Raw genomic sequence first — 72,089 nt, forward strand, 5'->3', positions numbered from 1 at the left:
CTCTCCCCGGTGCTCCCCGCCTCTGCCCTCAGCCGCCATCCCGGGCCCGGCCCGCCCTCAGGGCYGCCCGCGCCGCCCCGCAGGAAGTGATGGCGGCCGAGGGAAGAGGCAGAGCCGCCGCGGGTAAGAGSGAGGAGGCGGCCCGGGGTGGCCGCGGGCCGCTCTGAGGGCACGGAGCGCTCGGGGCTTTGCGGATAATCTGTGCCCGGGCGGGCCCTGGCCCCTCASGGCCGCGCTGCCGAGGGAGGCGGACAGCCCCAGCCCTGCGCACAGGATCAGCCCGAGCAGCTGGTGTGGGGTTTATTTTGCCATTTCCCGGCGCACAGGTGACTTTTCCAGGTGTTCGGCTAGTCCAGAGCTGCCCRGAGAGAGCCGGCATGGTGATTCGTGCCCGCTGTGGTTCGGCAGGGGATGCTGGGGAGAGGCTGATCCCCAAACYCCTGTTTGCAGTGTGTTTAGGGTCTCGGCATAGGTGTACGAGTCTGAGACTTTAAGTAGATCTCAAGTACTCAGCCGTAAAAGCGGTGGGAACACTGCATAAAAACACCYATTTTCAAAGATATCATGGGCAGCTGTTTACCCAAACTGAACAAAAACCACGTTTAACAAAAGCAGTGGGGTTTAACAGGGGCAAAAGGAGCACTAAACATGTTGGTTCTTGACCACACAAAAATAATTAGTTGGATTGTTTTGGTATTGAGATATGAAAGGCTTTGTRTACTGCAGAGTAGTGTACAAACTATATATACAAATTGATGTATACGTATACTACATAGTACCCTTTCTTTAGAAAGTATTTAGTGAAGCTTTTCTTTGCTATCGATGAGCTGACTGCAGAACAAGAAGTACATGGAAATAGATAACAAACTTTTGTGGAAAAGCGACTCTCGYCTTTCAGCAGAAGTTGATTCATGGTGTTTCTGGCAGTGGGTGAAGAGCTGCTCCGCTCAGCAGAGCTCAGCCCTTCAGTACTSGGTGGACTTAGACTGCTTTGAAATGAGCAGACATTGCCAATTCCCCAATGGCCCAAAGCTCCCAATGCTTGGGAAGGGACATGGTTTTAGCACAGGTGGATCTTCTGCACATGGATTTCCAGAAGAGTCTGGCATGTGCAGTGKTCTGGGTTTGTGTTTGACTAGGAGGACTTCCAAGAATCTCTGTTCACGCACTTGTTTGGATAAGGGCCYATTGCATCACCTCAGTTAGCTTTTGCACTGCTTTCCCTCCTGCTCTGTTTTTATACTCTTCTTTCTTAATTTGTCACGCTAGCAGGTAAATGGAGAGAAAGTGAATTTATCTTCTGAAACACATTTTAAGTTGCTGCCATTTATCTAAAGCACCTACTTCATCCCCTTCAGTAAAATAATGATGTTGTTCATTAGTTCCTCTAGCTGCTCATGGCTAAATGCACTGCAGTCAGATTGCTCTATTTTTTCCCCTCCTATCAACCACTTATGGAAGTCAAACATTTGTAATAATGCTATTTTTTTTGTAAGACTCTCAATTCTACTGATGTTTTTAAATAAAATATCGCTAGATGAATAGAACTTGGTTTTTCATGTCCAAGGAAGCATTGTGGTGTTGGGCACTTCARTTAATCTCTGCATTTTTCCCTGACTTTTTCATCACCCTCAGGTTGAATGTTTAGAATGTTTCTTCCATCTCCTTCCTTCTTTGGGAYATCTGTTTTTTATTTTAGGTATTGTCTGAGTTTTGGCATAGTTATTTAATTGGATAGATCTATGTTTAATATAATTATGGAGCAGTTGGCAATAAGCAAGTTGAGTATACRGCACCCTGTAAGAGCACACAGAGTCAGCCATCGTTTCTTGTGCAAATGGTGCTTTTCAGTTCATGTTGTGCTGTAATTGAGATGCTGCAGCTAGGTCTTGAGGGCTGTTCCTCTAACTGTTTTTCACAGGGAAGGATTGTTTACACTTCRGGTTTCTAAGCCCCTTTACAGGTCCTAGGCAGACTTCCCTGTTGAGAAGCAGGCCAGCTGTTGACCTACAACTTGAGGTTYTTGTTTTAAATTCAGCCTTCTTGCAAATTTGTTTTGATTGTRGAACACCTTTAAAGTCAGATTTGTATGTGTTAACCACCTAACAGAAACAGTGAGCAACCATGTATATGCAGCTCTGGAGCCTGAGCGTTGGTTACTGGATGAGAAACCTGTATATCTAGTTTGGCAATTGCATTAATGAAGCCTTAAATTTCCATCTGTCTCTCTAGGAAGATGGAAATCTCCCTGCCCTCCATGAAATCCSTGTTAATCAGTTTATAGGAAGGAGGTCAACAGCCTGGAAGGTGGGACCACAGAATTCAGGTAGTGTATAGGCACTATCGGGAATGTGGCATCTGCATCTAGGAAAGCTGCTCAGAGCTCTAAGATGAGATTGATCAACAGCCAAACTCCTACAGTGGAACTAAAATCTCATGTGTAGAACAGGTAGAATTTTATTTGGACTCTGTGTGTGTGTGTGTGTGTGTAAGAGGTAAGGGCTCTCATAACATTGCCACAGGTAAGGTGAGTTACTGAAACCTTGCTTTCTTTAACATAAATATRTAGTTAAGGTCTAGAAAGAAAAAGAAACCAGGAAACAAAATCCTAAATACTTCCCTCAACGGAAAACAACAGCCCAAACCCCAGCAAACAAAGCAGAGTCCCTTTCCATGGCAGCRTTTCAGTGAACACACTCCTTCCCTTGAGGGAAAGTTTGGGAAAACAAACAGCACAGRAGAAAGTCTAGCCGGTTTCAATTTGCAAGTGGGAGGTGTGCAGGCATTATGGYTGTGAGTGTGTTATAGGAACCTACGTGATGAGGCTGGTATGCATTTGCCACATTGTGTAAAGGTTGCATACTGAGAGACTTCCAAACGCCTCGCCTGGCAATTCCCGACTCTGGCATGTTGTCTTTGCAAAATGATTGGCAGACCCTCAGGTCGCACATATCTGAAGGAAACTCTGTCCTGCTCAGTTACCCAGAGGTCTGTGGATGCTTAAAAACGTTGTGTTTGTAACCTTTGAAACTGCTGTCTGGTGGCTGGGCTTTWTAGTATTACTGACAACAGATGGCAAATGGCTCTGCTGATGTAATTCTTGCTGGTGTTTCATTCCTATGAAGTTGCACAGTTTCAAAATCTCAGAAAATGCCTCCATGCTTTTCCTGCATGATGATTGCAAGCCAAACAAAATAAAAACGTTTCCTATTATTCAGATTCCCATGGTGTCATGTGACATTGTGGTAACGATTGCCTTGCAGCAGTTTCAGATAAGTGCACGTTTGGTAGCAATTTTAGGCCTGTGTCCTTTAAGTAATGCTTATTAGTACGTAACAGATGCCGTTTAGAAACATTATGCCTTTTAATAGGCTCTGCTTTTAGCCTACATGTTCCCATTCCAGGCAGACTGTGGATCAGGCAGGCTTGGAGGTATGCTGTCATTTATGCAAAGCCTAAGTCAATTTTCTGCTCTGAAGTTGAGCCATGTGTTTTTCCTTGTTTCTTCCATTCTGGTCATAGCTGCCTTGCTGTGTTTTTCCCCCTAGTCATATCTTTGGCTGATTGTCAAGCCATTGCAATCAAAACCTTTTGCATTTTTAACCACCAGCAGTGGTTTCTTTTGTCCTTACAGAAGAGCCTGTGTAAACTGAATTTGAACACTCTCAGCCTCACTGTCAAGAGCACAGCAAGCACAGAGTTAGCCCTCTGTTGCCAGCCCGTCTTTCCTTCTCTGCTTTTTCCTCCTCCCAAAAGGAGAAAAAGGGAAAAGCAGAGCCATGCTGATTTTGGAGCACCTTCAAAGACATGTAGAATAGCTGACACAATGGCACAGAGAAGCAGGAGAGATGTTTACATATTTCCTCCACTACTGGCAGCTGTTTATTAAAGCAAGTTCTGAGAGAGCCTTGTGATAGCTGGTGCAGGTGATGTATTAATTTGCAGCAGTGTAATAAATTCAGCAAAGTGGAAATTACTGGGGGAAGGGATACTTTTTTTTTTGTTTGTTTCTTTCCTTCTCCCCTCCACCCCCCCAAATGAATTGCTTTATTTTGAGATTATTCTGGCTGTGCAAATTGCTCCTTGCAAGTGATTTGGAGAAAGGCWGCTCAGCTTTCTTAGGCAGACTTATGCTCTCTGCTGGTGGGAGCAGTAGGCCTGTCACATGGAAAGCATTTTCAACTCAATTGATGTAATATTTGAAGCAGGTATCTCTGAAAATCCAGACAGTTGTCTCATATTTYCATTGCTGCTTTGTTTGGGGAGTTTTTTCCTTTCTGATAGCAAAGCAGGGCTTTCAGGTACTCCAGGTGTGCCACAGACTGCTGTAGTTTGTATGGCGTGATGTTAAAGGCTGTGTGTGGTGTGACTTTAGGTTTCTCACACTTCCTTTGAATGATGGTAGTAATGGGGACATGTATTTTATATGGTACTTAAATCCTAGCCCTGGTGCCAGGTTGTAACAGTGTGTGTTTCAGTAATAATTTTCAATTATTAAAACACAGCCATTTCCTGAAACTGTCGTGTTAGTCTGGCTTCTCCCCATGGGATGAAGTCATCTCCATGCTCAACCATTTGTCAAACTCAGTTGTCGTTTCCTGCCATTTCACTGTTCCTTGTTTATCACTTTGGGAGTCATTGTTTGCCTCCTTTGCCTCAAGTTACAGGGTGACTTTGGACCAATGCATCCTCCTTTCTACCTTCCATCTTGGTGAAAGATTGAATTGCCACTCTCTGCATTTGCACTTGTGCTTCATAAAAACTGTTCTGCTGTTCACAGATTCTTTGCTGTCATTTTCCTTTCAAATCRGGCTCTTTTCAGTTGTTCTGGAAAACTTGTATTTTTTTATTAGGTTTAGGAGATAGACAAATAATTAAATTCACAAATTTAGRTTTTGTTTTGCTTCCATGTGCAAGAAAAGACTAGTTTAAAGCCAGAGAAGCTGTGGCTGCCCCATCCCTGGAAGTGTCCAAGGCAAGGTTGGACAGGGTTTAAAGCAGCTGGTCTGGTGGAAGTTGTCCATTCCATGGCAGGGAATTGATGATCTTTAAGGTCCCATCCCACCTGAACCATTTTATGTTTCCAAAATCCATACCTCTGCCTTCAGTAGTCAAAAGTAGAYTTTTCCAGGAACATTTCTGCCCATTTCTTGATTGTATGAAAACCAGTATTTATTAAGAACTTGATGCTGATGYCCACAAGTTCAGAGGTATTAGCAGCAATCCCACTGTATCAATAGAATTTCCTTGGAAAACCTGATGTGAGCATCAGAAYCTTAAAGCCTTAATTAATTACAATCCTGAATGTCCCTTCTCTTCAGCACTGCATTTTTTTTCCTGAATTATTCTGTAAGCTGCCTCYTTCTTTTTTACATCTAAGCTTTGTGAAAAACAAATGTGCAGAAGTATGAATTCTGATATGTCATAGCTACAGCTGGTAGCACTTCCATSATTTAACATTATGCTGCAGCTTTTATTTGTAAAGTCTGTTTCTGGGCTRTAATACCTCAGCTTTTTTCAATTACATTAGGTTAAAACTTTGTGCTGAACATGCCAGTCCAGATGTGCATTTTGTGTGTAATAGGACAGGAGTAGCCTGTTTACACAGATGTATTTTAATTTATTTGTACTATGAGYTGGATGCAGCTTTATTTCTAAGTGTAACATTGCTACAGATCCATCTGAGGAAAAATAGAAGTAGTTGGAACCTATTTGCTGGAACTTTCATTATGGGAGTAGTGCAGGTTAGAGTGGAGGAAATACCCCCTCAATATGGATTCACCATTATGTGCACTTGCTTTTCTAGCCTTCAAAACATTTTAATTAATATGGTTTCAGTTAAGTATTTTTACAAGAAAGCTAAATAATTAAATCATTTCTTTAATTTCATAGTCTATTTTTTTTCCATTTCAAAAATTGTGGGTTACCCTAAATTTTGAAAAATGAATAATACATGTTTTATAGACCCTGATAATAAAAGTTGCTGAAGGCCTTCAGAGCTCATGGAAGCGCCTGAAAATTGAAGATGTTTGATATTTTTCAGAGCCTTCTCTCATCTATGTCCTGCTAAATATATGCATATACTTAAAAGATTTTCCTTTTCTTTTSTGAAATCAGTCGTGAAAGTGTGTTTGTGGAATAGCATGGCTAGCAGGATAGCAACCTGTGTTTGGAATACCTAACATTTGRTTTGCCCTCCATTTGAGTGATGGAATTTGTAGTAATGACATGTATAGCTGAGCTCATCTATTTAATCAAACAGGTTTCTTTRTTGGGAGTGGGATTAGGATTATTTTTTTCCCCTCTGCATTCAGTTATTGGTTCCACAGTTTAAGATTATTTGCAGGCAGAAACTTTTATTTAGTTTGTCTCCTGAAGCTGTTCTTGCCATTTGAGTTGTGATAGAATAGCAAGTGATACATGAGTGGAATTTTAGGATTGAAGCATAAAAACCTATTAATGCCAATACAACTGTTTAATCCTGAATATTCCAAGAGTGCTTGTTCTGTTACTAATTGGGGAAAACAGTGCAGTGGGAAGTGCATTGATTTCATGGATGATGTGCAGATGTGGTTCAGAGCTGCCTTGCTGTGCTGGACAGATACCACACCACGGTGTTYGCCCACTGGCTCCGCTGCCACCACACATTGTTGTGATACTGCAGTCTCACTTGCACCAGAATTTGGGTTTTTGGCATGTATTTGCTCTATTCGATTCAGGATGTGAGAGTCAGGTTCTGCATATACTCCTGGGAACGTGCCAAAGACCTCTTCCTTCCTTTGAAAGGTTAAACAAATATGGTTGTCTAATGATAGCCACATGCCTGGAGTTGTTCAGGCGCATGGGAAGGGAAGGAGAAGAGTTGATGTGAAGCCCTGCTGTTTATCACAGAGCTCCTGATCCCATGAGAGGGTGAGGGACAGCACTTCAGTCATATGTGTATGGTTTAGAAAGGCAAAAGAAGAAACCTATTCAAGGACGCTGTCCTGGCTTTGCTTGTGCAGTATGGTAGTGACAGTTCACTGGAGAACAGAGAACAATTTATGTTATGTGACTTCTTGGTCTTTCTCATGGTTTCAGAGGCACTGATAAGGAAAGCATCACACCCTTTTGAAGTGGTAGATAAGGTGTACACTTAACTGATAAGAAGCCAGTCAGAAGATGCAGTGATTTGTTAGGGGCYACAAAAACACACCTGTGTTAGTTCTAGTCTCAGCTGCATGGYTTAATTATAACAACACTCCCTCCTAAATATTGGCATGACATACARTCATTTTGTTTTGGAGCATATTTGTTTCATATTGGAAAGTGGTTTTTGATTTAAAAAGAAAAAAAAAGGAAAATACTTCTTTTCTCTGAGGGCAAAATCCCTCAGAATATCGTCAGAAACACTAAAAACCTGCTGAAGTTGTTTTTTTGGTGGGCTTTTTTTGTTATTGTGAAATATATTGGCATGAAAATAAAGCCAATAAACAAAGCTAGTGCTGCTATTGCAAGCATTAGAGGTGGCAAAACTGAATAAAAAAAAAATAGTGAAACTTGAAAATTAGAAATGTTAATTTCTTTTTCTCTCTTGTTCCTACACCACTAGAAATCTGACTGAGGTATTTTTCATAGTTTTACATGTAAAATTATGCACAAATTTGTGCAAATATACAAAATCCAGTTACAAATCCTGTGGTGACTGATGGCTCYTCTGTAAACATACAGTTCTTAATGGATGCATGTAGTATCCTTCTCTGTGTTTGTAGAACATGAAAAAGTAGTTGTAGGATAAATGATTAATTCACTTCAGACATAACACTTTTCATGCTTCATCTACGGTGAGGTTGATGTATTTTGCTTTACAATCTGGCTGCATCCTAAATGCCCTTACAAATCTCTGAAATGGGCATTTCAACAAGTCTGACTTTCCTGGGAGGACCAAAAATACCTCAATGCATCTTAATCAAGCTGGTGGTGTGTCTAGTCTGGAAAAAACCTGCATTGCAAACTTTGTTGGCTTAAGAGAACAGTATTAATTAGCTGCATATGAATGCAGGAATAGRAGATTCTTAGCAATGAAAGCAAATATTCCCCATCCCTGGAAGTGTTCAAGGCCAGGTCTGATGGGGCTTGATGCAGCCTGGTCTAATAGAAGGTGTCCCTGCCCAGGAATGAGATGATCTTTACAGTTCCTTTCAACACAAAACATTCTGTGGTTCTGTGGAATATCTCTTGTTCAGTAAGTTGTGTATTGGCTTCATGGTCAAAAATAACTTTGCAAAAGATCTTCAGAATATCTGATTAGATGGAAGTATGTCCTTTACCTTTGGGCATTACAACAGTCTGAAGTTTCACTTGTAGAATTTTACATATGACTGTGTGCACCATATGTTTTCTGTTGTATTGAGAATAAGTTATTTTGCCCATGAAAAAATATTTCCTGCTTACTTTAGCTGATAGAAGGAAATTCTTGCTGAATCTGTAATGATGGGGGTCTGTCTCTAATCTACCCAAATTAGTTCTAGTTTAAGGTACTGTTTTCCCATTTTGTGATTGCATTTATCCACCTGATGCAGAACATACATGTGTTGATGCGATATATCTGGATTCCCACATATTGATCTTTTGGGATCCTGAGTGAAGGAAAATTTGTCTGACATTCAAGGAGGGTATTTGTCTACATCATGAAACCTCCATGAAATTCAGTTCTCTCTTCTGGAGAAGTCAAGGGGTGGAATAACAGTGGGAGTAGRAAAAACTGAGTTTAGGGGTCTAGACTGAATCAAGGGCCTTGTTTTATTCCTAAAGATGCAGAGTTGGACGATGTTTTAGGCTGAGGTGCTGGAGGGTAGAATCTCCTGAAGATGACTGAGTTGTATGGGCAATGCCTGCTTRTATTTATAGCTGGTTTTAGCTGTAGCTTTTCACTTAAAAAAAAAAAAAAATCAGATTCTTAGTGCAAATTGATGACRGATCACCAGAGTGAGAGGAGATGTACTTGCACATCCTCGCTTGAGAATGTRGCCCAGACTGCTCCATGGAAACAAAAGAGAGAAGCAGATGCGCTGCTAGTTTTTGCTTTAAAATCTATTCTGCATGCCTGAAATGGAAATGTGCTTGTTAGGTTTCTCATTTATTTATCTCCAGATAAGTTTTTCACAGTGGAATTGCAAAGTTTCCGTGTCCTTTGCCCTGCATGCCAGTACCCTGCGGAAGATGAAGGCTGGTACCTGTCTGTCACTGCTGCTGCAGCATCCACCTCGAGGATGCCTTGACCTGCTTTAGCAGCTCTGTCTGTTTAAGATGTCAGCCTCAATGTCAGGAATCCCTCCAGTGCWGGAGACCTCCCGTTCTAAATTTACTCTCCAGGTTTATGGTCCCTCCTCTGTGGCTGCAGCAGGAGGCTCCTTTTGTGACTCAGGTAACCCTTTGTGCTCATAGGAGCTGCTGGCAGGGTCCTGGCAGACTGGCTGCCACCATGTGCTCTTTTGTTGCTGCTACATATGATCAAATTCARATAAAATCCTGTCATTCTAGTTAGATTAACAGCCTGTTTTTGAAACTTTGTAATTTTGATATCCCAAGATGCTGATTGGGTCTTGGACCAAAGTACAGCAGGGCACATGTTATTTTGTCACTTYGTACTGGGAAAAACTGGGAAACACATTAGTTAACATAAAAAAGAAATTCAAGCAAATAATTTTCCCCCTGCTTGTGGCAGCTGAGCAGTATGAGTGGTATGTGCATGTGTGTGCACATTTTGGGRGGATGTTGACAAAAGCCAGCTTTAGCCCCACTGACTTCTTGAGGCCATTGCAGAGTACCTAAAGTGACTCTTCTGTTCCATATTCTTCCTAAAGGAACCTTACTCTCTCATTTTATATACAGAAGATGAGACATTTGTTTTCTTTACAAAATTTTTTTTATTCTACTTCTACTGAAGTATGTACTCCTGACTCACGGGCCTTTTCAGTGTATTACACAGGAAAGGTCACTGGAAATCTAAAAGCACTTTTTAGAGAAAAAGATTGCTTCTGCACAAAGCAGTAATGATGGAAAGTTGATCAGAAGTTTTCTCTAATGCCTCATTATTTGATCTGTGACCTTATTTCATCCTTCAAATGGTCCTTGTCACCTTGTAGTACAATCATATTATGTAGCAGAAAGTTAATTGCTTTGTTCAGTAAGGAAAAAACATGACTGTGCTGTTAAGTTCCATTGGCTGCACTGTGGCAGGAGAGAACCTTGTAAGCAGTATTTATTAACAGGGCAAATATTTTTCTTTGTGCTAAACTCAAGTCTTACATGCTGCTCTTTTGTAAAGGATTAATTTACTACTAAATTTACTTTTGTGAATTACCAAAGTTTTGAATAATAATCTTTAATTTCTCTCCTGACATGACTTCTTTGCTTGATGGTGTTTAAGTACTGCCTGGGATTTTATGATGTGACTCGACTTGCAAGTGTTGTAATGCTCTTTTCTCTCCCATTTTGTCATATACAAACATGCTATGAAACCCATTTACAGAGTAGCTTCTTTTCAGCATTCTGACTACACAGCTCTGCTGCCAAGCCTTGGGATGGAAGCTGCTCGCCTGCAAAGAGCAGGAAAATAGTGTTTAAAACATTTAAAGCATTTTCATTTTCTTCTGCTGAGGAATTGGTTASTGATCATTGCTGGAGGGAGAATGGTGGGACCATGGGTGAATAGTCTGATCTGGTACTACAAATCCCATGCTCCTACTATTATATGGAAAGGTATCATTTTCAATATGGTATCTGTATGATTCATAGTTTGTTAATCTTAGTATAGACAGGTCTTGTACTAGTCCTTTTAAGACTTTTCYTTGTCTCAGCCAATTTTACTTTGCTGGCAGTGCAGTTATTTCACATTTAACTCACCAAGGGAGCTGCCATGTGAGACCAAACCATGATTAAAAAGGTAGGATTCAGAACTAAGACACCAGCTGCAGCTGTGTGATAGAAGATTTAGTCCTCAGTTTGGGGCTTACAAGAGTTGCAGTTGTAACTTGTTGATTAAAAGCCCCTTAAATTGAAGCTATTTCCTTCCTATGATAGAAGAGTGGCAGGACACCATTTGGGCTGCTAATGCATTTCTTCTCATGTTCTTTRTCTTGGACTGGTGATGAGCCACCAGAGAGTTTGGTTTGTTGTATGAGAAGGAGGTTATTGCTTCTTCAGGAACACCAAGTTGGACTTTGCATTTAGGTAACAGGCATCAGATAGATGTAATTTTTGTTTGCATGTGATTACCAAATACCCTCCAGCACTGAGTCACGYGAATTCAAAGTTATGTTGCATAAAAGAGGATGTTGCTATTTTGGAAAGTCTTTTGTARGTAAATTTTTTATGTTATTTCATTGTTGTGAAAATGCTCTGCTGATGTTACTCAAAAAAGAGAAAGAAAAAGTTAATGACAAATAACAGATCATAGACTGACCCAAAAAGGGGCAGTCTTCCAAGAAAGAAGAGAAACTTTGGAGTTCTTTCCTTGTTATATTTTTGGACAATGCTAAACCCAGGCTGTGTTTTGAAGAATTTTTTTTTTTTTTTGTGTTCCAGCTTTAAAGCAATTTACTTACACCTAGAGAAATTTGAGACTGTGCTTGTTGAATTCAAAGGAGACAAGTGTGACTTGATGCTGCCGTGGTTCTGCTTTGTAAAATTGCATGTCAAGAGGTAAATAACATATAGATAAATAACATACAGACAGGTTTTTACCAGCCTTACTATTTTAGACTAGGATTATACAAAAAGGCTCTAATGAGATCATTAAGGGCCCAGCCACACCMAGCAGCTGCTGGGGAAACTGAGGTTTCAAGACTCATGTTTCTTAGTTAATTTAAAAAGTAAAAATAACTTGTGTTTTATTTTAATCACAGGTCGCCTTTACTTGGTTGATACAATAGGAGGAGATCCAGAGACTCTGCAAGCAGATGCTGAAACATACTATGAAAAACTCTTGAAGAAATCATTGTCCACTCCTGATGTTTTTTCCATCCCTGGAGGAGGAGAGGTATTAGGCTGATGTTTCTCATGCTGCAATTTAGATGCTTGCAAATTAGTTTGTTGGCTGTGCTCATGTTAATAGGGGCCTTGTTAATAGGGGTAAACTGGTGTGGCTGGACTGTAGATCTCTTAAAATCAGCAAATCCTGCATTATTTCAAATTGTTTGCATGCTGTAAATGAGAGATAAGCTGAAACTCCAAGTCTGAAACCCTCTGAGTGTGGCAGAGGGTTTGAAGTACTTTGGTGAGTTTTGCATCTTGACCTGCCGCCCTACAGGACTGAATCAGGAGTGTGTTTTTTCGAGATTTGTGCTACAGTGCAGCTCTGTATTCTGCCTCTCCTGTGCACAGGCATTATGATACAGTATATCTTTTGTTTCCATTCTTTCCAATACTTAATATTGTTAATTTTGAGTCTGGATTCTCCCAAGGGATTTCTGTTCCTAAGACGCCTGGGTGGAGTGGAGATGASTGAACAGGTCTATTTACTTCAGTCAACCTATGAAACCTTTAATTCTGGGCATTTTGTAGATCATAAAAGGCATGCTGAGCTACCTGTTATTATCCTATCAAAGCAGAAATTGGATTAGTTRAAATAAATGTTTGGAATACGGTAGCTTTTCTGCAGTTTAGGAAAATAATATGCAATAGTTTCCAGAAAAATGCTGTTGCTGATGGGTTCAGCTACGGCTCTGAGCCGGGAATGTAACTGGGTTTAAATACTCTTTTAATGCCCTCTAGTGGAGCCTGTAGGGTTAAATACAAACAGACTGAACATGCAAATATCACCAGCTCAGGGCTTCTGTGTCCTTACCTCAGCCTTCCATGCCTGGCTGTGCTTTCAGAGGTTCATTTGCTGTTCCAGGAGAAGGGAGGGAGGTTAAAATCCCAGGCRGTGCTTTGTGTATTTCTGCAATGACACCACGCAGTGAGAGCAGTTAAAGGTGGACTTCTGGCTTTTGATTCACAATTGTCTTGATTTTATGGCTTGTCACCAGCCCTTAAATATATCACATGACTGATTTGAGTCTCATAGCAACACATTTCTCTTTGCATTCATTTAATTCAGGTCTAATCTGCAGTCAGACAGCCAGTCAAGGGCATAAGTAATGGTAGTGTTCTTGCTCTATTGTCTTTTTCCTTATACTCTATAATAAATAGCTCAAATGTTGATATTTTATAATGAAAAATAATTTAAATGGACTAAGGCAAACACCCCATTCCCAGTGAACATCCCAGCTAACAATCTCTAGTCTATACCTACAGCCTGAAGGATCAGGGATTTGGTGTTTGAATAATGGCTGCATTACCAAGCTTTCCCCTCCCTGCATCTGAATTAAAGCAGGTTTCAAGTGGCAGGACTGGCAACAGTGAATAATTATTTAGCAGGACTTAAGTGGCTGTCAGCCCACTTGCTGGGGTCACAGAACTTCTTTTTGGTATGGCTTGGTGAAGCATCCAGAACACAAATAGCAAGGATTATTGCGAGTCAGGATGGAAGCCCGTTGGCAGCACTCACACACAAAGCTATGCTTGGCTCCTGCTGCTGTTGTTAACACCTGCAAAAGTGCACATTGCCTTATCAAACAAAATAACAATCGTGGCAGTATTGGAAGGAGTACTGGCCTTTTATTTCATTATGGAAATACTCTCATGTGCCACAATGACATCAATGCTGTTGTGTTTGAAACATGCAGAGAMCGACCGAATCCCCAGAACATACTGAGATTTAGGCAGGCTCATGAATACAGATTTCAAGCAGTTTTCAAGGGTTATTTTTTCCTGGAGTCCAGTGTTTTGCATAGATGCTTCCAGGATTCTGGCACTCATCAACTAGTGAGCACTGTTTTCAGGTTAGAGTTGTTATCCTGAGTAATCCATATTCATACTTCTTCCATGYACCAAGAAATATTAAATGTAACACGTGACTGATTTGAGTTTCATAGCAAACTGACAAATGGGTGCAATTAGAGAGAGAGGCACACCCACACATACACAATGGACCAGATTTTGGAAAGTACAGTACATACTGTGCTAAGTCATGCACGCTCTTTGCCTGTACCTAAACTTACATGACAGCATTTGCAATATTCATATGGAAATCGTCATTTCTATGCATATAGAGCTGTTTGAGCACAGTAATTTTGTGTTTGTGTCACATAATTTAGAAGTTCAGTCTAAGAGCAAAAGCTTGAGAGCTGCATTTTGATTTTAGCTTTGCCTTCAGCTTAACCACCTTGTGCCAATTATCTACCCTCCCTGTGCCTTGCAGATAAACTGCCGAGGCACTGCCCTAATGCTTTGATACTCCCTGTACCCTGAGGATTAATTCGTTGTTTGCAAAACACAAGCACTCAGCTGGAGGATGCTGTAAGAAGTGCAAGTTGTATTTGTTTTCATTTGATGTGTCTGGTCTTTTCATAACACCATTTGTCTGCGTGTGACAGTGTTCAAAGCCAGGTCRTGTACTAACCAGAGCAAGTCAGCTTTAAGATCTTCACTAACTTCAGATGCTTGATTCMTTTTAAATTAACTTTCCTTATGGATAATATTAGAATATTATGTATATTTCAGTGCCTTGAAGTTGAGGATTGAGAGGGTGTTGTGCTAAGCTTGTACTATGCATGTCAATAAAACATGTCATAAGTGCATCTACTATGTGAAGTACTTCTTGTGAGCTTTGCAGTACAAAGAGCTACAGGGCTTGTTTGTTTTTTAGGTTAAACTTGAAGATTCCTGTGTGTGTTTTGTCCCTCTCTACCGAAATAATCCTTCTTGCAAACTGTTGCTGTTAACTGATCCAAAGGATAAAGAGACAGGTTAGAATTGGTCAAAATACTTTGAAATTTGAGTAGTTGTAATTTCTTTGCCTTTAAGATAGTCTGCTTGTTTATGTATTTGAATATTCTGGGTTTTGTTTTGAATATGAAGTGTTTTCAGTTTATCTGTCAAGGATATGTGTCAGTGGGCTGCTGATTACAAGGAAGAATTGACAATCAGGGCTTTTAAATTCTGTGCATAAATTCTCTGCTGGTAGCTGAAAAATCACCTTGGGTAAATCTGTTATTCTTTCTGACTTTATTAAACAGAGCAATATTTTTCTGATTCAGAATGATGTGAAATATAGCACATTATAGTTTGGATAGAATCCTGAAATGCTTAAACAATACAGATATAAAATTATATTGCTTCTTACTGATTCTTAACTCATATTCTTTTCTTATTTTTTTTTATTTTTTCCAGCCCTAGGTTTAATTGCCTTTTATTTCCAGGTGTATGAGGCATGTCTACTGGTGTGTAGTTTAAATGAGGAGTGTTGGTGTTGTTGTGAGGCAATTGCCTGTAGACTTTCTGGAATATCCACAATGAGGACGTGAACTTTTGCATTGACTCACTGTGCCACTTAGGAAATACAGAACACATGAAACCTCTTAAGCTTCCAGCTTCCAAGTGTGGCAGCAAACTAATGACATCTGTCATTAAAAGGATACTTTTTAAAAAAGGATAAGTTATAAATTATGCCTGAAATGCTTTAATAGCCAGTATTCTTAATGATACAGCAAAGGCAAGGCAAAATTTTAGCATTCTCTGTTCAGTTCTGAAGTGTGTCAGGTAATGATCTTACACTCCTAGAACAGATTATTTTAGTGTAAGTGTTCATTGTTCARTCCTACCCTGTAACCAGGAAATTTCTTCAGAAGAACAAAAAGCAGATTAAAATCACCTGTGGTTAGAGGTGAACTCTGCAGTTTTCCAGCTCCTTCTATGTGGGATTTCAATTGGACCTTTGCTAATGGGCTGTGATTCACAGTAGAAGGTAAGAGACCTTTCCAGGTTCCACGTGTAGTCAAAAGACTTTCTGGTCCCTCTGAAACTATTGATGTAGAATTACTTTTCTGACACTAATTTATATATTCCATTTATGTTTTTCTGAAGAGAGATAGGCACTGGTGTGATAAAGGAGAGAAGCATCTACRCCAGATTCTCTTAGTGCAGTTGTGCTCACTTCCTAGATTCAAAGGAACATAGCTGAAAACAGCACTGAGTTAGTTTAGGCTGCACAGAGGAATTGGGATCTGTAACTACAATGCAGAAAAAAAAAGAATCATTAAATAAATGCAAGTGAGAGTGCATTTAGCACAGCTCTTCAGTTAAATGATCTCATAGTATTAGGAACAAGAAGTATTAATGAGATACATGCACACAAGGAAAAATGATTTCTCACAGGAACAAGTCAAACAAGTCCAATTGGAGCCTAAATTACATGATAGCTATCTTCATTAAAGGCTTAAACCTAGCAGAATAAACACCTCATTATATTACAAACAACAGCCTGACTGACTGCTGTGACCCCCTTGCAAAATTTCAGTTTAAGTTACCAGTCCAGAGTCAGAGGACCAGAGAGATCAGTAAGTCTGCTTATTTAAATAAGGCTTACATCACCTGGCTTTTGATCTTTCCTTCCAAAAGTATGATTTAAAGGATTTTACTGGAAGTTCTTTGTTTCTGGATTTTATATATTATAAACAGGGGGCCAGTCTTCCTGCACACATCAAATTTGACTGATGTGATTTTTTTTTTTTTTCTTTAGATGAATTTTAATAGATTTCCATTAGTTCTCTAAATCCTGCTGGGTTGTGTGTGCATACCTATGTATATGGCTGTACACATTTGAAGTATTTTATCCTAAAGTTTTTTTCCAGAGTTCAACAGATTTGGAATTAAAGTGGCAGACTGTGCTAATGTGGCAAGTCCACCTGGATTTGCTTACCTGCATGACCTTTTTGTCTGACCAGTGAACAGATCAAATTGATTCAAAAATGATTCCTTCAGAGAAAGGCAATGTGTATTAACTTAGTCTTTGTTGCTTTAAGGACATTTTACTTTMAGGGCAGAAAATTAAAACATTTAGCAAGTTACATAATTGACTTTTCCTCACTTGAACTTACACTTTTCTTGTGAAACAAGTTTCATCCAGATGGAAGAGGGAAACAATCTTGCTGTAGCTCATCTCTTCTCTTCCTCTGCYTGTCCACTGCATCTGCATTTTAGTTTTCTTCCCCAGCAAAAATACTCTTAGAAGTAAATTTCCTGGTTGTCCCCACAYACTGTGTTTCAGTTTGATGGCATTTAATTCTTTAAAATGGTTTTAAAGAGGGGTGGATTCCACCACTGAGATTTATTTCTGATCATCCTGATCAGATGGGTTGTCCAGAAGTTATGTGTAGCTTGTGGTTTGAAATGATCTGCATATTTCAAAGAGAAAATGGGTATGGCAGCTTTTCCATACAACTTGGTCTTGGTTGGAAGCATTTTTAATTTATTTTTGATGGGCTGAGTGTTGTGTTCTGTTAGTGTATCTGTACAGATATTTTTATGAGAATGTAAATTGYATTGTAAGGGCTTACGGAGCATAACATGGGTGATTAACATCTTTATAACACTAAATAAACAKACCTTATTGTGGCATTTTCTGTATGGTGCATATAATAACTTACAATAACTGTGAGATGTCTTGTGATAAATGTTCCGAGGCATTTGCAACAAATCACTGAGTGAAGCTTGAATTGTAGAAGAAAATGTAACTGGTTGCGGGAAAGATCTGCCTGAGATATTTGAATGGCTGCTATTCCAGCAAGATCTGCCTGCCTCCCAAGCTTTAATGTATTTGTTGTTATAAAATTCCTAGCAAAGAGTGAGAAATGCTCTTATCCCATTTTAAAGACAGGGAACTGGGGGRCTCAGGGTATGTYAGTGCTGCAGAATGCAGTTCAGTGTAGCATTTCTGTGCTTGCTCCAGTATCAGGATATTTCCACTGTGGAAATGCTGCAAAAGCAACTTAAGTGTGTCATTAGTCTGAAATAGTGACAAAATTAAGGTATGGATGACTTTATCTARGATAAATTAGTGGTACATTCTGTATTTATTAAGCAAACTAATTACATCACTCTCATGTAACATCACCTTCATTTAGTTTGTGACTGGTGGATRTGCTTYAGCAATTTTCAGGTAAAGCAGGGGGAAAAAGAAGGACTAAGGTGGGTGTTGCTTCATTTTTTCATCTTTGCTCTGTGTTTAGAGTCCTGATGTGTACATTTCATTTAAATGGTTGCACATCAGTGTGGGAACATTTGGCCAGCATAGCCTAGGAAGTAAAAATATCCCGGCCTGAGTTGGGAAGGGATCCACGTCTGCCCAGCAAAAGTAGACATTTCATAATCAGAATTGCATTATTCTTGGTGCCTTATTCAGCTCAGTCCTGGATTCCACACACTGGGAATCGTGTGCTCYGCTGGCTGTGAGCTTCTTGCAACACCCTGTGTTTGTCTGGCTGCMGGTCATGAAAGTGCTGAGGTTCAGCAAGCTGGTGCTTACAGGGCAAGCCACCCATCTGAGCATCTATAAACCCCATTAACTGTGACCTCAAATGCATTTCACCTTGTCTTGCAAGTGCGAGATCAAGCACATCAAGTCTTGCCGTTGCCAGGTCATTGTAGTCACACACAGCATGGTTCACAGGGTTCACTTGATGTGTGTTGGCAATAACTCCATCTCTTACAATCAGGTGAACTTAACTGGATGTCTTAGGAGGAACAAGAAGYGTGGAAAGGGAGAGAGAAGGAACATGTGGTCTCACAAATCATGTTTGCCTTTAAAAAACAATATTTCAAAGTTGATTATAAAATTAAAATGAGAGTATGGGGAAGCGTGGATGGATTTAACTGCAGACCAGATGTTGACTTGAAAAATGATAACAAAAAGCAAAGTACATATGTTTGTGTGAAATCTGGAGAAATGTTTTTTCCTTCAAGGAAGGCATCCATATAGATAAGGTTGCTCAAGTAATGTGATGTGACAGTTGCTATGTCAACTAGTGTTCCCTTCCACACATTTAAATTATTGAATAGCACAGCAATGTTCTATAAAAGCAACTCCTTCCAACATGGTTATGCATCTTCCTATTTTCCTCAAAGCTTTTARAAACTTTTCTGACCTTTACTATGTGTCTTGTATGTCTGAACTGTGTGCCAAACCTCTTTGCAGCTCTTATTAAAGTCAGCATTTGGCCCATTATGTCCCCTTTGTGTGACTCAGCTCCCTTTGTAGCTGCATGTTTCATGGATGTGTAATGGAGCAGTGGCTGCTGCATTTGAAAGCAGAGGGAAGGGTTTGAGGGAACAGATTGAATCCATCACAGAAAGAGTATGAAACTCCCATGCAAGTAAGTGCATAATATTTAATGAATTGAGTCTGGTGCTATAAACAGGCATCTGCCCTTGCGTGCAATACTTCTTCCTTGTTAACCCAGCATAAAAAGTGTAATGCTTTCTGGCACATGCTTTAATAATTTATTAGAACTATAAGTTAGCTAAGTGGAATCTCCCCCCTTGAAGCCAGCAGGAGTGATAGAGTCTGGAGCAAAAAGGGAAATCAACCTGTGTGCATCAGTGACATTTGTAGAACCTGAGGCTAAAACAGATAAAGATCACTCTTGTCCTTAAAGTAATTTTATTTCCTCATCTGTGAATTTGTTTCTAACTCACAGATGGTTTTGATCTTTCTTATGTTTGTCCCTAGCTGGGTAGGTTAGAGAGCCAGTTGTTGGAGCACTCTCTTAGGACTCAAGACATGTGAACTCTGTGCTGTTCTTTGCAACTTTCTTGCTAGATGATATTTTATCTTTTTTTATACAAAAATGGACATGCTAGCTGCCCTATTTGAAGATATCAAAGATACTGCTGTTCTTGAGCAATGATGAAATTGTAGCAATGTACTTTAGGTGAATGTCACCGCTGTACAGTTAATGAAAGTTCCTTTTTTGCTAAAATACTTGCTGTTTGATGTGTTTATGATCATAAATGATTTCTGTGTTTATTCCAAAACCTCATCTAAACTCTTAAAATTTATTCTCTGTCATTTGAAATGACCCCATGTTAAAAYTTTGCTTTTTGATGAGGGCTTGTAAGTAATTTCAGTGTCACTGTTGCTGCTTCAAGTCTTTTCCTTGTAAATCTATTGGCAGGCAATGAATTCTGTAGATGAACATGTAGGAGTAGGGTTTAAATACTTGTTCCTGCATATGTGAAAAATTGAGGAAGGATGGGAAGAAGTGGGGTGCAAGTTTTGCATCACACCTACATGGGGACTTGACTTATGTAGGTTGCTGATACACTTTCCCTTCAAGCAAAGTGTATTTTGTTATGTGTGTATKTGTCTGTCCTTTGTTGATGGAAACCTCTCTGTGTGCATTTGAACCTTTGAGAATATCTGTCCATGCAGAGATTTCACAGTCYACTCTAAAAGTACCCTTAGACAGAAATTCAATCACATAGGGAGCTGAAAAGMTGTTTGATAAAGCAGATACAAGATTTTTTGTGTTTGACTTGCATGAGTGCAAATATGTGCACTCAAATATATGCAAAAATGTGTGTGTGGGCAGGGGAGAGTTTGAAAGAAACCTGAAAACTGTAACCTTTATCCAGGTAGCTCCTCTGTCCCAAGTGCCACTCAAACCTACTCTGCTGCTGAACTTACTATTATGCAGGAAGTGCTTTATTCATATGGAACACAGGCTGTCACACCAAAGTCACATCAGTTCCTGAGAAAAATTACCTTCACTTGATGCCTCGTGCAGTACTGAAAATTGGATATCAAGGGACGTGGAGGTGAAATTGAGATRCAATTGTTGTTCTGTCTCACAGCAGAACAGACTGGAGTCAGCTGGAGGGAGAAGTAGATCTGAGGCTGCCTGTGGAAAAAACTGAGAACCTACTTTGACTTTCCTGGTAACGTGTCCCCCTGTCCTTTTGTTTTTGTAGTTTTGGCAGTTTATTTGAGCCAGCGCTGGTGGCCTGTGGAAGATGTTGTGAAGACAGCAGATCCTTCTAGAGATGGGCTCCTTTTGGTGAGGATGCTGTTTGGAACAGTTGGCTTTACCCTGGAGCTTCCAAGCCAGAAAAATCACATTGAATTGTCTCTTCTCTCCTACACCTGTGGGAGCTGGGCTCTGACACAGTGACATGCACATTAACTCTCTCTAATTAATTTTGTGCACGCAGTTTATGATTCATCTGTGGGATTTATTTTCTTTTGGTTTTTTAGTTTACCCTCACTGCCTACTAAAGGAATAATCATAAATTGAATTACTTCATTWGCAATAATTTCTCACATTAAGTGTTGCTTGGCTGACTGTCTGGTGGGAGGTGTTACCAACCTTTGGAACTATGTCATATCTAGCTAGTTCTGATTTTTTTTTCCTTGGATAATGTTTATATTGTGTTCATTTTATGAAACGGTTGCTATTTAGTGGTTTCTATATCTGTAATTCCCTTCCAGATAAATTAGTTTAGTAAGATAGAACTACTTATTCGTAATTTGAAAGATTTGGGTAGCCTGTAATCTGTTTGCAGCTAAAATCTCAGATGTCGGCTGCATGTGAGCTTTGTGTTGCCATGAAGTTAAGTCAATTTTATTTCCTACCCAACCCTCTGTATTTTTGTTCTTTAATGATTCTATTCCTTTATCATTTTCCTGTCACACATAGAGTTTAATTATTTGCAGAATTAAGGAGGCTTTTTATGGGTAACTGAACTGGAGGGATTTTGAGATACTAATCCTTGCAGGATAGACCTTGGAGCAGGAACAGAGGCCATCAGGCTTTCAGACATCCCTGTATCAACAGACAATGAAAATAAAGTCTGAAAATAGAAATCTTGCCCCCTCTAGCTCATTGCTAAAAGGTGAATTGTTGGTATTTGTGGAAACTCTCATTTATTTTTYGGCATTCATGTGAAGCTTGTTGGCACCAGTTTTTACCTTGATGGCCAGTGTGATCTTGTTCCTTTCTATTGCTCCATCTCCCCCTTCTGTCTGTTGTCTTCCAAGAAGAAGACAGAACAGACTATCCAGCACAGACTAATTGTTAATTTTACACCTGGATTATAGCTGTTTGGGACAGAATGTTTTCTGTTTTGTATAGTGTCTATCTCAATAAGGTTCTGGCCCACTGAATTCTTTGATGCTGTGGCAACACAGATATTAGGGGAGAGGTGATCAGGCCAACACAGTGAATCCTATCTTCATTTCACATTTCAGTAGGATTAGATTGCCTTGTTCCTGGTTTCAAATCTGCCTGGTTCACTTTGACTGCAGTCAAGATGCTTCTGCTGCTTTAGAATTCCTTTCAGTGACAACAGGAGATATGTCAAGCTTTATAAATAGTTACTAAATTATTCTGTGCCCGCTGGATAGAGGGTGAAGCACTAGGAAAAGCTGTTTTTGTTATTCTAGCTGAAACAACTCAGGAGGTATTTTCCCCAAATTAAGTGTACGTGTTTYCTGACCGCCTCCTTCCCAGSCTCTTTTGATTTTGCAGCCTTTTATGAGATGCAAAATGTTATTCKCTGCCTCATTTTTCTTTGGTCTGTTTTTGTTTGTTCTCTAAGGTCCAGACATTTGGAGAAAGGATTGTCCTCTTTGTTCTGAACTGCATTATTTTTGGAATGCTGGAAGGGAGTTCAGCTAATGATGCATTCTTTCTACCTCACTCTGCCACCGAGCGTGCCAAGATACTCTGGAGAAACGGCGAGGCTGCTGCCTTTTACTCGGTCAAGATGAAAGGTAAGGTCAYTTTAGAGACACATTTCCACATTTCCTAATAGCTAGAAATGTAATCCTTTTGTTTATCTTTCAGTATAAATAATCCTGGCTCTCATTTACATTTTTATATGAAATCTCCCTCAGAATTAATCTGGGTAACAAACCTTCCCAGAATTTGGAAGCCATCCATGTTACTTTCATTTAAACATGATAGTTCCAAGCCCTATTCTGATCTGAAGTACTGGTTTACTCCAGTAAAAAATGCTTTAATGCAGCCAAGTAGAAGGTTGTATATCTAGGAACAAAGAATGTGGGGCCTATCCACAGACTGGAGGACTGCATCCAGGAAAGAATGATACCTGAAAAAGAAGTGTAAGTCCCAGTGGAAAAACATTGTATTGGAARTTGGTGGTGGCCAGAAGAGGGAAGATCCTTGGGTGTGTAAGGAGCAGTGGCTGTGTTGTTTAGAGGAGGGTGTGTACACTAGATCATGCTGGAATGCTTTGTGCACTTGTGGTAATCCCTGTTTAAAGGATKTTGATTAATGGATTTCATAATTAATTGATTAATAAGCATAGAAAAGAAACAAAATGTCTTTTAATCCTTTAGGGATGCTTGATTGGCTTTAGTAAAGGTCTTTTATTAAACAGTCTGCATTAATGCAAATAATTGCTGTTAACCAGTTTGGAGTGGAAGAGCTTTAAYTGGATTAGGTCCAGGTATGTAGTTGAACCTGTGCCCCCACACAGGAGCTGGATACCAGTCTGTGTTTAAGGTTCATGGGAATCACCTTGATAGCAGCAGCTTAAACACAGAGAAGGTGGGATCTTTGGAAGTGAAAGGCATTGTCCAGGTCAGCACTCAGTAGCCATCCGTCCAAAATTGGAGAATAAGAAACCACTTGGGAGATGGGTTGTTTTTGGATTCCAGAGGACAGTCTGAAGGTGCCTGCTCTGCTGCAATCCCAAAGGCCAGCAGCAATAAGATGTTCTGCTCCTTGGGATGGAAAAATCCTAATATTCACAGAGGTGTGGCTTTTACATCACCGTGCTGGTGCTGCTGCACCATCAATGATGCATCAGGGCTCAGCCAATGATCAAGGAGACTTGTCTGAGTCTCTGCTCATTATGCTGATGAACTGGTTTGTAATGGCAAACACACAGTGCATTTTCCTTTAAGTCCATAAATATTCCTGAGCAAAGCTTTTGGAAGGAAACACTTGTAGGGGCTGTAATGATTCATGCTTCAGTAAAATAAATGTGCACAGTAGTCTGTTATGGGTGGAGTATTAGCCAAGYTGAAACTGTTTCTGAGTAAGTTGAGAGTCACAGTTTGGTTTTAAACCAGGTCCACATAAAATRCAAATCCTTCAAGTCCAGCTTTGTCAGCATCTGCCTTTTCTTGCCAGTGKTTTTTTTCTCTGGGCAGCTATATTTGTTACTTTTTGGCCTGTGTCACAAATTACTGCAGTCTTTTGCCAAAGCCTTTTCGGGAAGCTTGAAACKGATTGTTTTTGTTGCTTTTTGCTGTTTGATGTATGCATTTAGAAAATAATTCCTCTCTCTGAAGTTCTGTGATTTCMATTTCATACCAGCCATGCTGTGGTTGATCCTATTCTCTCTACTTTATAGAAGAGCCCTGGATTTATTAGGCCCAAACCAAACTAAGATAAGTATCTTCACTTAGAAGTTGTATTGCACATAGTTGTTTTAGGTATTTTTATCATTTTTGTTTTTTAATCATARCGTAAATTCTTTTTCCTTTTGCTGTCCAGGTCAGAACATTTAGTAGAGGCAGCTTTAGCTACAGGACTTTATATTGTGCTGGACCTCTGTTACAGCTTCTGGTCCTAGGAAAAAGTTATTTCCTTTGTGCCCACCATGTGATTCAGATTCCCTTTATTTCCATGCTCTGCAATTACCTGACCATTCTTTCCAGCTTTACTTTCTTCAGTGGCTAATTGAGTTTCTCATATTGATGTTATATTCGGCTGTATTTCTCATCTGTGAATTTTCCACTATCTACAGCATGATAAAAAACATGCTTCAGTGGAGGCAAATAAGCCAGAAAAGGTCTGTGGAACATGGCTGTTTCAAACRTAAGTCTTCTGGGTGAATCACAGAAGTGGTGACCAAGGAACAGAGTCTGTTCTATCTTTACTACAGATTTAATGTGCCATTATGCAAACTGAATTTTCAATGGACTTCAGTGATTCCAATTAACTATCTTGGCAATATTGTGAAGTCATTTCCATTTGCCAGTTCCTAGGTGGCCTGTACAAAGTGAACTTGGTGATTTTGGTCCAGTTCCATGCTTCCATCCATCTTATGACCGTCCTTAACTGGATCTCTTTTAATAGTCTGGCTAAGGAGGGACAGATGGTCTCGAGCACCCGCCTTGCTCAGAGATGCAGTAACTGCAAGTCAAGGTTTCGAGACAATTTGGCCACTTCTGGCATTGGCCACCCTGCACCTGTTGTGTAGATAAACAGAAGACTCATTCTTCAAGGCTATCACTTTTCGTGAGCATTAGACACCTTTATTAAAGCAAAATTTATTCATGACTACACAGATCATCAACTTGGCCTCTCTGGAATGTGCCTATTCCTGTCCAATGATAGGCATGCAGCCTTTACCACTGGGTATACTAAAGATTGATGAGATGTACTAAGCCACTAATGAGGCTGATAAGACACTTTGTCACGTGCCAAGATAAATGTCTCCAATTTTATCTATGTCAGCGGCTTCCATATCAGACAGCTGAGCAGTTAGACCTCACTAAATTGAGCTACTTAAAGGTACAATAGAAAATGACAGTTCCCCGCTTCCTGTACCTTTCTTTGCAGGCAGCAACCTGAAAATGAAATATTTTGTGGAAAGCCTTCATATAGATCCTTGGGGTTTGGGATCTGTTTTATATTGCTTGAAGTATTTTTCTCATGCTCTGTGTGAAAACCTCAGAAAGAATGTGTTCTGTGTAGTGATGTAGGATTAATTACCACGGTTACTGACACTAGTTTCTTGTGCAGTGAGACAGTGTAATTCCCTGAAAGTTTTTCTTTTTTTTATTATTGAGGACTAGTAATTACTGAAAATGGACTTTTACCATCTTTGCATGAATGCCAGAATGCAGAAGATTCATGATGCAAATAAATCAATAAGSAAGTTGGAGGATGCAGTAAGCCAGGAGTGTCTTAGTGCTTTTGAGAACAAACCAGAACAAAATCCCTTTTTTAYAGACCTCTGTTTTTTCCCCTACTGTTACGTATTACTGCCTCTGTAACACAYATGAGCTGCCCAAGCTGTCTGCGGTAAGAAAAACAAAAGAGTCAGATTGTCAAAGCTTGTGCCTTCCCTCCTGACAAATGTCAGTAGTAAAAGTGTGGATTGATGTGACTCAAACTGGACATAACCAATTTGAGTCCTCTGAGAAGGCTGTAACACATGCAGGTGTATCAGGAGTAAATGCATTGTTGACTTCTCATTCATTCTTTAGAGCTGCTGCACAAGTCACAGCTGGGAACACCTGACTGCAAAAACTCTTTGCTTACTGACATGGAGTAAGCAAAAGAGCAACCCTGGTCCAGTCTCTGTTTTTGTCTACACCAGAGCCTTAGAGATGGTCTTTGGAAGTGGCTTCCTGAGCTAAAATTCATTTCACATGTTTCTCCCTACAAGTCTTTGGAAATTTCTTTTGATACTTGTGGCCCAGGTGCCATTCTCTAGAAACAGAGCCTTAAAAAGACAACAGGATTTTATTTTTTCATTGATTACATACATTTCTTTTAGAAAAAAAATACTAGCATTGGAGTTAACCTGATGGACAATTTGCTGAAGTCTTGTTGAATAATTGCTGTTGTCTCCCTCTGTTTGCTAGCAATAATATTTTTAATATGCATTTCTGAGGCAGATTGAAGGTTCTGGCTGTAATGAAAATAAAATGACTACATACCAGTCAAGACAWGAATTCATTTAATTTTATTGAAGCCAGAACCTTTGTTCCACTTCTCACATACAAACTCACACAATGGGTTGACCTTGGGTTCTGCTCTGCAGAAATATTCCCCACCCTTTACACAAGCACTCAGCCTGCTCGAGGCCTGTCCAAACATGTGTGTGCCAAGCCAACTTGTTCAGCAGGGAAATAGTCAGTGTGCAAAACCTTGTTTTATTTGGTTCTGTTGGATGTGGGGACCAGATTTTTTTTTTTTTTTCTGGTTTGCGACTCTTTGGGAATGCTAATGGCTGTCTGCTTTCCTGCCCTTGTAATATCTGTTTGCCATTTTGCTGGCTCCTAAGTTGGTCATTTGGCACTTGTGACCTAACCAAGAAGATCAAAGGCTTTCAAAGGGCAGACTGTATGAATGCTTCCCTCTCCATCATCACTAATGCCCTTATTTTCCCTGTCTCCTCYCTCACCTCAAAACTTTGTCTGGGTGTTGCAGCAATGAAACAAACCTCTCAACCAAATGTGTGAGAGCCCAGTGGCCACCTCCAGACCACCATTAGCTTACGGTAACCTTGTGCTATTTGGTGGGGAAACAAGGACAAAGTGGCCTTTGTTCCAAAGGTTGGTTTGTTTGTTTATTTTGTTTCAAATGCCTGTGGGCTGTGACTCTCCTAATATGTTTCCCAGGGACAAGGTGAAGAATAGCTTCATGGTTTCTTTATTTACAGTGCCTTTAGACATGACAAGTTTTTGTCATCTTCTCAACACAAAATTGGGAGCTCAGGCATAAATCACTCGGCTCCTGGGATTGCTGCGCAGCACTCTCATCAGGATTTATAGGAGACAGACTATATGAGATAATAATGAACTTAAGGAACACTTGCAACATGCAGGAATCCTTAAAGAGTTCATGAGCAAAAGTTTCTCTCTTAGAACGTGTGGTGCAATTCTGCTGGAATTCGACGTCTGTCTTGTGTTGGCAGCTAACAATGGGATCAGGGATATACTCAATTTTTTGGCTCATGACAAAAAGAGTAACTACCCATCATGTGTTACAAATATTGAAAGGTTATAAACACCACCACAACCATCCCTGTTCCAACAGTGTGCTGGAACATGTGTTTGCAGTTAAGCATRCACTTTGATTAAGCAGGAGTGAACCAAGCTTAATCAAGATTTGAGTGAATGGTTGTGCAGCTTCATACTTGTACTGTATGGCTCAGTCTGTGTGATGTTGATTCTTGCTAAATGAAGAGTTACAACCTTGAGAAATCAGGGTCTACGATTAAAAATAGCCATGTGTGCTGTGTAGAGCTGGCGTCCTAGAAAAGAGTAAGAAAAGTCAGGCCTGGCCAGTATCAGCAAGAAGTGCTGGACACCTACTGAAGGAGCAGAAATAGACTCCAGTTTAAAATAGCTATGGGAATGTGGCAAAGAAAAAATGGATCTAGGAAGTGAAAATTTATATTGGAAATTAGGAATAGCCATTCAATATGAGATTAGTAAAATAATTAAATAGGTCTTAGGGAAGTGATGAAAGCTTCATGTCTCAAGACACTGGAAACTAGACTGCGTCTGGTCCACTAGGAAGTAGTAAGAAAGAAAACCAAGAAGATCTTGATGAGATGTAAGCAGCAAAGTATGATGCAAAAATGTAACCATTTTTTTTTATACAGGCCTGGCTATCCATTTGTATTTAACCTGCCATGTGCTAAGAAACAGCATAAAATTTTCATAAATATTTTCTAAAAATTAAAAATCTGCAAGGTTTTTCTATGGGGTCCTTAATCTATATGTAGGTAGTTAGTGAACTGATGTTGCCCATTCATTTCGGGATTGAGTGCTTATGCTGTAAAGTAATTTGAAGTTCTGTTTTTATGGTATTCCATGCTGAATGGAAGTGCAGCAATAGAACCCAAGGTTGGTTAGGGTGAACATCAAAATTTTGGTTGCTGTATGTCTGTTCTTAATAAATTCTGTCCTGACTCCAGTTTGAGTTTACCATTTGTGATTGCAAAATAAATCCCTTGGTTCTGTGTTTTGGTTTGGTTTTTTTTGCACAATTTTCACTGAGAAAATTTTAATAGTTTGGAGGCTTGTGCTTGAGTCTGTATTTTGTCCACATGTAGAGCATTATGTCATGACCCCGTGATTTCTGTTAACTGACTGAATGTGTTTGTTAGCAAGTACTGTCCTTGAGTGAAACCCCTGGTTTAACACTGATGGTGGTAGCTTGGGTGGTGKACTAGAAGCACCTACATGTGTGATAAATTACCACTCAGTAGAAATTGAGTGACTTACAAARGAGCTCTGACAGTGCTTTCTTAAAATGCACCACTCCATTGTTTATTTAAAGGAATATACTGACATTACATTCAGCATATTTCTTTGGTTATAGACCAGTTATATCTTTTCAGTGAGCTCTCCTATATATGTTGTCTGTGTACCAAGATGATGTGATTATGAAAAATCAAGAGTCTGGAAAATACTCTGCTAAGACCTTTCAGCCACATGTTAGACAGGTCCACTCTATTTCATGGCATAAATCGTCCTCCTGAAAAATGTTTTACTGTCTATGCAAATACACCTCAGGTGGGATCATCCTCACATGCCATGGAAGGGTACTGTGTGTGGCTGAAATCCCACAGCAGTTAGTGCAGCAACACCAGTTTTGTTTGCAAATTGATGTATTTTTCCCTGTCTGTTTTCAGGGAGCCTGTGTGATGGTGCAACCAGTCAGTGTTACCTGCTGCCAGTTTTGGATACTATATTCGTCCAGAGAAAGTACAGAAGAGGTGGCCTAGGGATGAAAATGTTGCATGATTTCTGTCAGTCTTTCCTGGCTGAGGATGCCTTGGGGATCAGCTGCCCTATTTCTGCTGCCATGTATCAAGGTAAATGGTTTGATGTGGACACGTTAGGTAAGGGTCATGTATAATGTATAATTTTCAATATGGTCTTGGTAAGATTGTCGTAACCGTGCAAGAGTTCAGTGCCCTTGTCTGAACTGAGCCCTTGTTAGTGTGCAATTGGTTACTTTTCCAGAGACATCTGGAATTTCCTGGGRAAAGGTAGGCCAGTGTTTATGTAAGATAACGAGAAGCACAAAACCCATAGTGCCTGTTTGACATTTTGTGTTCCTWGAACTGTTCTCTCTTAGAACTGTGTCATTGTCCCAGACAGGGACTTACACATTTTATGTGACACCACAGGGAAAAGAATCATAAGATCTTGTCAAGCCCACACTTTGCACATAATGGTCTGGTAGATATTCCATTTTTACGAAATTACATTTAATAAGCCAAATACCCAGGCTCTACTCAGTCATCCAGTTACATCAGTGCTTGTTTTGTATCAACTGTCTTTGAACATTTGTCACTTTTAAAAGATCACAAAGTAGTCATGTATCTTCTCTGTCTTCAGGTCGAAGTTCTGGTTTTGCTGGTAAAATTCACGGAAAATATCTGCCCTCACATTATTTATAAAACTGACTTCTTTAGGAAAGTATTTTTTTTTCCGAGGTTGCTCTTTGTGTGGTGCAGTCTTCACCATCATTTTTGATTCCCTTACAGTTTTCCAGTTATTTTCTAGTAAGTGTCACTAAAAATTTGGCCACATCTGTTTTTTCACTTGGACAAGTGCCATTGAATGTATACAAAGGTACCCYAATGTATACCAAGGTACCACAGCAGGAAAAAATCCCCTTAAATGTTTTGAACTGTTCTTCAACATGTGCCTCCTCTTGAGGCACACATCCTAAGAATACCATTAAATAGGACATATTTCAGTTTGATAACATAAGCAAACCTAAATTTGATTGTTTATCCAAATTACATGGATGGTCAGCGTGTACTGGCAGTGATAGGAATCTATGGGAAAATGATTTCTGAAAGTTATTATATATCTGACACAGGTATCCTGTAGTTTTTTGGTTGGTTCTTAACCTTTCTTTTCTTTTTTCACACCCAAAGAAGTAAATGAACCTAGCAATAGGGTCTAGGGTAGCAGCAGTGAAAAGGAGGGTGATTTTGGCCCAAAACCAAACTGAAGCAGAGCTTTCCTTTATAAACAGAAATTAAAGTAGCATTCTGAATGGTTAAAGCTTCAAGGTTGAGTAACACCTTTCCTTTCAGAGTAGTGAGGGTGAAAAACACCACAGTGCTGTTAGTCTGAAACCTGCTGAGTGTCTGGACATTGCTCTGTGCTGCAGTGGCAGAAGAAGGTGCTCAATCATTTCAAGTCCTTTATTTCTGCACTCACAAGGAAATAATCTAGACTGAAGCAGATGGACAGGATGCTCTCATGGATGTTTAGGCCACTCCAAAAGACCTTTGCTAAAAGCCCCAGCTAAAACAAAGAGGAGGAAGATGAGAAAGGAGAAGAAAGATTTCCAAAGGAGCTGATGAAAGTAGGTCTGAGCGAATTTCTGGGATAGAACACRCTCCCTCTTCCACTGTACTTTTCACTCATTCCTACTTTTACCCCTTGGTTTCTCCTATGCAGTTTGCCAGAAATTCCTGCAGGCTTATCCAGAGGAGCAGAAGCGACTCTGGGAGGTGGAAGCACCAGGAGATTGGAGCCAGCGAGTGAATATCTGGTTAAAAATTCAGATGGAGCCATCCCCTTCAGGAAGTGAGTTAAAACAGTGTCAACTTGTCTGTGTTAYAGTTGTGTAAAGATAAAAAGTATAATCAAGGTTTGGGTAGTGAGCATGGTGAGGTGCTGTCTCTTGTTTGCACATGGAGAAACTCCTGAGTGTGCAGTCCAGTTCCCTCCTCTTTTCACAGTAAACAGGACAATTCTTAGAAATTATGAGATAATGAAATGGAACCACAGAGCATCTGAGAGATTCTGAACAAAGCACGGCCTTGGCATAAAGTGGCTGTAACTCCTGTTGGAGTGCACTTAGAGCAAAATAGAAGTTAGCCCAAAAAAATTCCTGTTGCACAACACATTGTCTGGGTTATAGACAGGGGTTTGTTTCTCTGAAATTGTTACAAAGAAGAAATTTGTATGGCCAATTGGCAGTGTGTTTAATTACCTTCAATTACTGCCAATACCATTCTTGGATGGAAACACAAAGGTTTTCATTATGGGTTTTGGAAGATTCCAAGTACTCTCCTACAGGGTAAATCCTTTTTGCTGGGAGCATTTTCTGCCTGCTTCACAAAAGGTATTGACAGAGTAGGGAAACCTTTTGAGGGTTCGTACAGGGATCTTGTTGATGTAATGTGTTCAGCTGGTTGGAGSACCCAGCCAGGCCTTCTGCTGCATGCACACAAGCTGTGATAAACTCTGGGTTCCAAAAGAAGGGCACACATTGTCCCTTTCTGGAAGTGCAGCAAGGAGTGCTCCAGACTAAATTGCTCCCATGCCTTCCCACATCCATCCTGCTCTGTTTTGGCTCGGGAACCTTCCGTTGAGACACCGCGTTTCATCTTGTCTGCAGCACCCACAGGAGAGTTAAATCAGACTTTAGCCCTAGGCTGGGTTCCTCTGAAGCCATTATATCTGTGTTCCTCATGCTTTAAACCAGCAAAACCTGGTGTTGCTCTTTCCTTTAATCTTGTTAAGTGAAGTTTATTAATGGCAACTGAACAGAACTATGATCAGATCAAAACCCAGCAGGTCCTGGGGGAGAGGATGCTTTCTTTTTTCTTTCTTCTATTTGCCATCTTCTCGAAAAACAAACAGATGAATGACCCAAAGAATGAGGAAATATCATTCCACCAGAATTGCTGTCAGGAAAAAATAGACACGAGGCTGGGGAACTGCCTAGACTGCAGTTTTCCAGTAYGGGGTAAAGTTCTTAGCTGCACCCATTGCAATAGGACAAGGGATAATAATTTTAAACTAAAAGAGGATAGATTTAGGCTAGATAYAAGGAAGAAATTTCTTMCTATGAGAGTGTTGAGGCCCTGGTGTAGATTGCTGAGAGAAGCTGTGGCAGCCCCATCCCTGGAAGTGTTCAAGGCCAGGTTGGATGGGGCTTGGAGCAGCCTGGGWTAGGGGAAGGTTTTCCTGGCCTTGCTGAGTGTTGGATTAGATAACCTTTAAAGGTCCCTTCCAATCCAAACTATTCTATCATTCCATTATTCTATCTTTAGGGGGTCTCTTGGGAAAAAGGGCTTTATTCCTACTTTCTCTGTTATGCAGAAAGCAAAACACAATGTAATTCAATATTGTCARCTCCAATCAGAATCTATGGCAACAACTGTGAAAATAGACAAGACTTGTTCTGCTGTGATTTCTTAGATTCCTGTTGGCATTTGCAATGCTGTGTTTTGGAACAAAGTTACTGAGAAGAAAWATTGAATGTTTTGCTCATATTATGTATTTTTTTTTCCACGTCAATACTCAGGATTGAATACCATTAATGTTCTTGTAAGAATTSTACAGTCACAGATACTCCAAAACAGGTTTCTGTAATCCTGAGGTCAGAATTTTCTATTTTGCAAGGTTGTGTGGCTGCATCTAGTGGCAGTTCATATAAACTGCAGCACTCTGCTGCAGCTGATACTTCAGTTTGGATGTGCACAGATACATAGGCATATTTACACAGACATATTTCTGTCTGCACATGGACATATATCTATAAAAATAAAGCTTTTTAGCATGTCACACGTAGCTGCAGTCATTCATTCCGAATTAATTCTTATTGTTTGAAAAAAAATGTAGAGATTTCGTTTCAGCAAATAGTCTCAGTAACAGGAACATGGTGACATTTCTCTTCTGGGGCTGATTGGTGGAACAGAAATCATTTCACATGGTTTGGTCGTGGTTGCTAAATCTACCCRGCAGTGAACTAAACTGTTTTGAAGTAGTTTAGTAATATACATAAAACATGTAAATGGGAAGCTAATGCAAAACCAAGAAAGCTGAGAAGAATTAAAATAAATTTCAAATGATTGTTTATAATCCTTTATCTAAATCGGTCAGAGTACCTGTATTTTCTGAAAAGGGGAAAGGGATATGGGTTTTCCAGGTGTAAGAGGTGAACAGATTGTCTGTTTAGCAGAGCTTTCAAGACCCAGAGACATTTTGTTTTTAGTATAGTTGTTTACCTTAGTGTTTGGTGGTAGTGTGGTGGGGCACCCTGGTTTGGTTTATTAACAAAAACAAGGCAAGAGGGATTGAAGGTAGCAGTCAGGTAGCATTTTCTGGTATTTTTTTTTTTTTTTTAAGTAGAAAGAGCCGTGCAAATCTGATAATCTTTTGTTGTTTTTCACCTCTTTCTGGGGCACAATATTCACCCCATTTCTCCAGAGGCTGACGTGGGSTCTTGTATGGAGAAGGCTCCACCCAGTAAACCCAGACAATCAGATATGGACCAGATGAATAAGGTACAGTGACTAATATGCCATTTTATGACTTTGTTTTGYATTGATGGCCTTTTCCCTTTTTAGTGAAGTAGACAGGTTTGAATATGAGAAATTTCCACAGGTGTTTTACTACTGACTCTATATATATCTGTGTAGGTAGTCATAGCTATATTATATATAAATGCATACACACATATAAATCATATTTGTAGCTAATTTATATAACTGCAATAGTTTGAGAGGCTCAAGAATGCAGAATAGTTTTCACTGAATGCTTTAGTTTCACCCTTRCTGAGATAAGGGAACTGTAACCACGCAGGTGTGCAATGGATTCCAAGGTCTGCATATGAAATGGCTTTCTGAACACCACTGTGGTCTTTTCTGTGCAGGGCCTTGAGTGTGGCACCTTTAGAATGAATAAGCTAAACTCTTTATGGCCCTAATTATTTTATCCCACTGCTGAGCTGCTGATCTGAGCATGCTTAGCTTTTTGAAGGATGGAGGCCTAAAACMGGCGCTGAGGTTTGAATGAAGCCGAAGTTTTCTCAGCCATGTATCTGAGAAAACAAATCGCTGTAATGAAGCTTTYTCAAGTAATGAAGAAAAAGGAGAGACGAGTGGAAGCAAAACAAAGAGCTGCAGGGGKTGTTTCCCCAGCACATTTTGGTTGCCACACAATTCCATCAGCCCTGAGTGTCCCGGGGGAGCTGCGGCGGCTCCGGCCCCTGTTGGGCACGCTCTCGTTGTGTGCTGTGGCCATGGCTTCAGAGCCCACCCAGCCAGATCAARGCTCCCTGGGCTCCCACTTTGCTTTCTGCTGACACTTCTGGGAAGGCAGGCAGAGCAGCAGGAATGAAGCTGTTCCATACAAACAATGCAGCTGAGGTTCTTGCCTTGCATGTTTATGGTGGCCGTGGTTGAYAGAAGCATTTTATATCATGAGCAAGTCATTTGTGTTTATCTTGTTTGTGTATAATTGGCTGTTCCTTCTGTCTTGGCTCTCATTTCAGGGTGTTGAATGCTTTCCTGGGGTTGAGAAAACAGCAGGAGATGCCACAGAAGAAAAAGATGACACAGCAGCAGCAGCAGCAGGAACTCCAAACTCACAAGGTTCTGAAGAGGAGGACTTGGAACAAGGTGCAGGCAATGCTCAGCCACATAAAGGACTCAGGAAAAGAGCAGGCCCTGGGGACTTAGTTGGAGACAAGGCCACCAAACAATTTAAAACTACACCATAATTCCTGCTATTTCAGAAATCAGCAAAATTCAGTCTTAAAAATCKTAATTGACTGTTCTTGATTTGTAACACTGGACAAATTTCTTCAGGTGAGCTGAAATATTTTTGCAGCACACATTCTCCATTTGATGTTTCGTTTGAAATAAAACTTGTTTACTAAATGTGCTTTCCTTTTTCTTCTCCTCAAGTAATTAAGTAGTAGCTGAGCCTAGTTACTTCCCTGCTCTGAAAAGATTTTATTGGATTGCATGAGGTGTCCAAAGGGGAATAATTGGAGGGCTTGTAGGTACTGATGTAAGAAGATATTTCTATGGAAACCACATTCTGCATTATGGAAGAGAGATACCACAACACACRTTGGTATCAGAATGACAGTTGTAACCTTCCTTTCAGAGCAAACAATTGATCTTGAATTGCTTTCACTTGAGCTTTTCTAGCAGAAAAATCTGCCTTAAACCCTGTGGTGGACAGGATGGCATACAAAGGCCATTCATGCAGAAAAAGTTTGGTGCAGGGAAGAAGAGTGAACAAGCTCCAGGCATTAAACTGCTTTTCAATTCAGGCACTGTGATAATTCTGTTTGCAAGCTCAGGGTGTAGAACTTCATGTAGATTCCATATTGCATGTTTTATTTCCTGTGATGTGTTGCATTTAATTAACTTGGAAATATAAAATATTCCACTAGATTACTCACGTTGTGGCATGGTAAAGAAATTTTGCTCTTTTATCACACGCTGGTTCCCTGTTAGAATATTTTAGCTTTTTGTTAGTGGGGAATTTCAAAACCCTGAATGTTGTGTTAATGAATTACAGGTGAAACTCACTGGGATCATATCCTTAGTCCAGTGGCAGAGAAAAGGCTTTGCAAAGAGYTGAACAGCAGGAGGGTCTTGATAATTCTGAGCAGATCCAGCAGCCTGTAATTCTKAAGTGGCTGCCTTGGACCAAGGAGGGGTAGTTGTTTCTTTCCAGAAGCTAATCCAGCATTTCCAAGGAGACAATTCTGTGGGCAGGCATTGTAGGTACACTGTGGGGATGTATATTTTTCTCCCTGTACAGCATAATTGCTCACATGTAGCCCCATCACCCTGTTTTTGTTTAGGGTTGTGATTTAACGTAGCATTTATTCACGTATCCAAGTAACTCCTTCCCTGTTGAGCTGCTCTGTAAACCATATGCCTGAGCCACAGTGGAATCAGACCTTCCTAAGCATCTCTTGGRAAAAAAAAAAAWAAAAGAAATGCTATAATTGGAAYTTACAAGTTTTTGCCAAGAGAATTAAAACACTGGATCGTGTGCCAGCCTTAATCACGTTGCTATGGTTCTCTTGTTGCAAAGAAAGTGCATTTAGGACTAACTTTATTGTCAGTTGATCTTAAGGTTGTTGAAAAGTCATCAAGAGTGTGTTGTGACTGCTAAAAAGTCTGTGTCCTCCTGTGCAGCAGCCTATATTGTTAAATGTATGGTTAAATACATACCTCTTTCTTAAAAAAATAAAATKTCAATGCTTCACAATACCAGTTGCTTTGAAATATGATGGAAAATTACTGTAGCTCTGTTGATGAAGCTGGTTTTGGAGTTGCAGTAGCCTGGCAAACTGGCCTTATGTCCAATTTGCACATTATATTATAGTGGCAGAGTAAGGTAAACTGGGGTTATTCCAGCAAGTGAGGAGCATTAAGAATTTTAATTTGAATTAGGTCTTTCAACAGGATTTTGTCCAAGAAAATCCCAGGAAACTCACTATGAATTTGTATTAGAATAAAGGGGAGGTATAAGGYACTGTGTGGAATGGGCAGATGACTAATTAAATTAAATTAAATTCATTCTGTATGTGGGGACACTTTCAGTTAAAGGTTAAAACCATCAATTTTTTTAAATCCCCAAATTGAATTTGCATTTCACCTGTTAGCCAGTGATGCACAGCTACATTAACAAGCACTTTGCTGGCTGTTCTCACAGAAAAGTTGCTTCTTTCCTCTGTGTRTGCATCTCCTTCCTTGATTTTGTTTAGGTTTTTGTTTTCTAAATATCTCCTTGTATTTCTAAGTATCAAAAATTTCCATGATGACAACTTGGCATCTCACAGAAATTAGGAAAAGTGCATTTTCTAAGGTTGTGGTGGTGGGTGCTTGTTACTCTCTAATCAAATCAAGAGATCATCCTCCTCATTAAAACTTGTGACCAGAGCCAGGAATTCTGAGGTCCTACTTAATTGTACTAAACTCCAGGGCTGCAGGTTCCAGGAGGACAGAGGCTTGCTCCATGTTGTTTCAGAAATGCTGACTTASAGAACAATTAGTCTGAATATTGATTTTGTTTCCGTTTTTTTTCTTTTTCTATTTTTTTTTAAATTTAATATTAGTGCTTTAAGGTATCTGATTAATTCAAAAGCTTGGACCTGTACCTTGTTCCTGGCAGTCTGAAGCACTGCTTAATGAGATRACAAGAATCCTAAGAGGATCTGAAGCAGAAACAGATCCAATATTTTCACTGTCTTAATAGAACAGATTAAAAAAAGCRCACCCAACAGCGCAAACGTATTTTTTTCTCTCAGTGGAAGTTCTTTTATTTAAAAGAAATCTGCATTTATTCAAAGACAGGATGGTTTCAGGGTGCTGAAGAAGTTGGCAAAGGCATAAAAAGAGCATTCCAGTTTTTGGAGGGAAGTTTTCAAAACCTCAGATTTAATGTTTTTCTGAATCCACCCTGTGGTTGTGATGGGGCATGGTGATGTTCAGGAGACAAGGAAGTGAGTGTGTGTGTGTGAAAGGGGTGGCAGATCTGCTGAGAAGGGGTTTGTATTGGTTCTTACAAGCAGAGACTAAAGTCTGGCCTGCCAGGAAGATGCTAGACATCAAGATTAGTGTTAGCAGTGGTCTGGTGGGAGTTTGCCAGCTGAAAGATGGATTTGATTTGCTCTCAAGACAAGTTAACATATGGATTTTAAGGCTAGAAATTTCATTGTGTTAATCTGTCACGATGTTTCACGTAATGTAAGCCAGACAATTTCGTGCATGGTCGCTGCATCAAAAAAATCATTGGTTTTGGTTGAAACGACCCGTTTTTTTAGGATTGTTTTGATTTGGCAGTTCTGATTTTCAGATGTTGGGCAGTGGGAAATCTGCCACATGTGTTGGCAAGTTGTTCTAAAGTTTTGTCTTTACAAGTGCATCCAGTTTCTTTAGTGTGAATTAATTTTGTTTCAGTCTCTTGTGATGGATTTTGCTTTTCTGTTTAACTCTGAGCTGTGCCTCTGGTACAACCAAAATTCTTTCGGTGTGGGGATGGAGACCTTGTGGTCAGTCATGACAGCAGTGAACAGCACTGGTTTTTGGATCTGCCTATGTGAGGCAGCTTTTCTTGACCTTGCTTCATTCTTCTTTCAGATTTTTCAATTTTTCAAATTCCTCTTAGGAGCCAAAACATCATCAGAGCCCCCRTTCTGGTCCCGGTCCCGCTGAGTGATGGAGAGCTGCTGTGACCTGTGGTTGGAAATCATCACAGGATTCTCTTGTGCTGTAAGACTCAAACCCAGCTGATGTGATTTGATGTGTGGTGAGTGATGTGAGCGCTSAGAATTCAGCCTTGGCAGCATCACCTGTGTCGGTACCACGAGATGGCACCATCACACAGCGAAACTTTGGCCTCATCTCCTGGGGCTGCAGAGGTTTAAATGCATCTTTGGCTTGGCTGCCTCGCCAAGGAGGGCCAGGGTGTGCTAAAGCTTGTCATTCCGGCCCGTTTATCTGTGCAGTTTGTCTCCAGCGGGCCCCGGGATGATTTTTTTTCAAATATTTGTGAAGTCAAGGTGAGGTCAGAGCAGCACAAAATGCAGATTTCAACCAGTTTTTCCACTTTGTACTCTTGTCTCACCAGGAACCCTGGGTGTGACTCTTTTATGTTATGTCTCATTGTTTCCCAGCAGATGATTCTGGCTCTGTTGTGCAAAATTTTTAGCTGTTTGGGAATAGAAATTAACACTCAGTAACCACTTTTGAGTTGGATCACTTCATTCTGAGAAGTGAGCCATCCAAAAGTCTGCCTGACAAGTAGGTGCCAAAGTAGAAAAGAATCAGGGATGTTCAAATCCACATTTTAGTGTCCTTTCCTAGGAAGAAGAGAGGGAACAGTGTAAACTCCATCTAYCTGGAAACTTCTTAATATTTGCATATTTAGGATGTTGCAGGAAAAGGGGAAATGAATGTGTCCAAATTAAGTTTCTTCTTTGTAAAATTTATTGCTCAACTGCATAAATAAAGAATGCATCCAGCTGTAGTTTGTTGTTTGGTACTGACTTAGGCCTTCCTTTTTGTATTTCTTGTTACAGACGAGCATGCAATAAAATGTAAGTACATAGGAAACAAAATTAGGAGTTTCTAATTAGCCTGCTTTGCAATTTGTTTCGCCTTGCAGTCCAGCTTGATGGTGAAGTCTCAGTTTAATCTCCCTTATTTGCATTAGATTTTATTGACATTTTCTGTTTTGAAGGTGGTTGTGGAGTATTTTTGATGGGGTATTTTTGGTGGTGGTTTTTTTAAGAAGTCTTTTTGGTTTTAATTTAAACTGAAGGCTCCATTTTTGGAAGATCAATAAACTCCATCTGGTAGAATTCTCCCAGGCACCTGACACTTAGATGAAGTTGAACTTTTTCTTTTTTTTTTTNNTTTTTTTTTTTTTTTCTTTTGGCATTCCCGTGGAGGGGATCAGAGGTTGCATTCACCATGATGAGTGCATTTGGGGAAGTCAGTATTCATTCACCAACTTTGGATTTGTAAATTAATAGCTCAGCCTCTCTGGACTGTGGTATGTTAAAGGTCAGTGACCATGAGAGGCAAAACATTTCAGAGCTGTGTGTGCCCTCTGGTCAGCACAGTGGTCTTGGCTTAATGGCTTTAATTTCATGCTGCTTTTAAAAGATACAGATGTGCAACATGCCTTCAATCCTCCTACCTGGAACCAGTAATCCTGYCCCAGCTTTCTGCAAGGAGTGGGGAGGGAGAAGAGAAAAACCATTCCTAAAAGGATTAGTTGAACTGAGTAATTTTCTGAGTTTCTCCTTGCTTGGCATGTCCCCTCTCATCCAAGCCTCTGATAAGTATCTTAACCAAGATGCATTTTGGTAAAGGCTGCCTTCAAGCCTCATGATATAAAAGAGCCTTCTGATTCCCCCGCCCTCTCCAGATCTTGGGGCTGGTTCAATCTTTTTTAAAGCTATTTCTCTTGTGCTGCATGCAGAGCCCATCTGCTGTAATACAGACTGAAATGCTGCTTTTATCCTTGTTTGCGTAGCAGGTTGATGGGTAAATCAATTGGAGTGAAAGAYGCATTGTCCCTCTTTGCTCTATGTCACAGGCGCAAATATCTCCCTTTGAAAGTGTCTCTTGGTAGAAGCCAAAGCCTTTGGCACAAGCCACCTCTGCTAGTTTGACCCCTTTTGTGCATCTGGGATGGAGGAGCAGCTCTGAGAAGCACAGAACAAAACCAGCAAAATAGCAAGAGAAAAGGTCAAGAAGGGGTCTTGCTCCCTGTAGACATCAGAAGTTTCTGCAAGATGATATTTAGCATGTCCTGCCTGAACAGTTAAGGCATCAAAGACACAAGCACTTGGATAGGTAATATCCTCTCGAGTTGTCAAATAGATTGCAAAGCACGTTGCTCTGCCATGCTGGGGATGGGAGGGAGGGACCTTATGTCTTTCTAGTCATTGAGATAACTGAGACTGAGAGCTTCAGAGAGCCTTTGCTTCCACAGATGGATATTCCATGCTGTGCTCTGTCCTTGCCTGGCTTTTGACTTACAGGCCTGAGCTCACAGAGTGCTGCTGTGGGCCTGCAGAGGAAGGGGAAGGCAGTTTTCTACCAAAGACAGAGATGACATCAGTTCCCTGCAATAGAAGAGCTTCATTTTTGCCTCTGTATTTTTGCCAGGTTGCAGCCTTGCAGTGACTTTACTCTCAGACCAGTCAGTGTCTTTGATGCRGTGTAATTGCAGTGGCAGAGATGATTCCAGCAGTGGGATCTGAAGGGGAGGTAACACATGYTTGGATACATCACCTCTCAACACAGCAGGGTCAGGACAACCAGTATTGCCTGTCCTAGCCAAGGGAAAAGGCCACTGGTATGAAAAATCCAGGAGGCAGACAGTGTCCTACTGCTCAGGAGCTGGAGCAGGGAAACACAGGCCTGGCAGCTTTGATAGTGGATTATTCCCTGTGTTTGTGGCAGTGGATTGGTGTAACTCTGATCAGTAAAAATCCTCTCTGCCAAATCCCGTGCTTGAACCCCTGCCCAGGACAATAAGCTCATATGGTGGTGGCACAGGCTGAGTTGTGTTCTTCACTGTTGTTGCAGATTTTTCACAGCCCCCTGGTTTCATCTGCAATTTCTGCCTCTCCCCTCTTGTRTCCTGCTCAGGAGTAACAGGGATCCTCAGAGCAGGCTGCTCTCCCTCCCAGAGCTCTGCCAGCGTCTGCAGTCCATTCAAAACGACTCACCTGGGATTCACTTGTCCTAAAAAACAACCATGGACTGACAGCTTTTATCTGTAATGCTACAAAGAAAGAAAAGAAAGGAGCCAAGGAAGTACAGAAGAGAGCCCAGCTGATACAGGGACACACGGTGTAGTTCCAGTTTGGCCCGTCTTTTCCTCAATGCTGGAACTCATCCAGGATGAAAGTCATTGCTTTGCTGCTTTCTGATGCTGAACTTGCTTTCAGGGCACATCATTCCTGACTTCTTGATCACAGAAACTACCCAAACTGGGTAGTTTTGGCCCYACTGTGTCCCACAGTGGATGTTCCTGGGAGCCAGCATCCCCCACCTCGGGCTCTGCTGCCAAGGGAGCAGTTTGAACCCAGGGATGCTCAGGCTACAGTTAGTGGCCAATTAATAATACCACTTGTTGAGAAATACCAGTCAAATCTGTGGCTTCTGCTTCCCAGGAGTGAACTCAATAGGAGAAAAAAATTAGCCAGGATGTGTTTTGGGCTTTATTGAATTACTTTAAAGMTTTCCAAGTCATTTGCAAAGGCACGGGTGAGAGCTTGAGCAAGATAGTAGGTTAAAAAAGAGAATGAGATTGTTGGCTTGGAGAAAAGGGGGTGAGGAATTACAGTGCCTTTGTGTAAGTAAGTCTCTTTCTGCATCAARCTGTAGTTTTTGACCTTTCTAATTAATGTTGTTGTTTTTCTTCTTACTGCAGTGCAGTCAGTKCCAGCCTGACCTGTTCGTTCACAAGATAAAAGGGGTTAACTCATCAGAATGGAGATCCCCTCTATTGGCTCATCCAAATCTTTACTGGAAGTGTGATATCCATGAACACAAATAGAAAAATGCATCCAAGAATTATGTATGTGGGAGTTTAAAKGAGGGAGTGAAAAAAGGAAAAAAGTCCGTGTTGCTTTGAGGTTATTTTAAAAACTGRAACTGAATAGGTCAATACCCCTTAAGCTTTTTGGTCTTTAATTCTCTTAATGGTATGGCAGAAATCGTTAATTGTATTATTAAAAAAGCTTTGAAGACTGTATTAATGTAATGTGACCTCGGATCAGTCAAGATCACATTTTCATTATGATTAAAAGATTCCTTGTCCTGAAACATTGATCTCATCTCCAGCTGGCTGTGTCAGCCAGAGYGGGGCTGGCTCACAGCAAGGCAGTAGATGGCAATATTGCATTTCATTCTGCAGCTGCTCTGGGAGAAATGCTCACCTCAGAAAAGGGCCATGAACTTTTCCCCTCAGCCTCCAAGAGCTCGTTTGCACTTACAGACTGTATTAAGTATTCCAGAAGGGAAATAASTCAAAATTGCGTTTTGAACCCAAATTTCTTTAGTGACTGGTGTCAAGTGCCTGAGCTACAAACTGCAGGACCCAACCAGTCCTGATGCTGCTTGTCAGCTCTGAAAATGGGCATTTGCATGTTAGGGTCCGTCAGCATTGTCCTGTGGCAGGGATTCAGTGAGGCAGTGTCTGACCCCTGGAAGTAACATCTCCCACTTGGATCTTGTGGTTTGTCTAGGTTTTTGGCAAATTTTCAAATTTTTATTTTTTTTTATAGTGATTCTTCCTGCTTTTCGGTGCATTTCCCACCTTTTCAATGAATTTTTCACCTTTGTGTCAAGGGAGTGGAAGCTGAGTCAACTCAATTGAGCTTGGTCATAACTGGGGAAGGTCAGAAAGGTTTATAGCTCACGTCTTTCTTTCAGCTGCAATATTTGGGCAGACCTCATAGCAGGCCCTGGAGAGGAAGAGAAAGGGCACTTAGCAAAGATTGAGGATTGAGGAAGGTTTGCTACAGGGTCCTTCACAGAGTGGCTGTGCTGCTGAGTAGGCAGACGAGGATTTCAGAGCGCGGGTGACACCCGGGGTCAGGGATTTATGGAAATAAAATATGCTGTGGCAGCTCCAGGATTCTGTGTGCATGTAAAGTGCTATTCCTTCCCTGTCCCGTGGGCATGTGCCATGTGTGTCCACATGGTCCTGGGAGGTACCAAGGTAATTGYTTAAAATTCCTTGCCATGCAGGGTGTTGCAGGATGCTGGCATTCTCACCGAATGATGGGAAGCAGAGGGGTGTGCTGGCTGGTGTTAAAGCCTCAGTGCTGCTGACTTTTCTATAAATAACTGCTGTCTGCTGTAATTGGTCATATCACAGCCCATGGTGATCTTTTATATTATTGCTGGCTGCTGGAAAACTCCCGGAGGCGTAAAATAGATACCAGGAAGTTCCTGCACCCTGYGCTGCGTTTTCCCCATGCAGCACAACAGGCTAGAGCAGAAATAGTGTTTATCAGGAGCTGAGGAAGAATTTTCTGCAGCAGGAAGGATGAGAAAAAAAAAGAGATTGCACCTCTAAAATGATAGCAGCGGGTCATCTCTCCTGCAGGATATTGCTGGGTCTGTTGGAAAGAGAAAATCTTTGTAGGGTTCCCAGTGTGGAACTGAATGGGTATTATTATTTGTCTGCAACTCAAGGGTATTTTTCAGCTCTTCATAAAATAACAGTGTCTCGTAAGAGATTGAAAACAAGAGAAAAAATATCAGTGGTTGACTTGTGTAATGTTTGTGTGTGTTTGAAATGTGTGGTGTGYTCTCTCCTGAAGGATTCAGAACCCTTCACAGACCAGGAATGCTCTGTGCCACCCTCCCTTAAATACAGTGAAGCACAGCACTGAGGTGAAGCTGCCCAGCATCAGGAGCTGATGCCTTTATTAAGGGAGGGCAGGAAATGATTTGAGTGGAAGGGTTTGTATTGCCAAGTAAGCAGTTGAAATAGCGAGTGGCTCTAAGGCCATCAGGTGAGTGTGGGTTGTGTTCCCCATTCCCACTTAATTTCCACCTCTGTCTTAATCTGCATTTGCCCCTCAACGACAGAGTGTGGTACCCTGCGTGCATTGCAGAATTCATGCTTCACTGGCCTAATAAAAACTTTGCTCATGTCGACAAAGAGTTTATTAGAACTGAAATCCTTCCAGCATTACACAGAAGCTGGCACGGAAAACAGGACTGTGGAGGGACTTGTCAACAGCCTCTCAATTGACTCTTGCTGACTGATATTTCAAGACTAGATGATATTGTAGGGCATTTAATGTAAGAAAGGATTGTTTTGAGGTCTTAGCTTCTGTCCTGGTTATTTGCTATTGGTGGGAACCCTTTGGTTCCAGCAGTTTGGTTCTTTGTGATGTGAAAGAAGCACTGAAAGTTCACACTRTGGTCTGTGTGTATGGATTGGTCTTACAACATTGTGGTATCAATTTAATGGCTAAAAAGCCAAACAAGATAGAAAAATTACAGAGGCAATTGGCAATTGATAGAACACTGGAGAAATGGGAGGAAAATTTCAGATGGTTGCCTTCCTTTGAATAATACATGGRTAGGAATTCAGCACTGAGACTCCTCAAACTAAAAGTGAGCAATGCTTAGTGAGGGCAACACCCATTCAGAAACAGCAAAGCGAACTGTGAGAAGAGGGAAAGCTCTGGGAATGTAAAATCCCAGCTAAAAACAACTCTGCAGTTGAGAAATGAGCAAATCTGGCTCCTTGAGTCCCAGGAAAGATCCTGAGTGACCGTTTTGTACTGGGAGAAGWCACAATGAAACAAAGAATTATGCCWGGAGAAGACTGGTCTGCAATCTGCAGTAMAAAAGCTTTTCTCACCAGGCACTGTTGAGGACTGTGCACCAGGAAAGAGCCCCTCCAACCCAGTTTTCTGAAGCTGGTGCTTTCCACGCTGTTCTGTGCACCTTGCAGAAAGATAAAGATGAGCTGTGAGACACCTTCTGCCTCTTCCTCTAATTCAAGCAATTACTTCTCCTTCAAATGTCTAATTCTCACTGCAAGGAGCTAAATTGGTGAGGGAAGGGGAAGTTTAGCTCTTAAGATTGCTGGTGTGGAGTTTTTGTTACACTAACAGCATTTTTTTTTTTTTTGCTCCAAATCTTCAAGTTCTGGAGAAAAAAATATGAACATACCCCTCTGACACCAGTTTTCACCATGACACTAATTTGAGGAGAAACAGCTTTGCCAGCAAATAAATAAATAAATATTATATGAAAAGCTTTGGATGGAGCTGCCATGTTCATTCTTGTTTCTAAAGCCCCCACAGGCCATGTCACATATGTGGGTCACGGGGTCTATCGATTATATGTCAGACCCTTAGGTGTCAGTAATCAATAACACTAACCTGCAGAAAATGCAGCAGAGGTTTGCTAAACCAACTCTTCACATTGTTCTTTTTCTTGTATTTAAGTTTTCCGTGCCTCACTAACAATAACAGAATTCATAGCAGCAAAGGCAGGGCAGATAAAAACCTCATTTGCTGTCCGTTTTCATCTGGTTCTGCATGGCTCTTGGTGAGAAGGCAGGATGAGGAGGGGCAAGACAGGAAAGGGTATTTCCAATTGAATGGCTTCTGAGAAGTAGAAATGAAAGTGATTGAGTCGGGAGGACCTAAACATTTTGACCCCGACAGCTTATTAATATTTAACAAGGTGCCAGATTTTTCTTTGACACTGGAAATTGTTGCGACTGTCTGTCTCCAGCAGACTGAGTCTGCTTTCTCAGTCCACCATATCTAATGTACCTGCTTCCAGYCATGAATAGTCCTTATTCACAAATGCTTTCCTTTATTTGCTATTTCTGAGAATAAAGAAGGTAGCTTGGCAGATTAAGTTGTGAATTTTTTTCATTCAAACTTCATATCTCTGTATGTTCTCAATGGGTCACTGAGCAGACTGTGGTTTTCTCGTGTTGATTGTGGTTTTTAGAATCATCCCTCAAATAACTTTTAACAAAACATTTATTTGCCTTTTTCGTTTGCGGATTGCTTGTGAGCTGTTCACTGTGACAGTTACATCTTTTAAATGTAAGCAGCTCTGATGAGATAAATACAACAATTCRGAATTCAGAGTCTTTTATTTGTATTAATGCAATTTTTCAAATTGGGATCCTGTTGGGGGTGGGAGAAAAGTCTATGCCATAAAGATAATGCGGCATCGAACGAGCAATACTCAGTAGAGCAGATGAAGAGCAGAAGAAAAAAATMTGTTTATGTATTATTTAGGTGGTCTGCATCCCCACTCTTTTGGTGCCTGTCTCTGTCTCTCTGCATTGTCTAGGTGGATTAGCTGCCTAATGTGGATGTGCAGACCTGAATGACTTTGCCAAGGTCACACGATGTCCATGACAGAGCTGGATATTGAATTGGTCTTTTTTTTTTACATTTTTTTTTTTTTTTTATTTATTGAATTGGTCTTTTTTTTTTTACTTTTTTTTTTTAAATTTTATTTTTATTTTATTTTTTCTTAAAAAAATAAAAAGACTTTAAAACATCCATAAGCATTTATTATTCTCCATTCCCAATTAAAAAAAAAAATCCCCTTTGGTAAAGTTTTAGCTTAGTGTCAGATTGAGAGAGGATCCCCAGATCAGAGAGCTGCTTGGTTTGGCTTTAGGAATTTCCAGTCAAGGCTGTGAGTTCTCAGTGCTTTTTTTGTGAATCCCATAAAACATTGTGTAAACTTTGAGACCTCTGTAAGTATTTGGGGTTTTCTCCCAGAGATGTTTGTCTAATTTGGTGATGTTTCCATTGCACCCCAAGATTGATGTCAAGAAACTTCTGTCTTTTTGGCTTGTTTGAAGAGTAGTCCAGAATATATATTAAAATTTCATTTTATTTTTTATTGCTCCAGCTGCTCTGTTAAGTCTAATTCTGATAATTCATCTGTTCTCCTTAATAGAACTAGGCAAACATTTGGAGATTTGAGTTTACAATGTGTATTTATGCCTTGCCATTGGGGAATCAGCTTCCATTTTTGCATTTAGAAAGTTTCGAGATGAAACCTGAAAATATTTTCCTTCTCTTTACAATGTTTAAATTGCAAAGCACCCTGTTGCTGCCTTGAGCTTTCTGCATTGGGCATAATCAGTCATTTCCATGATAATCCACTTACAACTGTGCTCAATTACCCACTTGGGCTGTGAGTTGCCAAGTATTTGACTACTTGCAGAAGATGAAACCCATTTGGAAAAAAATGGGTAAAAAGTGAATGCCAGGATGGGGGTAAACCTGGAGGCGAGGAGGAGTGCTTGGGGTTGAGAACAGAGGCACTGGTGGAGAGAGAAGAAACATGGTAAATGCTGAAAAGGCAGAGATTCACAGAAAGAAAAAAAAAAATTGAGAAGAGGGAATATTCAAACGATGTGACTTTGGTGGATGAGGTCTGGTCTAGCAGATGGAAGAAGAGATTTATGCTCAGCTTTGCACATGAACTTCTGGGTGACTGTGGACCATTTGTGTCACCTCCTTGTCCTCAGCTTCACCCTCTGTGAAAGGTCCTGTGGTATTTACCCTGCTCTGAAATGCCTGGATGGGAAGGGGAAGAGCTCCAGGAGCACTGGGTATCCTGATTTATTGCTTTCCCTTTGCTAAGCCAGCATTTAGCCGATGGCACTCTGCTCTTCCAAGTGCAGGAGAACTAGAAACCTAAAGAAAGAAAACCACACTGCTCCTCAGCTCTGTTTCGGGAAAGGAGGGAGGYTTTTAATTATTTAAGCATCTCCTTTTCATGTTGCTTCTGGTTTTTGAATCGTTATCATTATAGTTGTTAAGGTTATAGGCTCTACATAAATCATTTAAATAATAAATAAGTCATATCATTAAGTAATACACTGGTATTATTTATGGCTGTAGGGAGAGGGTAAGAATACTGTGGATAAGATTGTTTTTAAAATTAAGAGAAGCCTTTGTGAAGCTCATAATTTCAAACACTGCCTTCTGGAGTTGTGGCATTAGCTTTTGGAAAATGTCCTGGGAAGTGGATTTGGACATCTCATCCCTGGAAGTGCTCCAGGCCAGGTTGGAGATTTGGATATATATATATATATATATATATATATATAATATGTAAACAAAGTTAGGAAGGCATCCTTGAAAACCTTATTTCTGCAGTGGAAAACCAATTTAATTTAAAACATATTGTAGTTAAAGAATGTTCTACTTTACTTTTGCTCTAGATTTTTGTTCGTCTGTTTACTTCTCCTTGGCTGAATTTTCCACACAATTTGAGTATTTGAAAGAAAAATATTGTCCCAGCTAGTCTTCCTTGTGGCTCATCATTGCCAAGTGGCTGGGAACACATCAGTCCTGTAATTTGGTAAAAATAAGCAAGACAGTTGTAGAAAAATTATCAGTGGGTGATGAGAAGGATAATTTTAATAATAATTATGTTTCTGTGCAGGAAACTTTCCTGCTCTTACTTTCCCTTAAGGAGTACAGTTTGTCTCTGGAACATCCTATCTTAAAGGTGTATAAACACAATTTCCTGGTCTCTGCTTTTGAATTACCTGGGTGGACCTGGCTGCAATGAGGTGGAAAAACTGAAGTTTCTTTTCCCCTGGGGCAGGATCCACCCAACTCTTTTACCAGTGAGAAATACCATCGAGTGTGCATGACCAGCACTGGAAACTCTCTTCTGTCCTTGTCCTTGGTGCCYATGCCCAGCTGAGCCATCTCTCTGTGCTGAAGGCAGAGGTTCAGTGCACTAAAGCAGTGAGTKCACTTAGCCAGCCCCACCAATCACTGTGCAGCTTCCTCCTGCTTGCTCTAAATTGGCTTTAATTTTCCTTTAAATAATTCTTAAGTGTGACTTTTTCAGTACAAGACTGGGAACTATGACTAATTATAAAATCATTACATGATTAAACTCAATTAACTTCAAATAACCCTTGAAATTTGCTTAATGTCAGCCCTTGGCCCTGCTTGAACCAATAAATATTGCTCACCTTTTGTAAAGGGGGTGAAAAGAGGTGGCTGCAGAGCAGTATTGTTTGGAATGGCCTTACAGAACTGGGTTAAACTGGTCCCACAGAGCTGAATTCTGCCACACCGAGAAGGGGGACAGAGTCTTCTGCTCCTAACTGGGATATTTCTTCCCCCAATATTTTTCTCTCAAGTAATAAAGCTTTGAAAATTCTATCCAGCCTTCCATTCASTGGTCCCAACCTGCTCTGCAAATGTTAATAAGGGTTAAACCTGTTAATAAGRGTAAAACCACCAAGGCATGGGGAAGTCCTGTCATCCTCATTTGGAACAGGGATACCACAGCACAGACAAGTGAAGGGAATCAAGGATCAGGGGCAGGAGCAAAATCCTAAGAGTTCTGCTGTCCTATTTCATGTTTTAGCTGAAGCTGGTTCAGACATGTTGCTGCAAGTTTCATGCATCTGTATGAGAAGAAGAGCCTTTTTTTCTCAATTAGCTACCACATCTGGTCGATGGGGATTTTTTTGCCGTGCATTTGTTTGTTTGTTTTTCGTCTCACGAAGCCATCTCTGGATCCAGTMTGTCTTACAGCTAGATCCTGGCAATAAAGCTGGCAGGAGAGTGCAGAAGAAATCCCATCAGCTTTATTTCTGTGCTGAGTTCCTGCACAAGGACAGAAGGGGATGTCATTATTGCTGCTGTTGCTGGCACTCTGCTCTGCCTGGGAAGAGGGAGCGGCCGGTTGCGCCGCTCTCACGGAAGGGAGGCGGGAGATGATGGATCGAATTTTTCCGATGGGTAATTAGATGGGCATGGTAACTAGACAGTCATAAAGATGCCTGATTGTCTACTCACAAATGTCCCTTGTGTGCTGTGCTGGCCATGAAATGTTCTCCAAATTTTATTGACTTCAAGCCCTTCACCTTGAAAAATCTCGGCATTCTTGCCGAGTCCTGCCTGAAAATGGATTTAGAGGGTCTTGGAGACAAGATTTCACTCTCCCCCTCCCKTTTTTTCTTTCCCCCGTGTTATTTTTTTTTTTTTTCTGGAGACAGCAAGTACTTCTGTAGTTGCTGTTGAAATAACAGTATTTGGGAAGAGGCTTTTAAAGAAGCAGGAGAACAGTTGATTAATGCAATTAAGCAGTATGTTTGGTCTTCAGAATTTTGGACACTTAATTCTTTTGCTTTTCTGATGAATGTAAGGGGATCATTGGTGTGGACTTAACAGAGTCTCCTTTTTCTTTTGATTGCTGGAATTCACGTAGCTCTTGATGGACTCTTGAAGGATATCATGTGAGGTCTGAACCCGTTTATTAAACAATAGAAGCAGTGAGAGAGACAGGATGTAAACATTCGTCCCTGAACATGAGCGTTTCTATCCCCACTTGCTGTTTGAGTCCGGTTTCATGGCTGGGAGTGCCCTCAGGTCATCATTGAGCAGCTTGTTCGACTGTGACTCCTGAATGATGAATGTCTCCACTTAAATTACAGATCACTGCCCCGTGACAAAAATCAGCACAATTATTGGCCTCTGCAGGGGCACCAAAGGGCAGTGACTGGGCAGTGGTGGAGGGCTTCACCTGCTACAGCACTGCTCTGTCCCTGTCAGKAAATGGGAATTTGTCAGCAGTCTGTTTTGTGGGGTGTGTGCTGGGGAAATTTGGCTCAGCCCTTGATGTTCTGTCTTCTTACTACAGAGTTTTCCTGTCTGGGCTACTGCCCAGCAGATTAGTTAGGGTCAAAAGCTGAGGACTTGGATTTTTGACCTTTGAATGAACCTTACAAAAAATAGAKGCAAGGAAATCAGTTCTGCAGTGCTCTGTCCCATCCTTGAGGATGGATTTGAGCATCAAAGGATGRGTAGTTCAGAAAGACAGAGAAATAGTTGTGTTCTTGGAATCAGAAGAGTGCATAAATTCCTCTCATCAGTTTGGAGGAAATCCCACCCTCATGGGTTTGGCTCATGTTTGCTGTTTGTATWGTGTTGCTCCTTTTGCCGTGAAAAGTCCTGATAAAAACGATTTAACAGAAACAAGTTGGGGGCAAAGATGGCTGGGAGGTGAGGGGACCTTAAGTTTCTTTACTTCCATTAAAACAGTTTCTGGACTGGAATTAGTTTGGGAATGTCTGTCCCCCTGTTTAGATAAAGGAAGACCTGCTTCTCACAGCAGATTGTCTGTGGTTTGCCTTCTGGGGGCTGAGTGAATTCCTGATTCCCCCCAGAGGAGCCCGTGCAGCACCAGCAGCGATGGAGGGTGTGCAGTGGGACTTTGGGCTGTTCTGCAATGTTCTGCAGCCTCTGCAGAGCTGAGGCAAAGGTTTGGCTGTAATTTCCTGCCAGCAGCCTGTGGACCCCGCTGTGCTGGTCAGGCGAGAGCCCATTGCAGTGGTTATACCCTCCCACTGCCCCTGACAGATTGATTGTGACCCTTACCTTCCCCTTCCACCTGCTAATTGCTCGGTCACGTTCTCTCCCAAAGCCCTTTCCACCTGGCACTGGCCTGGTTTTGTCATTCTCCAGTTCTGCTGTTGCCCTCTCCACCTCTTGGCTRTTTGTTCTTAAAACCCTCCCCTCCTCACTACCTTCCTGCTCTTACTGGTCATCCAAGGGTCATCATTTATATCCAAAAATATTTGTATATTTTGCTACCCAAATTTTTTTTTAAATTTTGCTGACTCCCAGCAATCTGCTCTTTAATGCCTCCTGGTTGATAGGGAAGGGGGTGTGAAAATCAGGGTCTTCCCTTTTAATTTGTGCTTTGTCACCGCTGGTGTGACCTTTACTCAGGTGTCTGCGTGTTTTTTGCTTGCTGGTGTTGTTACAGAATGGTCCCTTGTAAATATATACAGAAAGGGCAGGAGAGTAACTGGAGATTGTAACCACTCTTTTATTTTCTGGGAGCCTATTAAAGATGGTTTCAAGTTTATCCATCCGTCTCTTTGTCGAGCTGCCTCCTGTGTCCATCCACTTGTGCATTTATTTAGGAGTATATTAGGTACTGTATCATCCTCCAGGATGGTAGCAGTGTGTTGCAGAATAAAGCCAGAGATACAAAGTGCACTGAACCCATTATAAAAAAATAAAAGGGCTTTCCTTGATGGCATTTAGCTCAATAAACACAGTATGTCAGAGATGTCTTTATCTCCTTACATGTAAGCGATTAAATGTTGGTAAAAATAGCTTCAGAAATAAAACATGAAGAGAGCTTCTGGCAAAGCCCTGTCCAGTTTAATTCATACATTAAATATTTGCTAGTAGGGTCAAAAGCTGAATGCTTAGATATTTTGCCCTTTGAATGAACCTAGCTAAAATAAAGACAAGGAAATCAGTTCTGCAGAAGCTGTCTCCAGAATACCAGGATCAATTTAAACATCAAAGGATGGAGAGATCATACAGACAGGCAACCATATTATTCTGCACAATTAAGAATACTCAGAGAGGTGTTTCCTGAATTCRGAATGTTGTGCAGGGAAGATAATGTGAAAATTTCAGATTTTTAATTATGTAAAAGACTCTCATTGATCCTTCGCTCCCAAAAACCAGAGCAGTTTATTTTGCATTAATGAATGTAGAAAACAGCCTGAATCTCTGCGTCGATGCAATCTTTTCCCAGTCAAATTAGCATTTATATTTCTAAAGGTAATTTTTAGACAACACAATAAATAAATGATACGCCGGGAATCTCCCGGTGGATRAAGCGCTGCTCACGCGGCGTTTCCAATGCAAATTGGCAGAAGATTACATAATGGGCAGTGCTGATTTTGGGCAGCGATAAGCAGGGAGGGGAGAGGAGAGTTCTGGGTCAAGCTTTGGGTTTCTCAGCCCTGCAAGCTCCTCGTGCCTTGGCAGGAATTCTTCGTTTTCCGTGGGATAACTGCAGAGCACACARGCTGGGACCTCTCCTGGCTTCAGCTTTGGTAGCAGGATCTGTTTCCCTGACCTCCAGCTTCAAAAGGCACCATCAATATGTGCTGTAGAGTTACATTCTGGAAGGGTTTCTCCAAATTGGAGCTTATTTATTTTGGGGTTGAGCTTTTTGGGATGAGCTCACTTGGTTGGGACGCGGAGCTGATAACACCGAGGTTGTGGGTTTGATCTCCATAGGGGCTGTTCAAGGARTAATTGATCTCCTTGATCCTTGTGGGTCCTTTCAACTCAGAATATTCTGTGATTCTCTGATTCTGAGATGCTGAGAAGAAGGGAGAGAGCAACAGCTCTGAGCAGCTGGAGCTGAAATTTGCCTGAAGTTTGATCTATGTCTGTACAACTCCACATAKGCTGAGAGCCACGCTTGTGATTTATGTTTCAATAGAGGCTTTAATCTGTTTTATTAATTTCTGTAAATGCCTTATTTTAACAAGATATTGACCACATTTTCTGTATTGATTTTTGTAGTTCAGAATCATCATTTTAGTGCTGGGATTCTTTGATGGTAAGCAAACTAACTTGAACTTTCTTTAGGCAGATAAATAGGTGTCTTCATTTTGGTTACATGATTTTCAAGAGCTGCTGTGCTATYAAGATTATACCCTGATTTACTAAGGTGCCTCACTTAAGTATCAGTCTGGAAAATCTTAGCCATGATTATTTTCTCACTCTGTGYGTTCAAAATATTTTTGGTTTTTTTTTAAGTAGAGTACTGAATTGCATCATGTGGATTTTACCATACCACTGAGTTTGGATGGTAAATTATTTTGGGAACGGATTGAAATAAATAAAATAAGGCCCAAGGTGTTGGTCTTTACCCACTGAAGTAAAAGAAAATTTTATCATTTCCTTCCACTGGCTCTATCAGAGAAATTCAGTGAGGTGATGAAGTATTTGCTTAGTTTGGCTCATGTGGCAGGCAATGGGGTGAGTTCAGCAGCAGAGCCGTGCTGTACATAATTAACATCACAGAGCTGGAGCTTCTGCATGTGAAAATCCAGSCTATTGTCACTTGTGGTTTCCTTGCCAACCATATCTCAGCTCTCCCACTTCTGTAGTTGTCTCTATGATGCTTTGTGCAGCATTATTACCCCTCACCTAATGCTGGAGCTGGATGGAGCTGCAAAATCTAGCTATTATTCTTTCCATTTGAAATACGTTAATATGAAAATAAAAATAAAATTTAAGATGTTTTCACTTCCCAAGTAATTCTATTCCGGAAATATTAAAATAAGCAGACTTGACATTGGGAATGTTTCAAAAAATACRTATTTTTTTTGGCAAGTGCTTGTAGATAATGAATTTGCATTCATAAATGTAAGCATTTATAGYGGGATCGTGATTAAAGCATTAAAACTGACTCGTCTGCCAGACTGTAGGTCATGGAKCTTGAATTTCATGTTTTGAAAATTTCTTACTTGGACTGAACTGCTTGCCAGCAAATTACAGGCCAGGACTTACTTCCAAGAATTACTTTCTGGTGCAGCTCAAATAATGAATATATGTTTGTGTCTGTGGCCACGGAGGAAGCTGATTTCACTACTGGTGTCTTTCACTGAGTGTAACTTGGGCAAAAGGCCATAGAAAAACCTCTCTTGAGTTTCTTCTTGGTTCTCTTTGACTTGTCCCTGGATCTGCAGCTGTGGGCAGGGTTTGCTGGTTCTCAACAAATTTCTGCATGTTCTTGGCAGCATTTTCTGAATTGGAATTACCTGTTCAAAGGGCCAGGAAGAGCTGCAAGGAGCTCTGCTCCTCTGTGCTGAAGGTGTAGGCAAGACCTCAATCCTGCCCTTTCTTTGTGGGGACAATTGTTTGTGTGATTTCTTTCTCTGTGATTTTGATATAATGTATAGATTGGGAGGTAAATCTTGTTTCTTCTTTGTCAGGGTTGCTTTGCACATGGGAGACCTCTCTCATCCAATTCAYACCATCCAGAGAATYGCTGAGGTTGGAGAAGACCTCCARGACCATCCAGTCCAACCTGTGGCYGACTGTCACTTTGTCACCCAGACCAGAGCGCTGAGTGCCAGGTACTGTCGCTGTTGGCCAGACAGYCGACATAAAAGAAKAGATACAAAACACACAAAAAGTGGGTGAAAAAACAGAAAGAAAGAAGGACTTTWTTGKGGGACAAGCCTCTTTTATCCACTTTAGCAACCAGTGCATACATTTGTGTCAAACATAYATTRGTCAGTGAAGCTGTCACTTTCTACTCAACAGCAYAGGATTGGTAAGTTTACAAAAGCTACAGTATTAGTAATGTTTATAATTGTAAGCCACCTGCATTATCAATTCTACATTCCAATCTTCTTTTTCTCAAGACAGCCAAGGACGTGGCGTTTTATTCCCATGCAAGCTGTTAACACTCCCTACAAGGTRCGGGTGTWCCTTGGACACCTCCAGGGATGGGGACTCCAGCACCTCCCTGGGCAGTCTGTCCCAATGCTCAACAACCCTTTCCATGAAGAAATTCTTCCTGGAAGTTTCCTGCATGATCCCCTGGGGATGTGTGGAGCACAGCAGTGTTCCTCCCTCGTGGTGACGTGGACCGTGTCACAAGCGYGGTGCAGTTGCACCTTAAAGCTCGAGGAGAAGAGAGCAGGATCTGGCACCACTCTTGTGAAATCAGAGATCCTCCATGATTCCTTCATAACCCCTGGGTGAGAGAATGGGTTTTGGGAAGATTTTGAAGCCAGGYTGGCTGCTGGATGAGGGTGCAGAGGACAGGGGCAAGGAGGGTGAGCTCAGCGTACTTTAGGCTGGTCCTGCTGCCAAAAGCAATGTATTGTCAAACTSTGGCCTAATTTTACTTACCTAGGCTGTGTTTAAAGAGGGATTGGCATCAGGAACAGGCCATTAAGCAATTGAAACTCTAATAGAAAAACATAACCTTATCACAGATTTTTTTTAAAAAAACCCTCGGAAAATAGCTCAAATATAAGGTTAATTGGAGCCAGAAATGTCAAACTAATGTAGCAATTTACCCTGGGAGACTGCCCTGGCCTTTGAGTATAGCAATAGTACAGACTACTGAGTAGGATAGTGAAGAAATATAATAGGATTTTATGTAGTCCCCTGTCATATTAAACGTTCTTTGCAATTAATTTCTTGTTGCAATGTTATTTTCACTGACCTATTTTTTTTTTGACCTCCTACAATCTTTAAGCTACCAAAGTAGGGCATACGGGAATTCACATTTCCTAAAAAAAAAAAAAAAAAAAAAAAAAAAAAAAAAAAANTCAGTATACACATTGCAGTGTAGACTAATATTAACTCAGAGCAGTATAAAAATGCCATTGGCTCATTCTGGAGTAGCCTTTAGTACTGAGCTGTACTGATCCATTCAGGAAAATGCTGCTTTTTTAGAACAGCTCGTTCAGAAACAAGTGGGAGTTTTCTTGGGCTGAGAGTTTGAGGATGTCTACCCAGTGAATGAAACATGATAGGTGGTCCCTCTTTTCCTCCTTCTGSTTCCTGGCTCTGTTCCTTCTGCAGTTAACTGGACGTCAGACCAAGGTAGCTGGATATTGTGATCTGGTGTGACTAATCCAAAACTGCTGGATGCAAAATTAACAATGATAAAGTTCAAGAGTTGTGGAATAGCCAAGGAGACCTGGCAGATTCCAGCTGCTCTGACTCTTGCTGAATCCCTTTCCATCCAGGCTGGATGCATAATCCATTTTCGTTTTTTAATCAAAAATCACTGAAGTGATTTGCTCKCTATATTTTTATACAAACTTCTCCAGTTTACTACAGAAATGGCTGTRTTTCTCTGGAGTCCTGATGTTTCCTGACAGCATCTCTTTGTCTGAAGGTGTGAGTGGGTAGGACAGTGAAATCCAGTGAAATCATTCCAGGGGAGTGTGAGATCTCCATCACAAAGACAGACGGGTGTCTGCTAAAAACAATCAGGTGGTTTGGAGGGAAAGGGAGCAACAGGATCTCCAGAAGTGCCTTTCACACCTGTTCTTCTATCATCCTAAAAGCTGGAAAGTGCTGTCCCAGGAGAGGRTACCTGGAGTCCAGGTTTGCAGTCAAGGTGACCAGCTCAAAGGAGAGAGAACAATACAGGCTAAAAAACTTTCTARTCATGAGTAAGAGCTCTTAACATAAGCTCAAGTGTTTTCCAAGCAAATGTCCTTAATATTTTTCCCTYTGGTAGTAAGGATTTTTTATTTTTAAAGTGGAGCTGGAACCAAATATCATTGAATCAAAGACGGCAGCATTAATCAAAGCACATCAAAGACGTTCCTCATCAGTTGCCTGCAGCAATAGAATCCACAGTGTATCATCTTTCTTGTGCTAAGCTGGAGAAATTCAGAGAGGAGAATTCTGTCTGTTTGCTCTCAAATGAACACAGAAATAGTATTTTCAAGGTTTCTTTAATATTTCAGTGATTTGGTCCCTTCAGCCATCATAATTTCTTATTCCCAGACTTAGATTTCCTGGGAATGCTTTTCATATGAAAATCAATCAAATAAGCTTTTAAATCAAAATATGTTGTAAGTTGCCTCTCCCCACAAAGTTAGAGGAAGTCCTTTCCTCCCTCACATTGACTCTTTGTGTTCTCTCTCTAAGTCATGGCTGTGGTACCCCAGGGTCYCTCATTGCCTCACTACAGATTCATTTTCCTCGTAGTTTCGTAGTACCTAGAAGGAGGAAGCAGCTCAGCTGGATAAACACACATTACTACCTGTTCAAGTAAGAAATCTTGCCATTAGCTCAAGCTTTTCCGGTGTTCCCTGATACAGAAATTATGTCTGCTMATATTTACCATTTATTTCCAGAAGATCCAATTGTTACCTAAAAGCTTGTGGATACTGAGTACAACAAAATGGTTCTTAGGYGTAGAAAAGCCTGAATTTTAGATCTTAGTCATAATTACGTAAGCTCAGCTGATAAAACACACACCAGCAAAATCTCTTGGTCCAGCCTGAGGAACTTTGGGTGCAACACTGGTAGACACCCAGGCCTTTCATGTGGATTGCACTGGCAGAAATAAAAACCAGCAACGTGAGAGCGTGATCAACCTGCAGAACCACCGAGGTCAGAGCTGTGGGTTTATGGTTTTCTAGGTCGTGTGTTGTGCACCTCCTTCCTAACGAGTCCCAGAGCATTTTGCAGAATGTGAGTGAGCCCATGGGCTGAGTTGGGACACGTTGGCATTTTAACACCAGCAACACTTTGCTCTGGGTGTTACAGGAGGAAGTGAAGAGCAGGAGTTCCCCCTCTGAAACTGCAGGGGGAAATTTACTGTGGTAGAATGTAATTATCCAAACTGGAGCATGGCCAGGATCCTGGAGTTAATAATACCCTCTGCTCTTGCAAAAAAGTGTCATAGGATCTTTAATGACTGCTAGTGGTCAGYGGGCTTCACATCACATCTCCAAAAMCGATATTAAACAGATCAGAAATGTGGGGATTTCAGTCTGTCACGTAACACAAATTTTTCTTGATGGCCTGTGGCTGCAGCCTTCAGTTTGAGAAGGGAATTAAGTTAAACAGCCAGGGAGGAGACATTAGTCTTAATGAAAATGATCCCATTAAGGGCAAATGACATGCAATTGGTGAAGAACAGCTGAGATGGTCCCTGAGGTGCCCATAAGGTGGTTTTGGGTACACCAAACCACCAACCATCTTCAGTGACCATGAGCACCGTGGAGTTTGGAGGAATGGAATCAAAAGAGCTTTACAGCATCCTTTGTATAATGGGGTCATCTCCTGTGGAAATCTGTATTATGAATTAACCCTGATTTCTGTGAGAGTGGGAGCTGTGTGCAAATGAGTTGGGAAGTGGGTGGAAGTGGCAAGATTACATTGTGCTAATTAGCCTGGCATTGATGAACTGTACAAAGCCTGGGAACTTCCACAGCAGGAAGGRGAGCACATCACAGACAATCCCTTTCGTCACAACTGACTTGTGCCATGGGACTTCAATTAAAAACCAGACCAGGCCACTTTTAATCGCTTTAATGAGAAATTAGGTTTTTTTTCTTAAAAAAAAAAAAAAAGATAATATTTTTTAAATTGTCTGTCTACATCTAACAGTGCAGCCCGTCGTGATGGGAGATGAGGTGCTAATTATCTGTCTTGGCTGCTTTTTCTGAGCACAAGGTTTGTTATTCTGTACTGCACCTGGCACCACAGGCTCTGGTCCTTGGGATCAGCGGGCATTACTCTACTGCCAGCTGTAATAAAGAGTAGGAGGCCAATGATCYTGTACGTTGTTAAAATGAAGGAAAACTTGCACAGTTCTCCCCCTTGGTACATCCCAGTACATTGGTACTTACACCATAACTGTATTGTCTCAGGGAATATAAGTCTGCTACAGGATATTGCCACTTTAACCACCTGAACTGCCTTTTAGTTCCAGTTTCAACTCAGTGTCAAAAATATTACCCCTGTTTAAGATTAATTTGTGACAAAATGTCATATTAATACAGCTATATTTCCCAGGGGATAAATATGGCCTTTTGAAGAGCAGCCATGGCTGAGTGCTCTATAGGACTACAGAGAATTATCAACAGGCTTTTGCTTTAGCAAATGTCATGCTACCAGAAGAATGGTGCAGTTTGTGGGTAAGTATAGTCTACGAACCATTTTATTGTAAGAGGGAGGTTATGATATTTTCTTCCTATTAATCCATATCTCATCCCTAATTRTATTAGCACCTCTCAGTGACACTTGACTAAGGATCTGTGGAGGAAACTGTCAGCTGCCTGTAAATCCGTCAGCATTTTATCACATTTACTTTTGGCATCTGAGCTGTTTTGATGTTTGCCTCGAGGTTTGTGTATCATTGGTRGAATTACTCCAGATTTACACCAACGGGTGTGCAATCACAGTTGATCTCTGTGTGATGCTGAGGAGTTTTCTTGTAAGGGTCTAAATCCAGCACCAGTTGTAAGCAACTGTAATTCCAGTGAAATAAAAACATTTGCACCTGCATGTATTAAGGCTGACTTTAGCACAGTTTATCAGGTATTTTCTTTGTACTGAAGTAGAATAAACTTTGTATTTCACTGCACCTTCAGTACGCCTTGGATATGTCTGAACTCTTGAAACCCAACTTCCTAACAGCCCTCAGATGTAAAGAAAAGCAAGATGAAAAAAAGTCCTAAAACTAATCTCTTGCCTCACAGCATTCCACCAAGATGACTCAGAAAATGACAAGGGAACCAGACTGCAAATTAGGCTCTAGTGCTTGTTGAAGACATTTGCCACCGGTTAAAATGAGTTATTGAAACAGTAAAGCTGAGGACTTCAGAGAAACTTTGATTGACAACAATAATTACAGTTATTCTTGTTCCTCTAAGAAATACAGTGCAGGCTAGGCATAATAAATGTATGAAAATGATATTCAAAATGTGAGCAGAAGTAGATGCAGGTCCAAACAGTTTAAATGTCTTCTGTACAAATTTCCGTGAATTTTTATGTGTTAAAAGTAGCGGTAGTTACCAGGCAGGTGTGTAAATTTGCATTACATGAGTGGTGAGCTCATCACTGAATGTTTCCTAAAGAAAACCCCCTGTGAATAAAGGCAGCCTTGCCCCCAAATCAGAGGTGTGGCAGCAGGGTCAGGCTGGGGGCTCTGCAGAGCAAATGCAGATCATGGGACTCTTCCACTGATCCTCATATCCTGTCTCTGGAGGAGATGCCTCATGGTTGTAGAACCACATCCAGATGCTGCCAGAGTGGACAAATGTTGTTTTTGGTACCTGAGGACATCCCTGTGGTCAGCCTGAGCTTGCACAATGCTCCTCACGGGCATGGAATTGATGAGTGTGGAATTCTGCACCGGCACACTGCTCGATGCCTGGGGTGGGAAACCCTCCAAAGACCTAAAACCAGGAGCTCTTCTTCTTGGCTRACCAGGCTCACTCTCATCTTGCATGTGTGTGCTGCTGAGATCTGGCTTTTCCAGACACTGCCTTTGAACAGGGCTGGGCACAGAAGGGCCAGGAGTACTCAAGTTTTTGGTGCCCTTTCTTACATATCAGTGTTTTCTAATGCCATGATGAGCTAAAATATAAAATAATGATTTTTTTTTTGTAGCCAGTAACCTTTGTTTTCATCTCCCTCACTTGATATCTGCCTTGCATTTCCTTCTCCTCTTGCTGCAGTTGGGATTGTTACCAAAAGACCCCATCCCTCTCCCATCCCCTTACAGAATGAACTCAGGCTTGTAGCTGTGCTCTGCTAGCAGGTGCTTCCCATTGCTGCAGGAGATGTTTCTGCAGTGAGAAAATCACTTTTGCTCTCCCCTGCCCTGGTCAGGGAGCTGGAATCATTTTATAAAACCAGGCAAARTGTGGAAGAGGTCAGCACTGTGGCTGACCCTTCTTAAGGGGCCACACCAGGGCCAAGATCCTGACTGGAGACCAGGGGCTGGCTTTATTGAGCCTGGGAGTTCATCAGCAGGGTTAACATTCACAGGGAGAGGSAAAATAAGAAGTTAGTCAATCCACAGGTGCCAAGAAAGAGTTAAATTAATGGAGGAAAAGGGAAAAAAAAATTCTTAATGCTGGAGAATGATTCTGCTGGCTTACTTATCAGGTTCATGCTGAGCCCAGTCGTAATTGGAATGTACCCTTTGTAAAGTTTATTGGGTCCTGGGGCAGCTTGTTACTGAACCGGTCAATTAATCTATTTTTTTTTTTTTTTTAATGAGTTAGGGGATTTCCTTTTGTGGAAAATCACCAGGAAACCTGACCAAATGCCCACAGCTTGGGGAAAATGTGGCCTTAACATATAGAAAACCCTTCCTCCACAATTAGGAGAGGAAATAGACACCTCCCCTTATGGGCAGCATATTTGACCAATCCAGGGACAAAATAGATGGGATTTCACCATTGACTTGCAGGTTGTCAAGGGAGGATCACCATGAAACAAGATTACTTGAATGCAGCTTGGTGTTGAAGGAAATAAAACTGTTGAGTCTCCCTGCTGAGAGACAAATGATTTCCATTTAAAAACCTGTTTGTTCCATGCTGTAACTCCCAATGTAGCAATAATTAATGATATCAGAAGGTTACGAAAGRCATTCTGTTGTGCTTGCTCTGTTCTAGGCATGAAATTGGATTAACATGAAGATAAACTTAGACTTTAAATCTGTTGAGGAAATCAGTAATTATGTCAAAATTCACAAATACTAATCTGTTTAAGTGTGGCGAGATACCGTTCATCWATCAGTAAAACATTAAAACATCCTGCCTTGTCAGAACTCGGTCGAAAGGCTAAGTTCTTAAAATACTCGGATTTCCAATGGCAGAATATTGTGGAGATGCAGCTTGTTGAATAAACACAAACAATCTTACCTCTGGAAACRTGGTTATTTCTGTGTCAGTGGCATCCAGCCAGCGCCCTCTCATGAGGAAGAATCAATTTTCAAGGTATTGAGTAAGTCCTTGGGCTCTGCTGTGGAGAGGTGACCACCCATGAAAACAATGCAAGGTATGGCAGTGCATGGATATTAAAAGTCTGTCTTTGCTGGAAATGAGCACATGGAAGCACTGTTGGCTTTAGGGATAAGCAGTGGGGACAGTTACAAAGGCTCTGGAATTAATTTAGGTAGAAATTCACCTTATGGTTGGAAGGGGAAGTGTCTGCCTGTCTTATCTTCTCAGAYATTTCACCAGTCCAATGCTGGCCCTGATGCTGCCATAGCTATTTTCAGACAGCTGCTGTAAAACCACAGAGGTGACAGAGTGGTGTCAATGTGTGCAGYGATTCAGTTTGCCAAGGAACCTGCTCAGGTTTGGCTTTGTGGCTCCTGATCCTCCCGAGCTTGAAACACCCACTGAAGCTGCAGTCACACCTTCCCCCTGCAATTCAGATCTACCCTGAGGGAGCACATTAGCTTTGAGTGCCCATTTAATTAAGTAGCTTTGTAGTACAATTGTATTAGAAATAGAAAAAATAACCTTCAGTGCAAGATTCCCTTCTCAGTGGGAATGGAGGTAGCGAGCACTTGTATAAATCTATTAGGGATGGTCCTCAATACCATCCACCGTGAAACGTGCATCCAAAACCACCTGAGACTTAGAAATCTGTCTAGTGCAAGGAAATTACAGTAGTTTCATTCTCTCTTTGTTCTTTTAAAAATGCAGGGAAGAAAAAAAAAAAAAAGGGTTTCAGACCAGGAAGGTGGTTGGGAGGCAGAGAAAACTTTCTCTCTTTCTTTCTCCGGTGTTGCTGGGCCATCACCACAGGGGTGGTGTGGCTCAAAAGGCTGGAAAGCCTCTCTGGAAAATGTTGCTTTGCTTYAGTGCAAAGTACCAAAACCAGAGGCTGTTTGTAGCATCAAGTGTGTACCTGGGAGAAAGGTGTGCTTGGCAGCTGCCAGATGTTAGGAAAATTTAAGCTGAAGGCTAACAGGGAACTTCAGTATTTTGCTGAATAGGTTTTAGAGCAGAAAACCGGATTTTTTTGCCCTTAGGTAGAAAAAAAGAGATAAGGAAATATTTTTACAAATAATAACCTTTTTAGTGTGTTTGCCTAAGCTTTTCATATATACCTGGCCTTGTCCAGCCTCTTTGTAAAAGTCTGTGTTGGAAAGGAGTGTACAACCTCTGCAGGTATTTCTTGTAGCCATGCAGTGGTTTCTCAACGCTTAAAAAAAATCTCATATTCTGCTTAACTGAACATTAAGCTAACTCCTTTTTCTAGTGGGGATCAGCTGGCTCTTCTAATCTATAAAACCCTTTCAAATTTTTGATAATATTTGTTAAATCTCCCTCTTCTCTTCAGTTTACAAAAAAATACTGTGATGACCAAGTCAAACATAAAGATACTGCCTCATTATTTTTCATGTTATTATAATACTACTTCTCTTTACCAATTACTTTCTCATTTTTTCCTATGCCTCTAACTCTTTTCATTATCATAGGCTGCTTGCATGGGCTCAGCCATAAAATCATCTCTCTGTGAAAGAAACATCCTTCTATTTATTGTGTCTATTTTTTTATGATGACTTTTACTTTGAATTTATTTTATTTAACAATCCTCTACTTCTTTCCTTTCAGTACATTATAACTACTCCTTCCTGTGTCATTTGGAACTGGCCAAAGTTGGCAGGTCTCAAATTTCTTTTTCCTCTTTGAAACATGCAGTTTCTTTCTCCTTCAGTGATAATGGGCATTGTGTTTCCTTAGAAATATTTTTGGGGGCCTATTATTCCTCAGCCACTTCAGTTGGCAAACTGAAGGCTTGGAAACAAATTAGCTTGGAAGGCAGCCCAAGCTGTCAAAATGAGCCTTCCATTCATTACTGAATCATCCACCTCCTCTATTTAGATCTTCAGCCCCACTTTTCCAGTGAGCTTCTCAGTAGAGTTCTTGGAATTCTTTTTTTTTCTGTCACTTTTGAACTAACTACTGCAGTCTACTTCATTTATGACCACACAGCAAAGCTACTTCCCCATTATCTGAAAGTAGTGAACTAATAACRCCACTATAGAGGGCAGAGCTGGTTATCGTTTTCGGTAGAAGACATTAAAATTATATTTTCCTCACATATTATTCCTCTGTGAGTTACCTGAGGCCAAGGCCTTGATCATTTTGTCAGGCAAAAAAATTCCAGGTAGAAAAACGGATTCCTRCATGGGTGTCATTAAAATTGCATTATTAGTCTTGCTCTGAAATGATTTGGAGATGAGGTAGGAAGGTCTTGTATCACTTTTGGCCTTTAAGTATTCTCCCTGACTTTTTTTTTCCTGGGATTTAGGGTTTCTTTGTCTGGTTTTTTTTTTTTCTGCTTTGTTTTTCTTCTCCTCTGTCTCTGTCAACAAACATTTTCTCAGAGGAATAAATCTCTCAGAAATATTTCATAGCACCTTTTCACTCTTCTCATTTGGTGTTAATGTGGACTTTGTTRAGGGAATTTTCAGAACAAAATGTTTTGGTTTCGGGCATGATTTTTTTTTTCCCTCACCATTTTAGTCACCTTTTTTTTTACGTTTCTATTTCACGCAGTATTTTTTTGAAACAGAACAAAACATTTCTGATTGTTAGTGAAAGGTGGTTAAAACAAGTCRGATTGCTGCTGCACTTCCTGTGATGAAACTTTATCTCTTTCTTCTCTTTCTTTCCTTAACCGACTTCTCTGGGATTCTGATACAATAATAATTCTGTTACAAAAATTAGAAAAAAAAATACTGAAAAATTTTAAAGGATTGTTCTTCCAAGCAGGTAAGTCTATTTTTTGTCACGCAGGAATGTTGCCTCCCAAATTAAATACACATTTAGCATAAATACACTGTGTGGATTATTGCAATTCAGGGAGTAACGATTTCCTTTTTCTCCAGCTTTCCTGCTATGCAGTTGGTTGTGTTTCCACACTTATGGTGGTGAATTAACTCCCTGTGGATAATACAGCTTCACTTGCAGCAGATGTCAAGACTCTTAATCAGAATTTAAGTAGCTTCAATTACATTTACTTAATTCACTTTGGAAGCGAAGTAAGTTAAATTGAATTAGGCCTGCTTTAATTCTGAATGAGTATGTCCACACAGATATTCCATGCATTTTAGCTAATCTGTTCTTAAAATTAATTCAGGTTCTGTTTGCAAGTACTCTCCAAAGTACAGATACAGMAACTGTGGGTGCTGGAGATAAGGAGCAGGGAGGGACAGACAATCATGGGTATGAAAGGCATGGTTGAGGACTTTTGGATGCAATAAGTGCAATTCCACAGCAAACAACAAATTTGTTTAGCCACAGTCACAAAAACCTGGGTCTTTTTGTGCTGGATTAGATTGAAATGTACTCAGAGAGCAGCTGCCCCATGCCTGGGTTTGCTCCATGGGATACAACTGCAATAAAAGTGGTTGAAATGACAATATATAGACAGACAGCATGGTAAATGGAACCAAAAATGGTAAATGGAACCAAAAATGTATCTATTCCTTTATCTGTTAGCAACAGTGGCCAACTGCAGAGCTTCTGAGGAGGATAAAACCATGCACTAATCCCTGGTGCATTCCCCTGGCAGAAGTTAGCAGGGGCTCAGGATTTCCTGAGTCAGAAATGGAGTTTTGGAGCAGTTATTAATTGCTCATAATGGAYTTTTCCCATGAATTGCTGAGCACTTTAGCACTTTACTAAAACAGAAGTGTTTACTATTGCCTGTATGGTTTCTGTCATTTGTATTACCTCCCCATCATTTGTAGAATGCAATTCTGGGATTAACCCTGCAGGTGCGTGGCCAGTGTGACTATTTTCTCTAAGTCAACAACAAAATAGATAATGGCCTTATAAATCTTGCAAAGTTATGATCCACCCACATCCTGAACAAGCTCACAGTCCTGGTAATCCTCTCTCAAAAAGGATGTGATAGATAAAGAGAAGATAYAGAGGAGGGCAACAAGGATGTGTGAAGTTCTGAAATGGTTTTTGTGGAAGAGATTAAATAAAACAGAGCAGTTCGGTTTGGAAGAGAGACAAGTAATACAGGTGTGCATARAGTCATAAATGGCATGGGAAAAATGAACTGGAAATTACTGTCCCCCTTTATTACATAGGACTAAAGGGGCAGTGGAGGGAATTTGAAGGCAGCTACTTTAGACCAGAACAAATAGAATTGCTTTTTCACACAGGGCATAATTCAGTTGTGGAACTTATTGCTGACAGATATAGATTCAAGAAGCAATTAGACAAATTCATGGAAAATAGGTCCAGCAGGGGCTGTTAAACACACTGATGCAGATGCAACCTCTGGCTCAGGAAATCCCCCTATGGCAGATTGCCAGAAGCTGAAAGGTGGAAGAAGCATCACTCCAGGCCTGATGTGTTTCTCTGCTCTTTCTCTTAGTAGCCACGTTGGGTTTCTGCTTAGTGTGAGTTTCGGGTCTCCATGGAAGATTGTGCCTCTGAGGCTTTTATTTGTCAAAAGGAATTTGGACATTGCTTGCATTCCATGGTTTAATTCCCTCCCTTCACAGGGTTGTGTTATCATTTGGATGTTTGATTTTTGGCAACAGTTTAATTGCAGTTAGTATGCAGCACTAAGTGTCAGCCTGCTGTCGTGACAGCACAGTGATGCAAAAAAAACCCACCTTAATTAACCCTGTGGCAAAACACACAGGTTCCACATCCCATCCCTGTGCCCATGGATGAATGGCAAAGATCAGTWGTTCAGTGCTTACAGAAAACTATGCAGTTGATGGTCTGGCAGGAAAAAAAAAAAAAAAAAGAGGGAAAGAATTCCAGAGCACCACCTCCATCCTTTTAAACCATTTTAACAGCCACTGGCGGGGCTGTGCAGCCTGCCTAGCACCATTTATGACAAAAAGTGCTGCATTTCCAGGCTGGACTTTCATAATTTCCAGTTGTTCAAATCTGTGGGTTGCATTGATTCATCTGTAGAGGCTGAGTTTAGGCACAGAGATTGGTTTGCTGGAATCATGTCCCCAAAATGGAGAGCAGCAGGGAAGTGGCCCCTGCCATGGCTGGTACAATCCTGGGGACACAGAGCCAGCTCCYGCCTCAGCACTAATTTCTTGCACAACATTGAGTAAATCCTCTGTTCTTCCAAAAAAAAAGAAAAGGTTCCCAAGGGTGAATATATCTCTGTGCATTCGGCTGCAGAAAGACCACAGCTTCATCCCTTTGTCTGCCTTTTCATTCCTCTTGGGTCTGGCCTTCACAGAGCTCCACAAACCCACCAACTATAGATCAATGTATCTGATACTCTTATTAATGCTGCATTCAGGTTCCAATTCTATGTTGAATGATACCCCACTGGTTCTGGGGGAAAATCTTTATCTTTTTCCTTCTGTGACTAAGAAATGGCTCATGGTGCASTGAGCTCATGGATTCTCTTTGATTGTGAGTGTAACCTTTCAGCGTGAGGCTGCTGGTGCAAGTGGAATCAAAAAGCCTTTGTGAAAGTGCCTTAACAAGGCAGTGGGGTGATGGTGTAAGCTCTCAGCTTGACCAGGTTCTTCAGACTGCTAAAAGGTGATTTCAGGCATATTGTGCTTTCTGATTACTTGCCATGAAATAATTAAAATATCGGTTTTGCACTCGTGGAGTGTTTGTCCTTAACAYTGCCTAAATGAATCACACACTGTTTATCTTAACCCAAATGGGATAGGTTTGGAGTCACACTGTGATAACTCCTGAGTACAATAAACAGAAAAATRTAAAGGCAACCCATTTTCTCATCACAGCCAGAAGGAAAACCACAAGTGCTCAAGTGACTTTGCAGAATAAAAACAATTGATGGCCAGGGCCCTGCTCTAAGTGAGGAAGAATAAGAAAAATACATCCAGGATAATCAAAAGTGAGCTACCTGCCATATACATGAACCTGTTCTTTGGGGAGGAACTCACCACTTTACACCTGTCATGCCTGTATGCMTTCACCCCAAATTCTTTCAGCATTTGCATTTTTGTCATCTAAAAGCTGTTGCTCTGGGTTCTGTGTCTACTCAGCACTAAAGGAGAATGAAAAGCTCTTCTGTGACTATMCAAGTGCCTGGATCAATCAATAGATATTGGTTTAAATGAGTGTTAGGTGCTACACAAGCAGTATCGATGTGAACTGGAGAGGAAAAGAGAAGCCTTGAGAGGTGCAGGTCTGTTCCCCCAGGAGGTGTCCAAGTGTACTTATTTTCCTGTACTTTTATCTTCAATAGTGAAAATAAGCACCTAAATTCCTTTAAACARCTGAACTTTTATTAATTTAATAGGAACAGATGCTGGTACCTGTATGAGTCTGCTGCTAGAACTGCATTAAAAAGTTATCATTTTTTTTAGCTAGTCTTCATTAATACATTATCTTTTTTTTTAGCTAATCTTCCTGTTTGTCAGGGTTTAAAACAAAGGTTTCAGTGACTTTCCAGAGATCTCACAGTGGAATTGTTGTAGGACTGTAGTAAGAACCCAGGCCCATCAGTTCTGAGCTCTGAGCACCATGGTGGTTTGTTTTAAGGCTGGCTGTTGATTTAAAATACAATATTTACCCACAACTCGGCAATCTGAACCTCATGAAAAAAATCTGTAATGTGTCCTGCCCAGTTCAAATGAATTCAGCTGCTCTGTTGTGGTGGATTTTCTGTCCACAGGTGAACTCTGTGAGGTTCCAAAGGGACATCCTGAGAAAAGGGAAGGAAGGTGTCAGATCCAGGCACTTCTGCATTGTGGGAGGGAAAAGGAGCAGATCTGTGCAGTGCAGGAACAAAAGTGTGTGTTAGGTTAATTACCAGGCCCAAAATTACACTGTCTGTGCTGTCTTGGAAGAAATGTCAGGGGAAGGAGATGCAGGAAAACAGCCTGGCTCTGATGGGCACAGTGGAGAGAAGCCTGGGGACTCAGAGAAAGCCACCACTTTCCAGTTCTGGGGCTCTGTTCTCAACTGTTCAGCTGCTTTGCACATTGCAAAAATAGTAATTATTGTTTATTAGGAGCCTATCCATCAGCTGATGCCTCAGCTGCCTCTCGAGATTAGGATATAAACCAAACTGGGCTGCTGCTCTCTCTCAATAAAGAGATTTTTAATCTGTTTCAGAGCAACTGTGTGACACCCAAGCCATTCGAAGGTTAAGTGGGAAGGAGTTACGGGAAACTGAGGTTGTRGGAGAATTATTTGTACAAACAGTGTCTTTCCTCAAATACAGCCAGTCTGAGGGTTGTGCCTGTGCTTGTTAAGGCAGAGCAGTATGAAAAGGGTTTGAAGATKGGAAGCAGATCTTAGTGCCTGCCCATTAAATGCCTGAGACGTGAGAACCAACTTTTTTAACTCTACTTTTATGATCGTTAAGTCTGTGACAGGTCAGTGTTTAGTCTATTATCTTATCAGCTAGTGGCTACATATTCATTGGAGAGAGATGAGCTGTCCATTATATGTATTTTGTACTTTTATGATGAAAGATAATTTGTGTAAAAGCATCCAAAGCGTAGGCATTTTGGGATGCTTTTAACATATCAAAAGAATCTGATCTGTATCTGTCTTTTTCCTCTAGCCAAATTACTCACCAGGAATACTGATTCTTTTATTTCCTTTCCATTCATTTTCCATGCAGTCTGTGTTAAAAAAAAAGATTTATGTATTTAATTTTTATTTTTTATATAAGGGATGTAGAACAGGAAGTGGAGAATAAGACACAGAACAAAACACAGAAATGAAGGCTTTATGGATAATATTTTTAAAATTTCTTCTAATTATTTATTGGATCAAATATTGGTATAGAGGGAACATTTTTCTGCTCCCTCTATAAATTTTTCCCTCAATTGCCTCATATTTGCCAGACTGGGAAAATTAAMGGAGCAAAACAAACTATCTGGAAGAGACTGGCTTCTTTATAAACCTCTGCTTTGTTATCAGGCTATTTTAAATGAATTAATCTTAGCATGTGTCTCCAGKTATCCAATAGGGAAGATGCTTCTCCAGCTGCCAGGCTGGAAAYTTGGGAGCAGTGTTAAGTGGCCAAGTGGGTTTGGTCTTGGGGTTGCAAATCTCCTTTTTCTGGAGATTTTTTGRTGAAGCCAGAATAGTTTGAAATGATGTTCAGTCTTGTGAATGATGTGGGGCTGTGGAGCTGTGCCACAACAAATTCTTTGACCAGAAAAAAGATATTATTTGACTGGGAAGCTGTCTTCCACTGTTCCTCCTTTTCCATATGTGGAAATACACGGTTGCCATGGAGTTGTAGCAGGCTGGTCTACTCATTTTGCAAGTCTCTCAAAGTTTTAACCCTTTTCAATTTGCCAATCTGCCCCTTTTTTTCTTCTTGGACAAGAGCTCTTGGGTTTCAGCCTTTTGACAGTTCTCTTGCTTTCTTGGGGTTTTTTTAATTTTTTTTTTTAAGTTAAATTTTACAGATGCATTTCCAAGGGAGCCATGGATATCCAGGGCTCTGAAAAAACAGAGATTAAGATCACCATATAAAAGATCTAGAAAGGCACAGAACACTTCAGCCTGGTAATGATGATTTCAATGGCTATTGTGTTYACTTTCAGATGTTTCAGAGAGTATATACAATATGTCCAATATGTTGTCTTGAGGAATATATCAGGAATATATTATAGAAATGGCTGATGGCTTCATGGAGCAGGGGAATTGGTAGCAGGTAGGAATTGGTGAGTGTGAAGTGCTTGTTTATGCTCAGGGTCTTTTCTTTGTCTTTAAAGAAAATGCTTCATGCTCTCAGAGCACCTTTTGCTCCCAAGGGCTTGCTCCTGATCAGTCAGGATGAGGAGAGCTGCTTGATTTAAACCAGAGATTGATGGCAGAGTAAATCCATGGTGAGATCAGTCTCTGGCTCAYGTGGGTGAGGTTCCCCAACACGCTTTAGCTGCAGTCTGCAGCACAGGCCAGGGAAAGGGGTATCTCAGGGGGAAAAGGACCATAAGAAACCTCCTCCACTCTGGGCTCTTCTCCCCTCCTTTCCCTCTGGTCTGGGGTGACAATCTCAGTGTTCTCCCTCAGTCTCATCTCCCCAGCATGTCGCTTCTCTTGATTTCTTGTTTCCTTTRCTCCCATTTCTGCATTTTTTGACATTTGCCTTTGCAGCTCAGTTTCCYGGTCCCTCATCTCCCTTCTCAAGTTTATCTCCTCCCAAACCCATGGAGCTGTGCTGCTCACACTGATTGATTTCCCCCTTGCTCTCCCTCTGTGTCTGCAGACAGGGCCTGTTCCACAGCTCCTCCTAAGCTTCTTTTAACTCCCCAGAGCTCTTCCCTTGTCGAATCCAATCTCTTACTCATTGGCCTTATGGGTTTGTGTGAGGTTTGGGACTGGCTTGTCCAATTATTACCTTCTTTCAGAGGGCCAT

At 40.8% G+C, this 72,089-nt stretch overlaps 1 protein-coding gene across 3 annotated transcripts; it reads left to right on the plus strand.

Annotated features, from left to right (window-relative positions):
• The first annotated feature begins 55 nt into the window (after positions 1-55).
• On the plus strand, positions 56-37,454 carry LOC130581731 (protein FAM169B-like). 3 transcript variants are annotated; one of them, XM_057380004.1, is made up of 10 exons: positions 95-123; positions 11,569-11,685; positions 11,889-12,022; positions 14,735-14,834; positions 20,836-20,921; positions 22,462-22,636; positions 29,275-29,457; positions 31,067-31,195; positions 33,830-33,906; positions 34,896-37,453. In XM_057380004.1, the coding sequence occupies exons 2-10, from the start codon at positions 11,676-11,678 to the stop codon at positions 35,121-35,123; spliced, it is 1,122 nt and encodes a 373-aa protein (XP_057235987.1). In that variant the 5' UTR covers positions 95-123; positions 11,569-11,675; the 3' UTR covers positions 35,124-37,453. The 3 variants fall into 3 exon arrangements, with proteins under 3 accessions (XP_057235986.1, XP_057235988.1, XP_057235987.1); XM_057380003.1 differs by lacking the exon at positions 11,569-11,685 and having other exon boundaries at positions 56-123; XM_057380005.1 differs by lacking the exons at positions 11,569-11,685; positions 14,735-14,834; positions 20,836-20,921 and having other exon boundaries at positions 56-123; positions 34,896-37,454.
• The last annotated feature ends 34,635 nt before the right edge of the window (positions 37,455-72,089 follow it).

The sequence above is a fragment of the Malurus melanocephalus genome, unplaced genomic scaffold (assembly GCF_030028575.1).
Source record: "Malurus melanocephalus ecotype Western Australia unplaced genomic scaffold, MMel_1.1 scaffold_431, whole genome shotgun sequence".
Lineage (NCBI taxonomy): Eukaryota > Metazoa > Chordata > Aves > Passeriformes > Maluridae > Malurus > Malurus melanocephalus.